Here is a 72,089-nt window from a genome sequence, read left to right as displayed (position 1 = left end):
GGATGGCACATTGGTTTACGCACAGATCTGCATTTGGATTTAGCACGAGTTTTATACCAAGTGCCCTTCCTGACTCAGATCCAGTTCAACATGTAGAAATGTGCAGCTCCCGGTGTTCCTGAGGGCCCCTTCACACATAGTGCAAAGTTTGGCCGAAGTGCACACTTAGTGCGCATGACGCAGGAATCATGTGCAAACCGTGTAATGTCGTCCCTGCCTCCAACGCCTCGTATGGTTTTTGTCCCCCACCCCCCCACATAAAGTGGGGCCAAAAAGTATTTAGTCAGCCCCTGATTGTGCAAGTTCTCCTACTTAGGAAGATGAGAGAGGTCTGTAATATTCAACATAGGTACACTTCAACTGTGAGAGACAAAATGAGAAAAAAAAAATCCAGCAAATCACACTGTAGGATTTATAAAGAATTTATTTGTAAATTATGGTGGAAAATAAGTATTTGGTCACCCACAAACAAGCAAGATTTCTGGCTCTCACAGACCTGTAACAACTTCTTTAAGAAGCTCTTCTGTCCTCCACCTGTTACCTGTATTAATGGCACCTGTTGGAACGCGTTATCTGTGTAAAAGACACCTGTCCACAGCCTCAAACAGTCAGAATCCAAACTCAACCATGGCCAAGACCAAAAAGCTGTGGAAGGACACCAGGAAGAACACTGTAGACCTGCACCGTTCTGGGAAGAGTGAATCTCCCAATATTCAAGCAGGTTGGTGTGAATAAATCAACTGTGGGAGCAATTGTAAGAAAATGTAAGACATACAAGACCACTGATAATCTCCCTCGATGGGGCTCCACGCAAGATGTCATCTCGTGGGGTCAAAATGATCATGAGACCGGTGAACAAAAATCCCAGAACTACATGGAGGGACCTGATAAATGACCTGCAGAGAGCTGGGACTAAAGTAACAAAGGCTGCACACTATGCAGAGAGGGACTCAAATCCTGCAGTGCCAGGCATGTCCCCCTGCTTAAGCCAGTACATGTCCAGGCCCGTCTGAAGTTTGCCAGAGAGCATATGGATGATCCAGAAGAGGATTGAGAGAATATCATGTGGTCAGATGAAACCAAAATAGAACCTTTTAGTTAAAAACTAGTCATGCTTGGAGGAAGAAGAATGCTGAGTTGAATCCCAAGAACACCATATCTACTGTGAAGCATGGGGATGGAAACATCATGCTTTGGGGCTGTTTTGCTGCAAAGCGGACAGGACGACTGATCCGTGTTAAGGGAAGAATGAATGTGGCGATGTATCGCGAGATTTTAAGCCAAAACCTCCTTCCATCAGTGAGAGCATTGAAGATGCAACGTGGCTGGATTGTCCAGCATGACAATGATCCCAAACACACCACTCGGGCAACAAAGGAGTGGCTCTGTAAAAAGCATTTCAAGGATCCTGGAGTGGCCGAGCCTGTCTCCAGCCCTCAACCCCATAGAAAATTTGTGGAGGGAGTTGAAAGTCCATGTTGCCCAGCGACAGCCCCAAAACATCACTGCTCTAGAGGAGATCTGCATGGAGGAATGGGCCAAAATACCAGCTACAGTGTGTGCAAACCTGGTGAAGACTTACAGGAAACATTTGAACTCGGTCATTGCCAACAAAGATTATGTTACAAAGTATTGAGATGAACTTTTGTTATTGACCAAATACTTATTTTCTACCATAATTTACAAATAAATTCTTTAAAAATCCTACAATGTGATTTTCTGGATTTTTTTTATTTTTTTTATTTTGTCTCTCATAGTTGAAGTGTACATATGATGTTTCTGTGTAGGCTCTCAGTTGTCCAGGTGGTTTCCATAGTAGAGAAGCTTGAATCTTCGACTGGACTGGGTTGCTTGACGCAAGGACATTTCGCTTCAAATCGCAGAAGCTTCCTCAGCTAAAATTCTTGCTCTGGTAGTCTGACTTCTGTCTTGACTCTTCTACAAGAGTCAAGACAGAAGTCAGACTACCAAGTCAGGCTGACTAAATACTTTTTTTACCCCACTGTAAAGTTATGGAAGACTACAATGGAAATACCTTTAATGCTTTATTGTGTTATCCTCTACAATTTTACAACCCCTGGCAAAAATTATGGAATCACCGGCCTCAGAGGATGTTCATTCAGTTGTTTAATTTTGTAGGAAAAAAGCAGATCACAGACATGACACAAAACTAAAGTCATTTCAAATGGCAACTTTCTGGCTTTAAGAAACACTATAAGAAATCAAGAAAAAAAGATTGTGGCAGTCAGTAACGGTTACTTTTTTAGACCAAGCAGAGGAAAAAAAATGGAATCACTCAATTCTGAGGAATAAATTATGGAATCACCCTGTAAATTTTCATCCCCAAAACTAACACCTGCATCAAATCAGATCTGCTCGTTAGTCTGCGTCTAAAAAGGAGTGATCACATCTTGGAGAGCTGTTGCACCAAGTGGACTGACATGAATCATGGCTCCAACATGAGATATGTCAATTGAAACAAAGGAGAGTATTATCAAACTCTTAAAAGAGGGTAAATCATCACGCAATGTTGCAAAAGATGTTGGTTGTTCAGTCAGCTGTGTCTAAACTCTGGACCAAATGCAAACAAAATGGGAAGGTTGTTAAAGGCAAACATACTGGTAGACCAAAGAAGACATCAAAGCGTCAAGACAGAAAACTTAAAGCAATATGTCTCAAAAATCGAAAAATGCACAACAAAACAAATGAGGAACGAATGGGAGGAAACTGGAGTCAACGTCTGTCACCGAACTGTAAGAAACCGCCTAAAGGAAATGGGATTTACATACAGAAAAGCTAAACGAAAGCCATCATTAACACCTAAACAGAAAAAAAACAAGGTTACAATGGGCTAAGGAAAAGCAATCGTGGACTGTGGATGACTGGATGAAAGTCATATTCAGTGATGAATCTCGAATCTGCATTGGGCAAGGTGATGATGCTGGAACTTTTGTTTGGTGCCGTTCCAATGGGATTTATAAAGATGACTTCCTGAAGAGAACATGTAAATTTCCACAGTCATTGATGATATGGGGCTGCATGTCAGGTAAAGGCACTGGGGAGATGGCTGTCATTACATCATCAATAAATGCACAAGTTTACGTTGATATTTTGGACAATTGAAAGGATGTTTGGGGATGATGAAATCATTTTTCAAGATGATAATGCATCTTGCCATAGAGCAAAAACTGTGAAAACATTCCTTGCAAAAAGACACATAGGGTCAATGTCATGGCATAGGGTCAATATCAACGAGCAGATGTGATTTGATGCAGGTGTTAGTTTTGGGGATGAAAATTTACAGGGTGATTCCATAATTTTTTCCTCAGAATTGAGTGATTCCATATTTTTTTCCTCTGCTTGGTCTAAAAAAGTAACAGTTACTGACTGCCACAATCTTTTTTCTTGATTTCTTATAGTGTTTCTTAAAGCCAGAAAGTTGCCATTTGAAATGACTTTAGTTTTGTGTCATGTCTGTGATCTGCTTTTTTTCTACAAAATTAAACAACTGAATGAACATCCTCCGAGGCCGGTGATTCCATAATTTTTGCCAGGGGTTGTATATACTGTATTGTTGAGATGCAGCGGGGTGTCATTCACATTATCATTTTAGAACTTGGTCGGTCACCACACAAAACATCCACTTTTCTCTTCTGCATTTTATCTGCCCTGCTAGCTCAGCTGTTTGTTGATTTATTAATGATAGGGCTTTCTCTTACGTGGCTATAGATGAGAGTATTTCCACAGCCTCTTTTCTTATAGCAGCAGCATCATAGCAGCCCACAGCCATCCTGAACACTTTGTTCGTGACCATGTAATTTCAGTGTGATTCCACGTCAAAGTTGTCGCTAACTTGTTTGTTTTGTTGCAAATGTGTGTCTCATACTACTTGCTAAAAGTTGCAGCCCAGTGAGATACTACCCGAATAGGCATGTGGAGATTAACTGATATAAATCGGGATCTAGATATAAACGTGCACAATGCGAGTGTATTGATTCATTCAGTGTGCATTCATTCAATTGACAGGTGAACTCGTGACGCATTGCTCCACGTTTTGTTTTGAACATGGACAGAAGCCAGAAAGCACATTAATACCACAACGAGAACAGCTGCAAGTAGTCGGAAGATATTTTTGACGCACATAAAACATTTAAATCAGGCATTTGGAGATATTTGGCTTTTTTTAAAAAGATGGGAAACTTGACAAGGCGCAGGTCGTTTGTAAAAGCCCCTTCACACATAACACAATTGAAGCCGACTAGCGCACGAAGGAGGAACTGCATGCCATTCGTTATAAAATTGGAGCCACCTCTAATGCCTCTTACACCTGTTGCTACAACTATCTGCACACACCAGTGGCTGAATGACAGAGTGTGCCCTGTGAGAGCCTATTCGATCCCTCTCGCAGCAGGTGTCGGCCAAATTCCAGGTGACACACACGAACATCCAATACTGCTCGCTTGACACATAGAAAATGTGTGGCCATTCACGCTGTCAGCATGAAAATAGTGAGCAAGCGATCACTGTCGAGCTGGCAATGAAATTTGTCTAAGTGCCCCCATGAGTGTGGTGTTGCAAAAAGCAACACACATGGCGTGCATGTGTATCATATGCATCACCAAAAATACACTATAACAAATGCTGTTTTGTCAGTTATGATGGATCTTTCTTCGCCGTAATTAAAGACGATGAAAACTTCCTCTTCTTTTCAGTCTAATTTCTCTTTTTAAAAAAAATACATTTATCTCCTTGTTCATTTTAAGCATTTTACGCTCCTGTTATAAGACAGCACTTGTAGCGCAGTGGTAAAGTTTCCGTCTGTTAATCAGAGCTTTTGTAAATTGCAGGTTCGAATCTTGCGAATGGCATTTGGGAAGTGAAGAAGTTATTCCTGGTTATGTGCTACTTTGGGAGATGAAAACAACGGAGGGGAACAACAACTATTAACACCAATTATTAGACCAACCACAGGGTTCTGGATTGCTATTACATTGTATTAACCCTCCTGGCAAGCAAAATATGGCAAAAATGCATCTGAAGAATCCACTTCTCATATCCATTTGGGCTCCACATGGAGTATGTTCTGGTCGATTGGTCATTTTGTCGCTGTTGTGCTTGAGACACAGTTCATTCGGTTTTAGGTTTCTGCTCCTTGCGAGCACGAGATGACATTAGTTTGAAGAAGAGGGCAGGCCACAGCGTGCGGAGGTAAATGGCCAAGGTGGGCAGTGGTCCTGCCAAAACAATATCTTTGCTCCTCTGCTGGACAGCTTTCAGAATCTCCCGAGCCACATCTGTGGGCTCCTGCCCCATTGCTGTGGACTTGTCCAAAACTTGGGTCAATGTTGCAAAAAAGGAAACATTACACAGCAGGTTCTCCTTTGCAATTAAATTAATAAAGGAAACTTTCAATGCAGACACAAATTTCTTCCGTTTTACGACTTACCTCCATACTTGGAGCCGTCTCCTGTGACGGCGTTGACAGACAGGTTGGTTCGAATGTAACCAGGACTGACTACCGTCACTAGAATTCCACAGCGCTCCATCTCTGCCCGTAAGCAGTCAAAGTAGGCCTGGGTGGCGTGCTTGGAGGCAGCATCTGTCCACAGTCAGTCAGACTTCAATCAGCCGGGTAGACTCAAACGGTCTTTTGTTTATATGTGTTTTAAATCATAACTCACATGCTGATCTGTAAGGGATGGCTATCTTGCCCTGGACGCTGCTAATGGCCACGATGTGGCCACTGTGCTGGTGAATCATGGAAGGGAGCAGAGCTGCAAATGGAAAAATGGTAGAATATTACAACACCTGTAAACTTAATTAAAAAAAAAAAAATCTGACAGCCGAACAGCTTTGTCTGTTTTGACTCAAACATTTGTTGGTATGTTCTAGTCTGGCAGGTTTATGCCTGTGGATGCATTCAGGGAACTGGACACAGACAGCATAGCAAACTCAGACATTTCACACAGTGGCCAACTGCAGTACCGCAACAGTAAAATCCCATCACTATTGTTATCTTTATGTTATCCTGCTCAAAGTCACAAGCATTTGGAAACTAAATGTGGTCATGGGCATGTTTTGGGCATAACATGAAATCAATCAATGCTCTGCTATTTAGAAAATGAACTCAACTGAGACGTTTTCTGTTGAGGCAACAGATCAGCTCCGATGTGTCAGAACATGCCAGAGGACAGCAGCCACCAAAAACTCCTTGACATGAAGCAGTATGTTTTGCAAGCAGAAATTCTGAATTGGTTCATGAGTGCTTGGTTTCATTTACTTTAACGTATTTTCCGGACTATGTCACACTTTTCTTACTTGTTTGGCTGGTCCTCTGACTTATATGTCAAAATATACTGCATTACCATCAACACAACAACACGCTTGACAACTGAAAGCGTGTCCTGTAGACTGATCTGAATGAGATGCTGTCTGATCCACACCCTGGAGCAGGTGGAAGTGACAGACCATTAAACTGGATGCCAACCACGATAAAACAAGAAGAGAAAGAAGACCTGAATGGGGAGGACGTGGTGGGACTAACAGAATCAGTAAAATTAACAAGTCATGCTCTCAAACTGAAAGTGCACACTCTTGAATAAAGACAGGGAATAACCTTCATACTACTTGGCACCCAACATGTTTGCAAGCTGTGGGAGAGCTGGAACTGCAACAGTGGAGTTTGGCTATGCTAAGACAAGGCTAAAGCCCGTCACACATAGCAAAAAAGTGCAGGAACCATGCCTGACACAGCAAATATTGCCCTAATCTGACGCGGAGGAAAAGAGGCATGGTCAGCAGTGTCAGCACGCATCCGGATTACCTCGTCCACACCTGTATGATGGCATTCAAAGCGCATGGAGACAACAGGTAGATGACACACACTGCTGTCAGACAACCACAAAAGGCGCTGAAGTCTGCCCGATGTCCAAGTGTCTGGATGGCAAACATGGGACGAGAGTGGGAGGGAGCACTGTGTTCCTTACGCGCACGTGTGGGGCTACAATTAGTACTCAGCTGTGTGTCTGTGCGTGTGTATGCATAAAGCTGCATGAGCCACTAATCGCGCACGTGTGCGCACTTAATGCCACTGGATAGCTTCGCTTAGTTTGCTGGCAGTGGGCCATGCTGTCCCATGTGTCAGATGAAGCCTTTCCAGTGAACATTAATTTCTTTTTTGCTCACTTCAGCAGCAAAACACAACTCTGGACACCATGATGGTTGGATTATCACATGCAGTGGTGGGCACAGCTAACTAAAAAGTTAGCTTCGATAACAGATAATCAGCTAACTGAAAAGTTATCTTTTATAAAGCTAAACCGATAAACCACCCAAAAATTTATCAGAAGCTACAGCTAACCAATAACTTTCAGTATCGGGGTTGAAATACATTTTTAACTTACTAGGCACTGGTGATAGTAACAAAAAATTACTTGCACCAAAAAAAAGTTACATGCACAACCAAAAGTCACTTTCACACCGGGCCCACTTCAAGTTACAGCAGGGAGGTGAGAACGCAGCCTGCAGGTTCTCTGCACAGAGAAATCAAGAGTGCACAGTTTGGCTGCAGCCAGACTGTGCACTCTGATTTCTCTTCTAGTTTATATTTGTTCTTGTGCTGAGCTGCAGGTCTGTGCTCTGAGTTCTGTTATAGTTTATCTTTCCTCCTGTGACTGCGAGATGCGCGCGTGCGTCCGCGCGAACGAACCATCCATGAGTAAATGTGGAGATGTCTGGAGTTATACTTCATGTGGACATGTCCTGTCTCTGGCAATCAGTCTGTGAGCAGGAATTATGTCCTTTTTTAACACAGTGATGAGAGAGTTTGAGCGGAAAGTGAGGAACTACTGCCTGCAGCCAGAAAGTTTTGTTTTTTTGTTCACGTGCGCGCGTGAACGAATCATCACAGCAACTCGCTCCATGTGTGAGAGTCATAAAACACAGGGAAGATGAAGACAACACACTGGAAATTGTTTTTTTCCTTATTTATTCCTTTATTAGTTCATTCTACTAGTGCTTATAGTTGATAAAACTTGGATAAAGTTACTTGCTGTGCAAGTGCAGTATAAAATTACGTGCACCGCTCGAATAATACGTGCACAAACTAGCACATGCACGTACTATTTCAAGGCCCTGAAGTATTGTCTCTGGTACACTTGCAACTACTAACAAGCTGATTTTGAGTTTTAACATCACAATCGCTTCTGGTAGCATCAAAGGCAACCACAGACTCAAACAATGAGTCAGCACTTCTGTCTTTGAGCGCCCTGCCCCCTACTGGAAGCTCCTGTTTACTACATAGCTTTCAGCAGCGAAGCAGTTGAGAGGAGCCGCAACACTCAGTAACAGTGTTGCCATGAGGTGGAGGTCATGGAAAATAAAGCAGTGCTGACTTATGGTTTTGATTTATAAATAAAATTAATACAGATAGAATAACTCCATTGATATCAATTCTGTCATTTGTACAAAGTTAAAATATACTCAACAAAAATATAAACGCAACACTTTTGGTTTTGCTCCCATTTTGTATGAGATGAACTCAAAGATCTAAAACTTTTTCCACATACACAATATCACCATTTCCCTCAAATATTGTTCACAAACCAGTCTAAATCTGTGATAGTGAGTACTTCTCCTTTGCTGAGATAATCCATCCCACCTCACAGGTGTGCCATACCAGGATGCTGATTAGACACCATGATTAGTGCACAGGTGTGCCTTAGACTGCCCACAATAAAAGGCCACTCTGCAAGGTGCAGTTTTGTTTTATTTGGGGGGGATACCAGTCAGTATCTGGTGTGACCACCATTTGCCTCATGCAGTGCAAAACATCTCCTTCGCATCATCCGTGAAGAGAACACCTCTCCAATGTGCCAAACACCAGCGAATGTGAGCATTTGCCCACTCAAGTCAGTTACGACAACGAACTGGAGTCAGGTCGAGACCCCGATGAGGACGACGAGCATGCAGATGAGCTTCCCTGAGACGGTTTCTGACAGTTTGTGCAGAAATTCTTTGGTTATGCAAACCGATTGTTCCAGCAGCTGTCCGAGTGGCTGGTCTCAGACGATCTTGGAGGTGAACATGCTGGATGTAGAGGTCCTGGGCTGGTGTGGTTACACGTGGTCTGCGGTTGTGAGGCTGGTTGGATGTACTGCCAAATTCTCTGAAACGCCTTTGGAGATGGCTTATGGTAGCGACATGAACATTCAATACACGAGCAACAGCTCTGGTTGACATTCCTGCTGTCAGCATGCCAATTGCACGCTCCCTCAAATCTTGCGACATCTGTGGCATTGTGCTGTGTGATAAAACTGCACCTTTCAGAGTGGCCTTTTATTGTGGGCAGTCTAAGGCACACCTGTGCACTAATCATGGTGTCTAATCAGCATCTAGGTATGGCACACCTGTGAGGTGGGATGGATTATCTCAGCAAAGGAGAAGTGCTCACTATCACAGATTTAGACTGGTTTGTGAACAATATTTGAGGGAAATGGTGATATTGTGTATGTGGAAAAAGTTTTAGATCTTTGAGTTCATCTCATACAAAATGGGAGCAAAACCAAAAGTGTTGCATTTATATTTTTGTTGAGTGTATAACATATATCTTTTAATTTTAAATAATGCACTAATTCTGAAGTTCTGTAACAAACACAGACAGATGCCAAAGGGATTACGGGTAAAATGTGCCTCTGCTAACAATGATTGGTTGACTCATTCATTCTATGTAAACCCAACACATTAATGTGACGTATGTGTTGGTGTTTACATATAAATGTGCTTTTGTAAAATATGACATTTTTTTATTTGTTAAAAAAAAAGGGCGTTTGCAAAACAAAGCCAAGTTGTAATTAGACAACCATCTGATATAACCGGCGTCAAAATAAATAGAACAATGTCATCTACTGGTGCCCAGATGCTCAGTACTTAGGGTGAATACTGCCATGAACACTACTGGCCAGTAGATGGCAGTAGAGACCCTGAAAACTTGCTAAAACAAGTATTCCAAATAAATAATCCATCCGTGTCTGCTACGTTTCAGATGCGTGGAATTTAATAAATGCAAACCGAATTTCAGACCTTATATATATTACTCTGGAACAAAGAGGACAAACAGTGTTTGACAAAAGCAAGACGTTAAAGAACAAAAAGGAAACAACTGCAGCTCACAATTCTTCTTCTTTGTCTTTCGGCTGTTCCCGTTAGGGGTCGCCACAGCAGATCAATCGTTTCCATCTCACCCTGTCCTCTGTATCTTCCTCTGTCACACCAACCACCTGCATGTCCTCTCTCAGCACATCCATGAACCTCCTCTTTGGTCTCCCTCTTCTCCTCCTGCCTGGTGGCTCCATCCTCAGCATCCTTCTCCCTATATACACTGGGTCCCTCCTCTGCACATGTCCAAACCATCTCAATCTCACCTCTCTGACTTTGTCTCCAAACCGTCCCATCTGAGCTTTCCCTCTGATATGTTCATTCCTAATCTTGCCCATTCTTGTCACTCCCAAAGAGAATCTCAACATCTTCAGCTCTACCACCTCCAGCTCTGGCTCCTGTCTTTTTGTTAGTGCCACTGTCTCTAAACCATACAACATAGCTGGTCTCACTACTGTTTTGTAAACTTTCCCCTTCACTCTTGCTGATATTCTTCGGTCACAAATCACTCCTGCCACCTTTCTCCACCCACTCCACCCTGCCTGCACTCTCTTCTTCACCTCTCTACCACACTCTCCATTACTTTGAATGATTTCCATTTAAAATAATGTAGAAGCAACCTGAGCTTCTTCTGGCATTTTTACATAAAACAAACACAATAACAACATTTATAAACACAGAGAATATATTCAAGAGAATTTTAGGCACAATATAGAAAGGGTTTAATGGTGTTGTCCGGGTGGAGCCTGATCAGAGTGTCTCAAATGCATTTCTCCTGTCGTGAATGTACTGAGATTACCCATAATACACTGGGCACAGCATGTCCACACTAAAACCTTCAAAATTAGTGCATTACTTTAAACTAAAACATATCTGATATTTTCACTTTATAAAACTTCAGACGTGACATTAATTTAAATAATTTGTTCGAAATTAGTTTGGCTAAAATTTTAACTACAAGTTAAAACTGTATGCCTCTGGGTGACTTGGGTGATATTGCCAGCATATCAGTATGGGGTAAAAAAAATTGTTGTTTTTTTTCTTCCCTGTGAGTTCTTCTTTCTCTGCAGAGGATAGAGCAGTTTCTTCTGAAACTAGCTCTCCTCTGTTTACAGAGGACAGAACTGCCCATCTTCTACACTCAAATCTTTGATGTCAGACTTTATAAATGTTAGCGGTCTAAAAATTATCGGACCAAAAGTTATCGGAAGATAATTAGTCCACTGATGGTTTTCAAAATTATCTGAAAAGCTAATCCAACAACGAAAACATTAGCTTCGATAATTAGCGGTTAGCGGATTAGCAGAACTGTGCCCACCACTGATGACATGGTATATATTTTTTTTTACTTTGGATGAGAGGATTTTAACCACAGGCTGCGGTCTCGGCTCCACATCCGGGCTGTGATACACTGCTAAACCGCTGTTGGAGGTGAGATTCATGTTTATTCATGCTGTCACGGCCTGGCACAACAGTTCCATGTCATATCTCCAACAGAGTTTGAAGGTGATCATTTATTACAAGGTGAGATTGTTCAGCTCCGAGCCTGACACATGCAATGACACGTTACTGCACACCACAGAGAGGCGCAGCTGTCCGTGTTATAGACAGTTATTATGGAGATAACAGATCACATTATTTACATTGCCCATGGGAAAGAATGGACAAATATCTGTACTGTAAGGTCTATGACTTGTAGTGACGTGCGCACAGTGGTGCTTTCGGTTTGACAGCCACTGTTCACATTCAATTTACATGATAATAATTCATAATTATTATCATGATGAAGCGTGCCACATACAATTCAATAGTTCCTTTGCACTTCGGGGGGAGGTGGGGATGTTATTATACATGGCATGTGCAGGTCATACCAGCAGGTTTTGCTGTGCCAGATCCATCTTGAGGTTCCCTCGTATGCGCTCATATAATTTTGAATCCTGTTTTGCTGCCATCAGAATCGTATGTAAATTGCGGTCAGATGGTCCTCAGATTGCACATGGACCACCGTCGGATAAGTGTCCCATCTCGACAGTGTCCGGAGCGTTTTAAACATGTGCATCACACTTGGGGCCGCCGTCCGATTTTGACCAACTGTGTGGACTCTCGCAGATGGCTGTCAGAACGTTTTGGAACTAAAACCTGACACTTTCCGGATGTGCGCCGATTCGTCATTCTGACACTTGTCTGCGTGATTCTGGCTATGTGTGACGAGGGTATAACTGTATAATTGTTTTCAAATGTATAGTAGTTTAAAAACTTTATTTACATTTAGTGAGGCAAACGTGCACATGATTATCTCCACAATAACATTTTCATCTGTTCATTGGAAACAAAAAGCAGTTTACTCTCAAATTATTTGTGGTAGGAAAATGTCTTAGAAAACACACAAGTATATTGGTATTACACCAATTAGAGTCTGGTGAACAACTGTGCAAAATAAGACCATAATCAGTGGGCAACACAACAGTCACAAACAGGACCTTTTTTTCCATATGGCATCATATCTAAATGAACGTGTGTCTTGAATCCAGCTGTCACATTACATCCATAGCCGCACCTTGTCTTAAATGGTAAATGGACTGCATTTATATAGCGCTTTTCCATCTGCATCAGATGTTCAAATATCTTTACAAATAAAGTCTCACATTCACCCCGATGTGATGGTGCTGCCATACAAGTCGCTCACTACACACCGGGAGCAACTAGGGGATTAAAGACCTTGCCCAAGGGCCCTTAGTGATTTTCCAGTCAGGCTGGGATTTGAACAGAGGATCTTCTGGTCTGAAGCCCAATGCCTTAACCACTAGACCATCACCTCCCGTCTTCTGTGCAACTAAAGTAAAGTGTCTATTTCAAAGTGACTTGTGCAAAAAAATATATATTGCATTATCGTGACCAGCCAGAAGATCATCTACACATGTGAAAACTTAAAAGTGCTACTGATCTGAGTGAGATACTATCTGATCCACACTACGAAGCGGAAGATGGAGCTTATGCACCTTTAAAATGGATGCCAACCACCATAACACAAGTAGAGGATCTGCAACGAAGGAGAACTGCTAGGCTAAGGTAAGGCTAATTATAATGTTTTAAAAATGTACAATAATTTAAAAAATTCCTTTTCTTTACACGATTAGCTCTTTGATGTTTTTGTCTGTTCAATAGCGACTGTTTACGCAAGTTCTTTGTGCCTTCCATCATTCATTAGCCTGTTAGCTTGTGCTTGTTAACATGCACTATGCCTAGTCAAGACAGATTTTTGCCAAAGATAAAGACCAAATGAGCCACACAGGCACAGTGCTCCAATACAGAAAAAGTTTTATTAAACAAAATGCAACGTTTCGGGCGACCTGCCCTTCGTCAGACTTTTATCTTTGGCACAATTTTTTATGGTCCTGCACGCCTTTTATGTGTTTTGGATGTGTGTCTTTATTGCATTACAAGACAGATTTTTGGACAGATGTGACTAATATTCTGGTGTGACACATACTGCAGTTAGCCACCCTCCTTTCTCTGATATCATAATCTTCCTCAGTCACTTTCTAGGAGGACAGAATGTACGGAAGCTGCCCATTATAGACATGTTTATCACAAACCTTGTGTAAGAGCAACTGGCCCAAAATAATTTGTTTCCATGACAGCCCGCTGAACTGAAAGGTGAGTATCCAGGATGTTGCCACGGTAACTGATTCCAGCATTATTGATGAGGACATCCACCTGTCCGTAACACTTGAGGATATCCTCTGCAGCTCGATCCACTGTGTGCGCCTCAGCCAGGTCGAAGATGACCACTCTGGGTGTGTGCGTCTGGTGGTTCAGCACAACACAAAAACTGCCACTGAAATTACGTGACAAAGTCGCTGGTTTAAAGCTCAGCTCAAGCAATTTCTAATAATTCTACAACTCATTACGATGAGAAGGATGAAAAAGTGTTTTTTTTTCCCCCCATAGAAAAACAATGATAGGGTCCAAAAAAAAAAGTATAAACCTCTCCTGTAAAGTGCAAATAGACACGCCAAAAGATTAAAATCGAAACGATCAGATTGACTGCATCTGTTTTGTTCTTTGGTTGTGTGCGTGTGTGAATTTGTGATCACACATGGCGGTGTGGGTCCGGTGAACTTGCAGCGAGCTCCTGGACCACATGTTGCAGGCGTGCTGTGTCTCGTCCACATAGCACAAGCCGTGCACCTGCTGCATGGAAAACCCGTGCACACTCTGCAAAATATCAAAGTCACTTATTAGCCAGGCAGAATACCACATCATGCACAGTTTGTTAGCACTCACACATCCAACACTGACACACTGCAACTAGTTGCTTAAAGGATTTTTTTAAAATCAACCCAGATACCCACAATTCCATGAATAAAATACAGAACTGAAACGCCTTTTAAAATGACTCTGACATACATTAACAGAGCTTGATGTGTATGAGACACCCAATAACCAGGCCTGTACACACTGAGACACGCCTACACTGTCTGCAGGAGACAAACAGATGACCCATCAGCGCTAAAGACAAATGAGATGCTGACAGCAACAGCTCTTTTCCATTTAAAGCAAAAGGCACAGAAACAGGTCGCTCCTTATGCTGCATTCACATGTTGACTGGAGAAAACTCGTCATTCCGGTCATTATAGCAGAATAACTGTCATCTGCAGTGGCAGACGGTAGGTGATCCGAGATGCAGTCATTTTTCTGTGTTAACAAGAAGCTCTGGTTCTGATGTTCACTTAAAAAGTCAACTTAATTTCTCTCTGACAAATTATTCATGTTTACCCAGTATATCGCCAAGTGTTTCTGCACCAAAATAGTTCATCTCTTGTTGACCATCTTTCTCTCGTGTTAAAGATAAAACATCCAGTTTGTCCATGTCACAGAGGTAAGTGAATAAAGTAGATTTTTAAGCTATTATTATTTTACTTTAGACAGCAATTGCCATTGCTGAGAATGCATGCTGCGCTCACAGCCAGCAGGCGTAGTCTCCTCAGTATTATGAGATAATTTAACAGCAGAGATTACTGTCTGTTTTTAAGACACACGGTGACCTATGTTAGTTTACAAAAAAAGGTGTATGAACACCTTTAATGTTAAATTACTAATGAGACAGGAGATCAGAAAAACAAATAAATACATGCGCTGGAGGCTGACCTTTCCCTAGTCCAGAGCTGGCTCCTGTGATGACCACAACAGCATCCTGTAGAGCAGAACCCGGTCTGAGGCGGACAACTATCCGATACAGAAGTAAGGCTCCAACACCTACCAAAACCAGTGTCTGCATTCCTCCTCCCATCAGATGATCCATGGCTGACTGTTAACTGCAGATGACAACATTATGCATTTGGGGGTGTGTTTCAGAGTTGATTCAGAATTTCTACACAGTCAGATAAATTGTGAGACTGTAAGGTTTTTTTTATGTTATTTTCTATAAAAGGAATTTGTCTTTATTTTGCACATTTTTAATATTTAATTTCCTTCAGAATAAATAGGTTGACCTTATCTTTATTGGGGAAAGGAAAATTAGTGAAACGTGGATCAATGAAAATGGTTGTGGTATGTACTGAAATAAAAGTGTTAAAAGTCATTTTCATCAAGGTGCAGTGTGACCTTTGTTTATGTCCACAGACTGTACCACATTAAGTCCGTCCCTTTTCCCAAAGCATAATACAAACAGCCAGCATGACAATCCCGCACACGCAGACACAGATTACAGATTCTTTATTATCATTGTAACAAGTACAACGAAAAGTAATGCGCAAGCCTTTTCAGCGCAAACAGTGGTGGACATTCAACAGGTAATCGAAATTGTGGACACTATTCACCATACAAAGTGTCGTCGCCTGTAAGAATTATGTTCACAATGTCCATTACGTGTTGAATGTCCACCACAAACCTATGAATAAACAACCTGCAGACTTACAAGGTCTAGGGAAGAAAAAGAAAATAAACAAAATTTAACAGGATAAAAAAGGTATGCACAAAGCACACGAGTAAGTAAAAAAAAAATTAGAAGTACATAGTAGCAAATACACACACATTATATATATATATATATATATATATATATATATATATATATATATATATATATATAAGTGAGAAAGGTAAGTACAAAACTGTGAATATTTGCCATTTTGGTAAACCTCACACACGAGATTTGTTTTTGGAAAAAGTTGACCTAATATATTTTTTCTTCTTTTATGTTTTAGGATTAAAAGTTTTTTTCCTACTATAAGATAGTCAGTGCATTTATTTTACTTCCAATCACCAGAGTAGAGAAGCTTGAATCTACGAATGGACTGGGTTGCTTGACGCGAGGACGTTTCACTTCAAATCGCAGAAGCTTCCTCAGCTAAAATTCTTGCTCTGGTGGTCTGACTTCTGTCTTGACTCTTGTAGAGAAGAATAATCAGAAGTCACAAAAGCTGGAGTTTTAAACCTAACCAGACCCCTCCTACCGAGAGGCAGACTGCTATAGGCTAGTGACTAAACAATAGCTCTAATTAGCACCTATTGTGCTCTAGTTAGCACCCTCCTAATGACAGGGCAGTTGTCCCTCCTAATGATGGGATGGACCCTCTCCTGATGGCTCCCTTGACGACTCTGCTGACGTGAATGACTCATTACCATGAACAAAAGACTGAAACTGCTTTGACCTGAGTACCCCATTGTAAACAGGGGATAAAGCGTGTCTCAGACCCTCTCCCCGGTTAATTCTGGGTTTCAAACGTTTCACAAAGAATGCCTCCTTGACCCCTCTCTCAAACCATTTCTTCTCTCTGGCTAATATTTTAACTTCCTTGTCCTCAAACGTGTGGTTAGTGTCTTTAAGGTGGAGATGAACTGCAGACTGAGGTCCACTGGCGCCCTCTCTGCGGTGCTGGTATAGCGTTTTGTGTAAAGGTTGCTTAGTCGTTACAGTTTTCCTGACATCTGATAGAATACACTACATTGCTCTGTTTGTAACTAGGGATCCTGTCCTTAGGGTGAACTAATTTCTGTCTCAAGGTGTTAACCGGTTTAAAGTAAACTGGGATTTTGTGCTGTCTGAAGATCCAATTCCAATCACCACTGGAATTTCTTTTAAGCATTATAATGTATACAAAACTACAACTTCTTATTGAACTAAATAAAAGGACAAATCATCTTTCAAGTCAGATTAATAAAACTGTTATGCATCATGTATTTGGATTTACTTTTTTCCTCACAAATTTGTCTATGTTCTGCTAGCAGTGCTCAAGCATGATCATTTATCATCACCGTGGCCAGACAGCTGCTAGTTTCTACCCCAAAAGTTGTTCAAAACCTGCAAAAATGCAAACTACAAAATAAAACAACAACAAAAAAGTAGTTGTAGTTGAACTATACATTTAATAAATAAATAAATAAATCCTGCAGCAGCAAAGGGTGTCAAAATCCAACCTCTTGTCCTTGCCCTGACACCCAGGTAATAGATCAAGTAAGGGATTGCCTGTTGGGGTAAAATACGGAGGGGACCCTGTGTGCCCCGTGGCCCCTGCAGTAGCGATGAAGGTCCAACAGGATTCCTGAACACAAGGCTGCTAACAGGGCTCTGGTGAAACAAGAAGTCCTCAAGAGCGGATCAGTCAGAGGAGGTGATGGCTTGCCACCCAACAGGTGAAGAAGAATGAAAAGTTGCAGCAGGTCCCCAGATCCTGATCATTTAGGGTTTCCCAGCCACTGGCCCAAGTTAAGGATTGGTTAAGGACGGTGTGTTAGGGTGCAATGGCATTCCCACATTAAACAAAACCATGCAGAGGTGTCTTTAGATCAACCCTGAATGTAGATTCAGTGAATTTAGAGTTTTATTAAAACAATTAGAGAATGTGTCTATGGGAAACTGTTGTTTTAGTTAGATATTTTATTTAATGCTGTTGTATTTGTGATATTTTATCCAATGTTGTTATAATTACTTTTTTTTTTGGAAATGTTGTAATTTGTATATGTGACAAAGGTCTCTCTTGCAAATGAGGCACTGAGTCTCAAGGGACTGCCTGTATAAATAAAGGATAAATAAAAAAATAAAGATTACCTCTGGGTCCATCCTAACCCTTCCAGGCAGTGTTGCCAGATGTATGATAATTATTGTATTTGTACGATAGTTTTGCCCTCTGTACGATGTACGATCAATAATGGGAAAAAATCCAAAATGTACAATAATTTCAGTTGGTTGCCCAAACATGCATCTCTCTCTGACATTCAAGAATCATTTCGCAGGCGTTGCACTCAGGCGGCATCTGCTGCTGCTAGCTTTGGCTGGCCCGGGACAAAGTCATTTGAAAGCCCACCCCCTCTCCATACAAAGTAATGAGTTCACAATTCTCGGCCCTGCCCCTCCCTCCCTGGGCCCGAGACAACTGACCTGTAATGTAGACTGTTTTGGCTGCACATGCGCACATATGTGGCTTAGCCCACCCCCGTCACCATCACTACACACATTCGACTCTTTCTAGTCTGGTAATTAACACGTTTGTGTCCCTTCACAGAAAAAAAAAATCTTTCTAGTCTGGTAGTGCATTTGCGTTCTTTTTGTGCCATAGTTTCCCCATTACTATAGGGATATTGTGAATTACTGTTTAAAAATGTGACATAAAAGTCTTTGGAAATGAAAAAAAAACACTAAAATAGCTACGTTGTATGCATTTTGTTTGTGTACGATAATTTCTCCCAAAATATAACTGTGAGGTTTTGGTACGATAGTTGCATATTTCCTATCTGGCAACACTGCTTCCAGGAATCGATCAAGACACGATCTTCCTCTCCACCGAATAATTGCCATGATGATCGACAGCAACAAATCATTTCTTTGTGACAAATGAAATTCATGTGTCTTTCCATGTCTTTCTTGAAATACCTCCACCCACTTTGGGAACCGATTTAAACCATTCTACCAAACACAGATCTGAGGTGCTTTAAAGCAACTTTAAACCAGTTTTAAATTTCAAGACCTGGGGCCTGTACTATGAAGCGGGGTTAACTTACTCAGATGTAACCCAGGGTTAACTTCTTAAACCGGGGTTGACAAAACCTGGTGTTCTCAAGTGGTGTTAATCGGTACTACGACGCTGATTAAGATGTTGATTTGTTGAACCTGTGTTAACCTAATTGGAATTTGTGCACGTTCACATAAAAGGGGCAGGTTGCAGTGCACGTCACCATTTTTCAATGATGGTGCGGGCACCTTACTTTACCGAAGAAGAATGCACGATTATTATGCGGAGCTACGAGGAATTTAAATTAACGTTAAGGGGGAAATCGAAAACATCGTCTGCCAATAAAGCAAGACAGGCTTGTTGGCAACGTATTGCTGATCAGGTAAATGCGTAAGTACAATTCAGTTGTTCTCCAAATCTGTTACAGATGATTAACCTGTGGAATGTCTGATATGTGTAAAATAATGACCTTCTTTCATTAATTACGCCCAGATGCAACACGATTCAGAAGTGGGCATAGGCCTACTAATAGATGTTAATGTTAATTTAATGTTTCCTAAATAGGCTACCTATCTAAGGATTTAAAGCCATTAATGGTCATTCTGTTAACATAGTTACATATATATCACTTTGGCATGAAGGTTATCCAACAGGACAGCCCCATGTGGGGAGAAAAAGAATGTGAAATATGTAATTATAGTAACTGTATATTAGAATATTTAGAAAAATCACCCAAACCAAAGCAACCCTTATGTGGCTGAAATAAGTGAAAAGAAGGTGAGCTTAGAGTGGACTACACTATAATGGGTATATGAAATAGGCCGAATAGAATGGCTATACCTGCACATTGATACTGTGAAAAGATTTGTGACTGACATAATCGCCCTCGTGCTCTCCCAGGGGTGCACTGATTGGGATTTGCGTGCAATCAATGGCTCCTATTACTCTTGGGAAACCTAGGAGAAATTGTTATCGATAAGCCCCACTTCGCCTAATTAATGGACATGCATTAGACCTATTTTGATATTGGTAATTACCCGCGTTGCATAAAACCCTTCTTTGATTTGCACTGCGGATAAATGGCCAGGGAAAACGACAAATGCATCCAACAGTTTAGATAGAACAAGTACTACCTTGCGAATCATACAACATACAGTATTCTTGCTCAGATGTTCAGCATCACCGATGGAATACATAAATTGTCCACTGGCAAAATATCTAAGCGCAAGGCACATTATCTGCTCGATCGTCAGGGCATTGCTACGATGGGTGATGTTACAGACATCTGGCCCGATCAGCTGACAAAGATAACGAATTTCCTCGGCTGAGAATCTATATCTTTCATGGAGAATATCGTCCGGGTATGTCAGCGGATTCTGGCGGTCTTTAAAAACCCTCGCCCTGCAAAGAGAGCCCCTCACAATTTGTGCCCCAATATCAAACGGATCATCTAGGTAGGACGGCATTGTCTTCGGAGTGATTGAAGGTGGATAGGCGGTACTTATAAAGGGAGTGGTTAGCATACCTCGATCAAAACCTATCCACCTTTTCGTAGTACGGGTTAACGGAGAAGTTACTCCACGTCATCAACTTACTCGCGAAGTTACCCTGATAAGCCAGTAACCCCGCTTCGTAGTACAGGCCCCTGATGCCTGCTCTGAACCGAATGTAATCAGTAAACCGCTGACAAACTGGTTTAGACCGTTTTTAAACTGGTGTTAGCTAATTACTTCAAGTACCTCTGGATTACGGACTTTGTAGTCAAAACCCAAACACATTTCTTCACGTTTTGAGAATTGTAGTGAATTTAAGCATTGCTTAAACTTTGTTAATTGTAAAAATCATGCTCTAATGAAAATGGTTGTGAAATGCAAACATATATTTTAGTTGGTAAATTTGCAGGGCAAGGACAGACACGGGTATTTTAAACACTGACCCCCACAGGCCACCAAATCTTTAAATTGATGGCCAAGCTTCATTTTTGGTAGCCAAAATGTAAACTTATTTCAAAACAATTAAAAACACATAACAGCCCACATTTAATCACCTAAATATGTTTGGAGTACTTTGCATAGTAAGTGGTTATCTTAATGTTTACTAATTAATGCTCAAACCAGATTATTAGTGCCATCAGCTACCTCGTGTAGTGATGGACGTGTTGTGTTTAACTGCCTTTCGTGGAAAGCAAGGCATAGAAATGCTAACGCTAGCTAGCTAGCTCCCACAGCGTAGAAAACCCAGTCACAACACACTAATGCTAAATAAACTCATATCTCTCTTACTTGAGATAAAGTGACGTGAACGGCTGCTGTTGCAGTCAGTTGGTATCGGCGATACAGAAGAAAGTGTGTTAACCGGAGTGACAGACCGTTTTTTCCTCCCGGACCACCGGTTGTAGTCTTCGCTAGGAATTGTGGGAGATGTAGTTCTTGCGAGAAGACCCGCACACGTTGCTGTGTTTAGGAACAGCAATCTTTGCCAAATCTGGATTTTGATGCAGCAGGAATAAGCAAACGTGAACTTTTATTCATCTGTATTTGTGATCTAACGGATCACGGAGCAACTTTGACCCCTGTTTAACGTGAAAATTGTCACCATTTTTGCTGTTTGTAATCCACAACATTCAGTCACAGAACAGATGGACTATTATGACTGCCTAAACTGTGGGCTTGAATACCAAAATTGTGGTCCTCACAGGTTTCTGGAGCCTAACACTGCATCTTTAAATCCAGTGGCATTGACTTTACAGTAACCAGCACCAGTTCCTACAACATATCAAAAGGTATCGTTGCATAATAACTTATTTATCAATATTGATTACTTTGTTTTTATTGACTATTCATTTCCATGTAATTCTTTAATGTCTAATTACAAAAGAAAATCATTGAGGCTACAACCAAATTTGTTCCAACAGTTTAGAACCCAGTTATCCAGTGCCTGGTACAGTCACAATGGAACAGCTGCTGTGGGACTGGAATCTATATTTTAATATTGTTGGCTGGGGGAGCTCCAGGTTCCAATTTCCAAAACAAGTTGACCCGTGTTAGCACTTGAACTCAGTATTGCAAGCCATAAAAATACTACTTGTTACAGGCTGGATAGTTTTTCTTGTCACGTCAGATCCCATCAAACAGGCCAGGAGGACCAAGAATTAGCTCTTGTTTCTGCCATGCACTGCAATATAATTTGCAGAAAAAAATTAACATTTGCTATGTTATCTTCAATAGACATTTTCAAGAATGTACATGACATAGTTGTCATTAAAAAAATATTTTTTATAAAAGAAACAATATGGATGTCAAGTGTATTCTTGAAGTTTTTACTAATGCCAGTTAATTAGCAATTACTTGTTTCTTACAAAAAGTGTTGACTCTAATCTATAAAGCATCTGATTTACAGGCAAGTTAAACACACCCAGTGTGTGAATTTAACATTTCTGTGTGAACTTGTACTCTCTAAAAAGTTGTACTTGAAGATGGATGTCCATACCCTCCACTTTAAGATAACTCCTCATAAAGCTCAACAGAGGACATGTAATTAGGACAAATTCTCTCAAATGTAGTTAACTTTGAAGCACCTGATTTAAAAAATAAAATAAAATAAAAATTTTGCCCATGTAATATCTCATAACTTCATCTTCCACCTGCTGGGTGGTTAGTGGATGATGGATGAGTAGTTGTCAAGAGTTTCTGCAAAGAACTGTACTAAATCAGTGAATTTATTTTCTTTCACAAGTTACGTTCTAAAACCCGTCCTATACACCAGGAGACCCTGCCCAAAGGTTTCTTCTTTCGTCGTCGATTCTGTCAACGTGCGTGTAATTTTTAAGTTGCATGTAGTTTCTCCTGCTATTGTGTACAAATAGCAGGAGAAACTATGCTTACATGTGCAGCGATAACCTGACTAATAATCTTATTCTGAATAAGACCACATAGTTTTTGTTATATTTCATTCATATTAACTTAAACCTTACATAGTCTGATTAACATATTGTATGTTGTAAAATACCAGTAAAAGGTCAGTCTGATTAAGGTGTTTGCATCTACAATGTATCTCAATAATCAGAAGACTGGAAGACTCCATGTCTTAACCAGATTATAGTTTACTATGATTATGACCTTGTTTGGGTTAAGGTAATCACAATATGCTATTCATATGGCAGTGTCTTATTCAGAATAGAACGACCAATATATCGGTTGGCCGATAATATAGGCCAATATTAGCCTTTCACAAACATATCGTCATCTGTGCCAAGATGACAAATTTATTTTACCAAATAAACAATTGGGTTGTTGGAAATTGTGTCAGAGTTTGTCTAGCAGAGGGTACTGCAGTGGCATTGCTTACAATTATGCCAAGCATGGCTGGGACCCTCGATCACCACTTGATCACATTAGGTACAAGAGAGAGGCAAAGCTGCCATTCATTTTCAGTCAGAACTGGCATATTACAGTGGCAAGAAACAAGTGGCTGCTATGCTGCCAGCTAGGCAGGGCCAAAATAAACTAGGCTATTTATTTATTGCTGAGTGATGTGAAACAGTGATTGCCAATCTCACTGAAGGCAGCGTACGGCAGCATGACGTGTTGGTTGGTTGACTGAGCAAAATAAAATGTTAGAATATGCCCCCAAACAGCTGTATTTCTGCATAAATGTTTGGCATTTTCTCATATCTTGTACATTTTTCGCAGATACTATCTGCAATGTAAATTATCAACCCCCACCCCCCACCCCCAAATTGATATGGGTCAGGCTCTAATTCAGAATATGATCTTAATCAGATTCAGATTGGAATATTACTGTCAATGAAAACATTACTGCAGCAATCAAGGTTGTACAGTATTTCATTGTCACATCTTGATCAATGTTAAAAGAAAATTGACAGACAACACAGTCGTTAAAAATAAGTTGCTGCCACTTGCACTTTGCTGGACATTATCCATCCATTTAATGAAAAAAGTAAAATAAAATACAGAAAAACTAGTTTGAAATATCCTAATGTTTAATGAATGGGTATTGTATTAATCAGCAACAAAGATGTACAGTAAAACTATAAGGAAAAAGGGTAAGGAGCTTTGATCTCAAAACACTATTTCAACCAAAATACAATTCATTTCAGAGAAATGCTTCGATACCCTTTGTGCACTGTGTTGTGTGTGTAGAACGCAGATGGAGGGCGGAGGAGGAGCAAAGGTACTACAGATATTAGTGTGCTGTCACATACAAGCAAAAGGAAACAAATGCAAGGATGGGAAACAATTCCTTCTGGTTTAAACTATATCCCTCTGGTCAAATTTCAAAACGGAAGCACCACCATTTGTGTGGCGCTGACTGCTGAGTCCGATCACGACTTCCACACTCTTACATCTGGGGTGGATAGGTTCTTTTTTGTATTTATTTCATTTTTTTTTCCTGCTGGTTCTTAAACTGTCTTCAGACTGCACTCATACCACATAGAGTTCGTAGATCTTCTTGGCACAGTAGGCCAGGGCCACCAGTGCTATCATGTTATGGAGTCTCTTTCTGTGGACGTCATCCCTGCGTACCAACACCACGGGTGTGGAGGAGGTGAGCGTATGCAAGGGCAGCCGCGAGAGTTTTTGGCTGTTGTATTCCACCTGGTACTTGCAGCAGGGGTCAAACTGCCATGATATCCCATAGAGGGCAGCGCAGGCCACGCTGAGGGCGCCGGCGGGCATTGCCACATAGCGCGAGTATTCAGGCTGCATTGAAAGCGGTGACAGGAGGCAAACGGCGCCTGACAATACAGCCGTCTTGTGCAGGCAGTTGCCCACTGTAATCCAACGGGCCGTCTCGTCTCCAATGCGTGTGGGCTCAATAACAATGTAGTTATACTGGGCCTCCAGTGCCTGCTCCAGCTCATACTCAAACTGTTCCTGTGCGTTCTCCCCATTGTAGATCTCATGGACAATGTAGCAGTCTGTCGCTGCCATCGCTCCTCTGTGCACAAACAGAACAAAAGCAAACAAATGGTGACATAAAGGATGGGAAATTAATGACCATCTTGCTTGTATATGTACATTAATAAATCTGCTTGCTCTTCCTGTTTATTAAGTCATTACTGAATGTGAATAAAGTCAACACAAAACAGATAGCCACTTAACAGGGTGTACAAAGTGTTACTGCTTTATGTCAATGTTCTCAAAATGCTTCAGTCCTCATCAAGATCCATTAAAGCAGTGGTGCGCAAACTGTGGTACCCTCTGGTGGTACGCGGGGGAATGTCATAATTTTCCTTTTTTTTTCCACATTTTCACTTTAAAAAAATCGTTAAAATACAATGCATTATAAATACAACGTTTCAAACTAAATGTGTAGCTTGAGATAATTAAAATTGTCTTTTAAAAAATATTTGTTGCAAACGTACTCTGCTTACGTAGGTACGTACAGGCTGCACGGAATCATGGGATCACTCACTTCAAATTGTTGGTGCGAGCAGGAACAGAAACGTAAATGCAAAGGGTAAATAAATGTAATGTTCTAACGTCGAAATGAGTTTAAAACCGTGGCTAAGTAGAGAGAAAAAGACAGCGAAAAGAAAAGTTGCAGATCAGGATGGAGAGGATATTGGTTCGAGCAATGTGGAAGCAGAACCGAGTAGCACTACTTCAAGTGCTAACGAAAGATGCAACGCTGACCCTGAAATGTCTGCGGCTTCTTCGAACAGAAAGCACCGCAAAGCTGCACGAAAATATGACCCAACATATCTCGAGCTCAGGTTCTTTTGGAGCGGGGCCGAGGAAGAACCAAAGCCACAATGTGGTGTGTTCTGAAGTACTGTGCAATGACTCAATGAAACCAGCCAACCAGCCAAAAGACAAGCCGGTGGACTTTTTTCGAAGAAAACGTGACGAGCTGAAGCAGTCAAAGTCCGCCATTCGTTCCTGTACTGCACCCTCAGCCGACGCACAGGAGGCTTCCTACGAAGCTAGCCTGCTCGTAGCTAGGTCAGGTGAGCCACACACCATCTGCTCGAAGCTATGTCTACCACTTGCTAAAAAAATAACACACATCGTGTGGGGAGAAGGCAGCAAAAAAGTTGGACTTGGTGCCACATTGTCTGATTCAGTAAGGTAACAATTCAGGTAACAATAATAACCACAATAAGGAATAAACATCTCTCCTGTGTGTTTAAAGCTAATTGAGAAGGCATATATGGCTATATTTTAAAATTGGTAATCATGGTGGTACTCAGACAGATGAATTGTTTCTCAGGTGGTACGCAGTATTAAAAGTTTGAGAACCACTGCATTAAAGTATTTACTGAATTCAAGAATCACAGCTAAATTATTCACATTTTACTTGAACATGGAGAACAAGACCAATATGATGTTTCCCACTCTTTGTCACAAGGTAGCTATGACAGCTGTATATAATGACAATTTAAATAGTCAATATGCAGAAAATCAAATCAACAATACAAGCATAAGTCACACTGCAGTATAAGTCCCACTTTTTTCTGTGTGGAAATCATTTTTTTTTAAAACACATTATTTCCCTGGGGGCAAGTTTAACAATGGACAGGAACTCAGTGGCACATGTGCACACTACAGTGTGTGCCGTTACTGCATATACACAGAAGGGCTTTTAAATTCCAAAAATAAGCAAGATGGAAAAGTAAACATGTGCTAGACAACATGACGGGTGTTATTTGATGCAGTTTACAAAATGGACCCAGATAGACACATGAATAGTGGATTTCTGCGGCAAGTCCTCAGCGCGTGGTGTGTATCAAAAGGACTTAAATTCCAAAAATAAGCAAGATGGGAAAATTACATGCATTGGACAACATAGTGAATGTTATTTGACAGAGATAAACATGAACCACTGCTCAGCATTGGAAACACCACAATAATAATGTGAGTATATTTGAATTAATTTATTTTTTAAAGGTGGATCTGCATGTTGATTTGGCAGTTTTCAAGTTTTACCCCAGATGCCCTTCCTGACACAACCCCACATTATATGGAGAAATGTGGCAGGGGTTGGGTTTGAACTGGGAACCTTCCACACTGAAACCAAGCATACTAACCACCCTATACAAATAATTATTACTAAGATATTAACAATAATATTGATTTTTGGGGGGGTAGATAAAATCACAGGATCTACCAAACATAAAAAAAAAAAAAAACCACCACTACCACCACTGCAACTTGTGCTCGGTGAACACAGTTAAAATAGGGGTGTTTGTTGGGTCTGAACCTAAAACCAAACTGTTACAAAACTCTGCATTTTTACCTTTGTTCAGTTTGTTTTCACAGCAGGATTTCTAAACATACCACAGTGTGTAAGCACAAATCATTGGTTACGTTGGGGAGTTTGCATCTCAGCGGCAGCTTCAGGGGTCCATCAAAATGCCAGTCACAGCTATTGCTGGTTTCCTGACTTTTTTTATGTTTTAAATGTGACTCTGTACTACAGACTGTTCAAAACTCACCTGTTCCCTGTAAGTAGCTCACTGAAAACTTCATGCATGCTTTACATTTTTGCAGCTTTTTACAAGCTGTCCAGAGTTGTGTTCTTATGAGCAAAAGTCACTGATCAGTGTCTTTACTTCATGCCATCCTGTGGTGTGTTTTTAAAGCAAAATAACGTAATGTACTTGATTACTTGATGTGTTTGTTCGTACTGCAGTTTCACCACAAACAAATTTTTCGAGAGTTAGTTTGGGACTGGATTGAGACCACCTCAACTGAAGGATTGTGGTGTGATTGCTTTGGTTCACACTCGAGTGAGAGCACAGAATTCACACCTACCCAAAGAAATCGCACCAAAGGGCTAAAACTGGAATAAAAGCCACAGGTGTGAAAACACCATAAGTTGATGTTGACTTTAAAACATATCTGACAGTACTTAAAATCAGTCTGTTGACAGTGCCAGGAATATCTGGAAAGGTCATGGCAAGTAATGGCAGAAAACAAGGAAGAATTTGGCATTTTTAATGGAGATTGCTTGAATGTTTAATTGGCTACAATTTTTTTCCACTGCTCTGTCCAAGATGGCAGTGAAATGGAAGGCAGGCAGATTACCACTAAAATTTAAAAAATGTGAGTATTTAAAAACACGAGTAAAGCTCAAAATCCTTTATTCTCTAATAGCTTATTTTTTATTTATTTAATGCACACACTGCTATTTTTTTTTAACAACCTAATATTTCTTCTTCACTTTCTGGAAAGTAATACATTTTATAAATTTTTCTTCATGCTTTGATTTGGAATAGAATGGGCAGTATTCCCAAATGCATTTGCATGTATATAAATAAAAGCTATTTTAAGGACTTTGAGCTTTACTTACTTTTTTAAAACACTGTTTTTATTATATATATATATATATATATATACATACACACACACACACACGATAAGATTTTTACTATGGTTGTTCAGAACAGAATAGCATCTGATGTGCATTTATTACTTGCACATCGCTGAAGCAGCAATAGTCAAGTATTGTTTCACTGGCCAGTGTGTGTCTGTGGACAAGATAACTCAAAAACAGCTGGAAAGATTTCCCTTGAACTTGGTGGGAGTATTACTTGGAAGGACATCTAGAAGTGATTAGATTTTGGAATAGTTTGGTCAAAGGGCAAGGAAAACACAATCTTAAAAAAACAAACAACAACCTTTTGTATATCTGAACCACCAAGAAGCCTAGATGGGTAAAATGTGATGGGGAATTACACACACACACACATATATACGAGGGCTGTCAATAAAGTATAGGTCCTTATTATTTTTTTCAAAAACTATATGGATTTCATTCATATGTTTTTACGTCAGACATGCTTGAACCCTCGTGCGCATGCGTGACTTTTTCCACGCCAGTCGGTGACGTCATTCGCCTGTGAGCACTCCTTGTGGGAGGAGTCGTCCGGCCCCTCGTCGGAATTCCTTTGAGAAGTTGCTGAGAGACTGGCGCTTTGTTTGATCAAAATTTTTTCTAAACCTGTGAGGCACATCGAAGTGGACACGGTTCGAAAAATTAAACTGGTTTTCGGTAAAAATTTTAATGGCTGATGAGAGATTTTGGTGTGATACTGTCGCTTTAAGGACTTCCCACGCAGTGGGACGTCGTGCAGCGCTCTCAGGCGCCGTCGTCAGCCTGTTTCAAGCTGAAAACCTCCACATTTCAGGCTCTATTGATCCAGGACGTCGTGAAAGAAGAGAAGTTTCAGAAGAAGTCGGTTTCAGCATTTTATCCGGATATTCCACTGTTAAAGAAGATTGTTTTGACGCAGCCGGCGCGGTGCTGCGGTACAGGAAAAACACCTCCGTGTTGATAACCGTTTGTAAAATCCAGGCGGCTTTTGATGGCTTTCAGTGGAGTGAGTATCTGAGAAATTGTTTAACAGTTGGGCATGTTCCAACTTGTCCTTAAGGCTTCCAACAGAGGTGTTTTTCCTGTGGCGGAGCGTCGCGGTGGCTGCAAGCCGACGCTGCAATCCGGCCGCACGTCTTTAATTAAAAAAATCTCCTTTAACAGTGGAATATCTGGATAAAATGCTGAAACCGACTTCTTCTGAAGCTTCTGTTTTCTCACGACGTCCTGGATCAATAGAGCCTGAAATGTGGAGGTTTTCAGCTTGAAACAGGCTGATGACGGCGCCTGAGAGCGCTGCACGACGTCCCACTGCGTGGGAAGTCCTTAAAGCGACAGTATCACCTCAAAATCTCTCATCAGCCGTTAAAATTTTCACCGAAAACCAGCTTAATTTTTCGAACCGTGTCCACTTCGATGTGCCTCACAGGTTTAGAAAAAATTTTGATCAAACAAAGCGCCTGTCTCTCAGCAACTTCTCAGACAAAGGAATTCCGACGAGGGGCCGGACGACTCCTCCCACAAGGAGTGCTCACAGGCGAATGACGTCACCGACAGGCGTGGAAAAACTCACGCATGCGCACGAGGGTTCAAGCATGTCTGACGTAAAAACATATGAATGAAATCCATATAGTTTTTGAAAAAAATAAAAAGATCCTATACTTTGACAGACCTCGTATATGTGTGTGTGTATGTTATTTTGGAGTAGTTTTGGTCATAGGTCAAAGTCAAGGAAAACGGAAAAAAACACTTTTGTATATCTCAACAACCAAGAAGCCTAGATAGATGATCTAAGGCACATATTGTTCAGCAAAACACCTGTGATTGATTGGTATGAATGACTTCATAATGAAATCACACAGAAGTCATACATAGTCAAAAACACAATTACAGACATATACATATTTACTTATACATTTTTATCATGGTGTGAAGAATGTGCAGGGTACCTATGAGCATTCTGATGCCTTTCATTTTCAATGAGTTCAAAAGCAGGGGGACACAGACAATATACCTACTTATAAGCCTTTATGTACTTTATCTGGTAGTGAAGGAACAGTGACAAGATTAATGGGTGTTCAGTAACAACTCTGACAGTAAGTAGTTTTTTAAAAAATAATTTATACTCCTTACATTGTTATTCTTCAGCTATTCAATACTTGGTTTTGTAGGTGAGTGAAATCCGAGGGGTCAGATGTCAGGAAAGGTCAAGAGACAGATTGCATCAGATGTTTCTCAGTATCAACAAAGAGGCCTTTTTACGTGAAACACGGCTTTATTAAAAAAAAATCTGAGTCGAACAGCATTAATTGCATTTAAAGTCAAAACCAAGAAAAACATTAGCTGAGAGGATAAAGATCCTTAAGTCAAAGACGTGCTGAATCTGAGCCTCATTTAGAAACCATTTGAAAACTGTCTTTACTCGTTCCAAAGTTGGACTGAGCAGCTAAGTTCACTTTTACAACAGGTCGACACATAGCAACGTGAGCCATTTAACATAAACAAACTTCCAGATCAATAAGGCAACCTCTCGAAGTTTTTTTTTTCCGGCTGAGTGAAAATAACAAACATGAGCAGATTGTTTGCTCGCTAATGCTACCTAGCAGCACACGTTAGCCAGCTAGCGTTAGCTAACTATAACACTCTTATTTGTCGGGTCAGTATTTAACACGGCTTCCGACTCTAAACGACGCGCAGGTTGAGGGTTTGACAAACAGTGAGCGCGACAGCGACAAACCGATGAACCACATTAAAACGTTGTGGTTGAGCGGCCCATGTATGTTGTAACTGACCTCTCCCTGCTTACTGGGACACCGCGCCTCCTTCCCAGCGACGCCATGTCGGAGATGCAACAGTGATTGCAGCTGACGTAGGAATAGCGCCAAAACCTTCTGGGTAACGTAGTACGCCAATGGTGGAAACCGCGTCGCCTGGAGTCAATTTCACACTACATTTCCCACGATGCATAACGGGTATATACGGGCAGCCTTTATGGCACGTACAACACGGAGAGGTTAACATGTCACACAATAAAACGGAATTAACGCAGTTATTTAACATCAAGTACATATTATCTATGCAACTAGATTTACTCCACAGCCAAATAGAATACAACACGTTTGTTTTTATAATGCCTGGCATTTTACTTGCATAATTTCAAGCTAATTAAAAATGACAAATTTACAGTGTGTAGCATTCAGAGCGTTTAATAACAAAAATGGAATCTAGCACTCATAGTCAACTATTCATTAGTGTACAATTAAATGCTATAAGCTTAGAATGAGACCTTCATATAGCTGACAGGGAACGAACCCCCTCGTGGAGGCCACCATGTTGCTACAGTAGCCCAAAAGGGACAATCCATACTCCGCCTTTCGCAGTGCTGCCAGAAACCGGAGTAAAAAACATAAGAGGAATCATTGGTTGCTCCAGGATAAACTGTCTACTGGTTGTTAGTGCAACAGAACAAGTTAGAGAACCCTTGTTTTGTGAAATGGAGGATCATACATATCGCTTATCACAAGAGAAGGCAAGAGAGCATGAAACCCCATAACCAAAAAAAAAAAAAAAAAAAAAAAGCGAAAAAGTGAAAGGAAGCAAAATCATGACCAGTGATCAGATAAAGTAATCTGCAACCTCACCACTAGATGGCACTAAATCTTACACACTAGCTTTTGAGCTTGAATGGGTATTCTGGCACCAGACATCCAGTTAAATTAATAGTTTAATATTTTATAATTCTAGACATTTGTCTTTTACATGTTTCGCATTTTGTCTGTCTTATACAGTATGTGTAATTCATACACAGAAAAATTAACCAAAAGTGAGGCGAGTCTAATCATGGCTAATGAGCCATTGGCTTGGAACAATTCAAATTAAATGAATTACAATGCCCACGCGGTGGTAGCATATGTGTGTGGTGGGGGTAGTTTTTTGGCTTTCATGTCTGTAAGTCTTCTTTCTTCTTTGTCTTTCAGCTGTTCCCGTTAGGGGTCGCCACAGCAGATCAATCGTTTCCATCTCACCCTGTCCTCTGTATCTTCCTCTGTCACACCAACCACCTGCATGTCCTCTCTCAGCACATCCATGAACCTCCTCTTTGGTCTCCCTCTTCTCCTCCTGCCTGGTGGCTCCATCCTCAGCATCCTTCTCCCTATATACACTGGGTCCCTCCTCTGTACATGTCCAAACCATCTCAATCTGGCCTCTCTGACTTTGTCTCCAAACCGTCCCACCTGAGCTGTCCCTCTGATATGTTCATTCCTAATCTTGTCCATTCTTGTCACTCCCAAAGAGAATCTCAACATCTTCAGCTCTGCCACCTCCAGCTCTGCCTCCTGTCTTTTTGTTAGTGCCACTGTCTCTAAACCATACAACATAGCTGGTCTCACTACTGTTTTGTAAACTTTCCCCTTCACTCTTGCTGATATTCTTCGGTCACAAATCACTCCTGCCACCTTTCTCCACCCACTCCACCCTGCCTGCACTCTCTTCTTCACCTCTCTACCACACTCTCCATTACTTTGAACAGTTGACCCCAAATATTTAAACTCATCTACTTTCACCACTTCTACTCCTTGTAACTGCACTATTCCACTGGGCTCCCTCTCATTCACACACATGTACTCAGTCTTGCTTCTACTGACTTTCATTCCCCTTCTCTCCAAAGCATATCTCCACTTCTCCAGACTAGACTCAACTTGCTCTCTACTCTCACTACAGATCACAATGTCATCTGCAAACATCATAGTCCATGGGGACTCCTGTCTGACCTCATCCGTCAACCTGTCCATCACCACTGCAAACAAGAAAGGACTCAGAGCTGATCCTTGGTGTAATCCCACCTCCACCTTGAATGAGTCTGTCATTCCGACTGCGCATCTCACCGCTGTTACACTATTCTTGTACATGTCCTGCACTACCCTAACATACTTCTCTGCCACTCCAGACTTCCTCATACATACCACAACTCTTCTCTTGGCACCCTATCATAAGCTTTTTCTAAGTCCACAAACACACAATGTAACTCTTTCTGTCCTTCTCTGTACTTTTCCAACAGTATTCTCAGAGCAAACATTGCATCTGTAGTGCTCTTTCTTGGCATGAAACCATATTGCTGCTCACAGATCTTCACCTGTTTTCTAAGCCTAGCTTCTACTACTCTTTCCCATAACTTCATGCTGTGGCTGATCAGCTTTATGCCTCTGTAGTTACTGCAGCTCTGCACATCACCCTTGTTCTTGAAAATAGGAACCAGCACACTTCGTCTCCACTCCTCAGGCATGCTCTCACTTTCCAAGATTTTATTAAACAATCTGGTTAGAAACTCTACTGCCATCTCTCCTAGACATTTCCATGCCTCCACTGGAATGTCATCTGGACCGACTGCCTTTCCACTTTTCATCCTCTTCATAGCAGCCCTCACTTCTTCCTTGCTAATCTCTTGTACTTCTTGATTTACTCTCACCACATCATCCAGCCTTTTCTCTCGCTCATTTTCTTTATTCAACTCTGCAAAATATTCCCTCCACCTTCTCAGCACACACTCCTCACTTGTCAGCACATTACCATGTGCATCTTTTACCACCCTAACCTGCTGCACATCCATTCCAGCTCTGTCCATTTGTCTGGCCAATCGGTACAAGTCCTTTTCTCCTTCCTTACTATTCAACTTCTTGTACAGCTCGCAATATGCCTTTTCCTTTGCTTTTGCCACTTCTTTTTTCGCCTTACGCCGCATCTCCTTGTACTCCTGTCTACTTTCTTCATCTCTCCGACTATCCCAAAACTTTTTCGCCAACCTCTTTCTCCTTATGCTTTCCTGGACCTCTTCATTCCACCACCAAGTCTCCTTCCTTCCACTGTCCAGATGTCATACCCAGTACTGTCCTAGCTGTCTCCATCACCACATCTGCAGTACTTTTCCAGTTGTCCAAAATTGCTTCCCCTCCAACCAGTGCTTCTCTCACCTGCTCGCTAAATTTCACACAACAGTCTTCCTCCTTCAGCTTCCACCATATGATCCTTTGTTGATCTCGCACTCTCTTCTTCTTCACCTCTAAAGTCATCAGGCTTTCATGTCTGTAAGTATGTGAACAAAATTACTGAGGGTTTTTTTTTTTTTAATTGGTGGAATGACTGAAGTTCAGCAACAGACAAAGTGATTTGATTTTGAGAACAATTTGTTAAAAGTCAAAGATCAGGGGACAATATTAAAATTTGGGTCGGATATCTATAGACAAGGGATAGCTATTTCAAGGGATTGGTAGTGGCTATTGAATGCTCAAGTAATCATAGGTTATCTTTCTTTGAAATTTGACCTTGGGTGACCTTGAAAGGTCAAAATCATACGTGTCAACACTTTGGAGCCAATATAGATTAAGTGTGGAATGCTAACTAGGTAACATCAAGGATAAAGTTGATCAGTTTTGGAGAGAATTGATCAAATGCTAAAACCACACAGAACAATATTACAGCATAACCATCTCAAATACTTGATCTGCACGACTGTGTGTAAGGTGAGAATGTTCCTCTCAGTGACCTTTCTTTTTGGTAATTGTAATAATTGATAAAATTTCCTTCTTTTATAAAAACATTTTAAGAAAAAGTATCAATTGAGAATAACCTCTCATAGTATTTTATTAACAAGTAGTTTAAACCATTATTTTATTCTTCTGTTGATTGCCAGCCAGTTAAGACCAATTTCCATAGATGTGTGTGTAAGCTGTGCATGCATTTCTTGGTCTTCCTAAAAGTTTTTGTTGCTTGTATAACGAGAAGAAAAAAAAAGGAGCTGGACATTGATTTAATTAAACACACACACACACACACACACACCCCAAAGCATCTTAGCAGCACTTTGGCCTATTTTTTGAAGTGGAATTTTATTTTATTATTATTATTATTATTTTTTTTTTTTTTTAGGTAAAATTTTGTTTTAGGTTGATTTTTTTTTTTTTTTTTAGGTTTATTTTTTATTTTTTAGGTTGAAGTTTGAGGCTGATTATTTTGATACTAAAGAAATTCAACCTTAAAAATTCAAACTGATGGCACGGATTTACTTCCATATTGGCCAGGCTATGTTCACAAAATGTTTACAACTACATTGTATAGACTTGATCCAGATTAAAATCTGTTTAACATTTTATTGGAGTTTTAGAGTTAATGAAAGCATAACTGTTTCAAAAGTTTTAATAAATTTAACCAGAGCCAACCATGTTATCAGTTACTTCAGAACAGTTTAAAAATCAGGAGTAAAATGTTCATAAGAGCACATTTTCACACTTGAGCTAAAACAAGGAAAAATAAATAAGTCAGCTTTTCTCTTTATAGACGACCTGATTGAATTGATTTGTTTTTCTGTTTAGACCATTTTAACTGTCCCCTTCCTGGCTATATTCAGTAAAAACATGCTTCATCCACTAGATGTCAGTGAAAGTGAAAGAATCGTCAAAGAAACCGCACCTTGGTTCCAACAATGTATAACTGATAATGACTAATTATTAAACAATGTATGCTCCTCTGCTTCACAATACCTGCCTGTATGATACAGACATTGCAATGAGTGCTTTATTTTTAGACAGCCAAAGGAAAAAAAAAAATAAAAAAATCTCAAATACATAACAGAACAAGGACTGGTACATTTAGATGCATTAAGTGAAGTGGTCTCAAAGCTTAAAAATTGAGAGTATTTAAAAAACCACTCACACACAAGTATACAAGATTATAATAATTTTACCCATCAACAAGCATGTTTCACCTAAAAGACAGATTTACAGTGGGAAGTGTATTTGACGTGGCTGTCGTCCTGTGATTACATTGTGTGATTTCTACAACAGATGACGTCTATCTTTGCATATTCACAAATATCCTGTCAGAGCATGTTGAGGCACCTGAGCTATTATTACCCACAATGTTCAGATTGTCAATGGCAAAGCTCTGCAAGAGCTAAAACAAGAAAAAATACTTTAAGTTTAAAATGTTCAGTAATTTCCTCAATTATTTCAACATCAGTTGGCTAAAAATGAATTGTGAATGCAGGGAAAATAAATACTTAAACAGAACACATGACAAGGGACAAAAATGCACATGTAGTCATCTCCCATTCACTGAGACATCCCTGAAGAGAAAAACAAAGAGGGGAGGGGGGGAGCAGTAGAAAATTGGCCACTACAACCCAGCAATGCCCTTAGTTTTAAGAAATTCTGGTTGAAGTACAGATGTCCTGCACCATTTGCAAATTTGAACTATTCCCAATCTGTACCACATTGGAATTGTGCTACTGCGCAAGACTACTGGAAGTGGGAAAAGCCGCGGACTGGATGTGGAAGCACTGTTTAAATTTCCAAAACTTTTCTGCTTTTCACAAAGATTAAACCCTAACCCATTAAAGATAAAATGATTCCTAGGCAGCTGAGACAGGTTTAGGGCTTTGTTTAGACACCGGAAGCACGCAGCATCCCTCCAGAAACGGCGGTCAGTTTCAGGCATTTAATAACTAAAAATAAAAACAACTGCATCCTTGTCCCAAACTGCGGACTGCAGAACATCGATATCTGCTACAAGTAGTGTACTGCAATGAGGCAAGAGTGAGAGCTAAGTTTTCTTTAAATGTTAAACATGTACAAGGAGGAAATAAGTATTGCTTTGGGAAGGTATTTAAACATAATCAGTTTGTGTTCTTTGGTTCAAAATCAGCATGTCCTTATAAAGATGTGAACCTTTGAATAATAAGAACTCATGAGTACAACACTGGACAAAAAAAAAAGTTTCTCTGAAGAATGATGGTAGAACAATATTGGAATCAAATGACCATACATTTAATAATTTAGTAAATAAATTGCTTTAAAATACAGAATATTAAGAAAATGAAACCCACCACCTTACACATATCCACACAGTTAACCCTAGTTTATAACCTTTTGGAGTTGGGAAGTGTTGCTCAAACTTTCAAGGATATATTTGGACTTATAATAGATTCAACTATCATCATAACCTGAAACAATTGCTAAGGTCAAGAGAGGACAAATAAAAAAAAAGTCAACACAGCCAAAGGATATTAAAAAGGGAACAGAATACCACTACAGTCACTACTGTCTGTATTTCACCCACGTTAGACACACACACTCGGGTCTTCTTGTAGCGTTGCTCACAGCCATCAAGTCCAAAATGGACAGACATTTATAATGAAAAGTTTGAATCCCACCTGCTGTTATTACATGTTTCAGTGTGGCTTCCAGGCAGTGAGAGGTTTAGATCCTGAATGTTTCTTTTTTGAGGTATCAGGCTTCAGCTTTGGTTGGTTTGTTTGCTGATGCACCAAAGAAAATCAACAGCAGATCCACTTTCTTCTTATGGTGAGTGTGGCTGTGTTTTGCACTGACCAGCTGACCAACACTCCGGTCAAAGGAGTCATACCGTGTCCCCAGTTTCTTTTGAGTCACTCAATGGCACATGTAGCAATGCCTGGAAAGTCTTCTGTTGTTACTCCACCTTTAACTCCAAAGCATGTGATCAGATTTGTCTCCTGAGAGTCTCGTCACACTCTCCATTCCGCTTCTTTCCATGCCATGTGCGGTCATTGATAAATATGCTCAAAGTACTGTGGCTGAGGATTTTCTTTGACAAATTTCTGAATGTACCAGCAAGTCAAGTGAGCTTTCAGATCTTCTTCCACCACAAAATCCATGGCTGCCTGATGTCAAGGAAGAAAAAAAAAAATAATCAGATTACTCTGATGTGTATTTCAAACAGCATTTCAACTGGAACCACTGATTTAATTTTTTAAAATTGTACAGTTAAAAATCACTTAATATGTGCTTCAATACGTTTCCAAGAAAACCACTGACAACCAAACCAGCACAAGCATCAAAATAAGGTGTTTTTGGGTTAATTTTTCCACATTGTTATTCCATGTTAAAGGTTGCTCACCCGAGAACTAGATTAATCTAAAAATTCAGTCTTATTTGAGACTTAGTCTGATGAAGCCAGGTTTAGGGTTACTCTCTCTCATGACTGCATTTCATAATGAACTTATCCCACACAAAAATAATGTCAATCACCTCAGATTTTCAAAGACATGACCAAACCTTCAATGCATGAGTAGGGAAAGTTTTATAACAGACCAGTTTGTCATTTCTACCTTGGCCAGGTGCTTAGCAATCCCTCTCCCTCGATAAGCATCTGGAACTTCAGTGTGTTGCAGGTCTACAGTCTTCTTTCCAACGTACTCATAGAGAAGAACTGCACGGTCATGAGACCCTGAGGGCAGACAACAGCTCTATTTCTCTTCAGCATTAACCAACCACTTTTCTACAACTTAGACATCAAAATTTGACTCCACCTTATGAGGATACAATCACACAGTTGAGTTGGTCGTGATGACAACAAAGACACAAAAACCTGGAGCGCAACATGCGTCTCAATGTATGCTACACAAGATAAAATTTAGACTATCACAACAAAAATGAGCTGTGCAGATGATGCAGATCCACTTGGGATGTGTTTAAGCTCAAGTTATTGTTTAAGTAATTTGAAATATCAACACAAATAAAGGTGTAAAAGAGCTGGCTTAATGTTTCACATTATTCAAACAATCAGACTGCCTTTCACTTCAATGGAAAAGATGTGCTAGAACCTGCTGTATTACTATTCAGAAGACAGAGTTGGGAGTAGTTTACTGTTGAGGAATCACGCACATAGAATTAGTCAGAAGAGACGTAACGCTGGACATTTTCATAACTGGTATTATTAATACCGGTGGTACCCACTGCTATACATGACAACTTGTTCAAACAAGGTGCACCTGTTTCAGCCTTTGAGATGGACCTAACATGAAAATTCTTGAATGTACTGTAAATGTTAAAATCACAGAAAAAAAAACTTCCAATATGCAGTGTTTCAGGCATCTGCTGAAATCATCAAGTAGTACTGCCTGCCATATCTCAAGGTAGAAACTGTGATTCTACCAGTAGAGATTGCGATTGGAGTCTCTACCAGTAGAGACTGCATTCATAATCTCTACCGTGCATGATACTGGTTTATTACATTTCCTTTGTTTTTGCCTTTACTTCGCCAGAGTACTACTTTGACAACATTGATCAGAAATGTAATAAAATATTAATTAGGAAGGCAGTTATACTTTGCTACATGCAGCAATTAAAATAGCCTTGTAATTCTGATTCACCAAACACTGTGTATTTCAAGTATGTGAAATGGAGCATTTTCAAAAGTGTTGGTTTTCAAACTCAATAATGTAACTTCGCTTAGGTAACAACATTTGAATTTCTACCAGTTGAGATTGCAATAACAATTATATATATATATATATATATATATATACATACATACATATACACACACATGAGATTTCAGGATCTTTCGAGTGGCACTGCCAGGTAGAATATGTTTTCTCAATCAATGTGTTTATGCTGTTATGTTTACATAATTGTACTAGGTGTCACAGGCTGCCTTAGCAAAATGTAGGTTATTTAAAAAATAAACCAATACAAACTGAAAAAGTCAGATACTGGTCTATGGTTTCAGCAGATACCACAGTGATTATTAACTGCCAGTGTTACTCAAAGATCTCAGCCTTGCCTGCCCAACTACCAAAGTAACAGTCACACCTTGAAAAAATAAACCCTGCATTTACAAAATGTTACCATATAGGACTGTGATGTCACAACACAATATACATTTTACACGTTTCCTACTGTCAAATTAAAAACATCAAAACTGCAAACAAGACTGAATAGACCAGACTAATTACATATTATTCATGCTGAGAAATGCGAATTAAAGTGTTGCTGAACAAAATCTTGTTGTACAGCACGTATTTAATGAAGAAGGCCATAAAGAAAAGGCTTGTGTAAACAATCAAGTGAGCAGTTTATTGAGAAACTGAGCAAAAAAATGACACCTGGACTATTCCTGCTTGTTAACTGCTCGGAATCCGAACTGGTAGCTAACGTTAAAATCCAGTCAGAGCAGGTCGACGCTGTTAGCAACGCAAAAGCCTTCGAGCTAACGTTAGCTAACGGCATGCAAAGCTAGCAGATTTTGGAGCTTACCATTCAGCCTTATAACAAACTGCCGACGTTTTTTATCGTGTTCCACCTGTATCTGAGCGTTATTAGGGTCGAAGACATTAACTTGTGCCGCCTGTGCCATAGTAGAAGTCGTTAACTGCTAAAAGCGCTTACAACAGACAGCTTCAAGAAATAATGGTCATCTCGGCCAAAGCAAAACAAACGAGGAAATCAGCTGTGAGGTCACGTGACACACAGCCAATAGGGATCAGTGCTATCAGAAGAGGGAGGGGTATGTCTTTTCTCCCCCATAAATAGATTAAAAAAAATAAATAAATAAATAAAAAATCACAAAGCACCCCTATTTGTGCTATTACTGTATACTCATTTTTTTGTTGGTATTATTAAAATGCCCAAAAGCACAAACAAATGTGTAATATTTGTAATATGTATATATTGATGGATTATGTAAATGTATAAATATGTCATTTGTAATATGTGTAATATCGGCATTGCAAACCTTGCTTATTAGAGATGGTCAGGTAGTGATCACTGAAATGTGCAGATTTTTATGCATACATATACACATATACATATATGCATATGCACATATACATATATTATATATATATGCATATGTATATGTGTATGTGTGCATGTATGTATGTATATGTGTGTGTATATATATATATATATATATATATATATATATATATATATATATATATATATATATATATATATATATATATATATATATATATATATATATATATATATATATTTCTACCTCATTTTCTTATTTTATTGTACTGTTACAAGTATTATTATTATTGCTTATCCTTGCACACGCTGTTTGATGAACATTTTCCTCTACTTGCACCCATCTTGTGTGTTTTTAAGATCTGTCCTAACGTGAATTTCTCCTCTGTGAGATCAATAAAGTTTTATCTTATCTTATCTTTCTAAGTTACTGAGTAAAATTGAGAAGATGTGAGGAACATATATGTGGAAAAGCTATGAATCTATACACAGAGTGTGAAAGATAAAAAATAGACGTGATAATGTGAGTGATAGTGTGGAGGTGCATCAGTGCCACATAGCCCCAATTTGAGACACGGCCCTACGGCCATGCAGAGCCCCATCGAGCAACCCGGAGATAGGATCATTACGCCACAGTCAAGGGGCCGCAGAACAGCCACCGAATGAAAGAGTGCACACAACTTCCCCACACACTGGAGTGAAGCTGCCCCATTAGTCTATGAGACAGTCATCAATTTTGACCGAATCGGTACCACGTAAGGTGACAAAAGAATCCAGCCTCAGTGTACCATGGCCTCCACAAAAATGTATGATAACCATCCCAGGGTGGTAGTTATAACCAGGTAGGGGTCAATGAAGAATTACACAGAGGTCAAAATGCAAAAATGCTCCAATCATGTTAAAAACTATACATTATTTGTCTGATCATAACAATTCCAAAAAGGTATAGTTTGGACTATCTATGACTGAATGTTCTGGAGTTATGGGGTAAAAACTGCAAAAATGGTGACAGAGGTCAGTTTCAGTTCAGTTTGTACAGGGGCCAAAAGATAAAGTTGCTCCAATTTCAGTAAAAAATGATGCAAATTATTGGTTGAAATAAAAGGATTAATAAATGAAATAATTTTGACTGTGTTGAATGTTTGGTCTCCAAGGTAAAGGTCAAACAAGGTTGATGTACATTAGATTCTATGACATGTGACATATGTTACCCTGTAACATGATATCTAAGCATGACAGATGGTATAAACTATTCCTTTTTAGAACACTATTAACCCAACCAATAATTTGCATATTTTGTTACTGAAATTAGAGCAACTTTAACTTTTGACCCCTTTACACCTGGCTATAACTACCACCCTAGGATGGTTATCATACATTTTGGTGTAGGCCATGGTACACTGAGGCTGGATTCTAAGTGTTGTTTCAACACCTTAAATGGTACAGAAAACCTGCTTGGCCCATGGACTACATGAGCATGAGATATGAGACAGAAATCCTCAGTCCCAACATCAGACAGAACTCAAAATTCCAAGTGTAGTTTTATGTGGGTTTTTGACTATAATTATTGGGCAGGTCTTGGTTTAATATCAGGATGGTTTTCTTTCAGATCTGATCTTTCAGACTTGGCTATCAAACTCATCAATGTGTGAACACCAGTAACAATGGAGCATTTTCATATTTCATGATCTGTTTTTTGGCTGATCACATAAAAATGAACTTTGCTGCAGAGAAAAAGTTCTGTGTGTCATTTCTCTGTGTCTTTTTCCTCACCACTGTCACCTGTGTGCTTGCTCAGGGGGGTTGGTAATGTTAGGCCTTACCCATGTGAAGCACCTTGAGGCAGAGTTGTTGTGATTTTGGCACTATATAAATACAATAAATTGAATTGACAGGTCAGGTTAAGTTGGGTCACGCGGCACTCACTGATCACTGCTGAGCCACTGTGTCCGATCATACTGACGGTCATCAGCCAAACCTTCTGAGGTGAACCTGATTCAGCAATTAGTGTTGCAGTTGTTCTTTCATTTATTATTTTTTAAGTGACATATCCCCATGTAAAACAGATCATTTAAGATGTTTCAAACGATCACAGACCAGCATGCAAGGATCACCCGATGCAACAAATCTCATTAAGATGTCTTAATCCTACAAAACTCTAACGAAGTTTGTCAATGTGCAGGATTAAGCATTTGTGTGTGTTAGTTTAGACGATTAGGGGAATGCAGCTCGTGTTTCTGCATGCCCTGAATGATTTTGAGCTGAATATGTAACAGTTAAGAGTCTGTCTGAGTGTGTTGTCATTGGGTTTGGCAGAATGATGCCCAAGAAGCAAAGGTGAGTTATTCAGTTATTTTTAAAAATGAATGAATGCATAAATTCTGACTGATATTCCTTCTGATAAAGGTCATATTGTGGTATGGTGTTTGCTTTCATTTGCAACTTAATTTTTATTTCAATTTTGAATATCTCTAAACTAGATTACATAGCGTAAATTCCTAAAAGCTGGTGAAAGGGTTCGGCCTTCCCTTGAAAGGTGTCTAAAAACAAGATAAAAACACTAAATCTGAGGGATATTATCTTGCTGCATGGACAGATCATTTGAATCAAGATTGTTAAATCTAGAAATAAGCATGTCAAACACCTAAAATAAGAAAATAACCCTTAAAACAAGATTAATTTTTGTAACACATCTAAATCTAAAGTTTTTTTTTGTCTCGATAAGAACCAAATAATTTGCAGTGTACCAAAAGAAAAACAAACTTTAGATTTAGACATGTTAGATAATTTATCTTGTTTTAAAGGTGAATTTCTTATTTTAAGTGTTTGACATGCTTATTTCTAGATTTAACACTCTTAATTCAAGACATCTTGTCAAGTGAAATTATAATAATAATTTCCCTCAGATTTAGTGTTTTTATCTTTTTTAAACACCCCTTTTTTGCAGTGGACCTTTACAATATCAGGTGAAATCAGATAAACACATGTAAAAATTTTTATAAAATTTATTTTAGACAAGATACCAAAATACTGAAGTGGATTTCAGGCTTCCGTGGGACTTACGCACTATAATGGATGTTTTTCTAGTATAAAAATATGATGCTGTTAAATCTTAAAAAAAAAAAAAAAAAATCCAACACCATCATATTCTCATTGCTTCTACGGTTCCTTACTCACTCATCCTCAACCGCTTGTCCAGGATCGGGTTGTGGGGGCAACAGCTCCAGCAGGGGACCCCAAACTTCCCTTTCCTGGGACATATTGACCACCTCTGAGTGGGGGGTCGAGAGGCGTTCCCAGGCCAGTATGGAGATATAATCTCTCCACCTAGTCTTGGGTCTTCCCCGGGGTCTCCAGTCAGCTGGACGTGCCTGGAATACCTCCTGAGGGACATGCCCAGGGGGCGTCCTTACCAGATGCCCGAACCACCTCACCTGACTCCTCTCCATATGAAGTAGCAGCGGCTCTACTCCGAGCTCCTCACGAATGCCCGAGCTTCTCATTCTATCTCTAAGGGAGACCCCAGCCACCCTCCTGAGGAATCACATTTCGGCCACTTGTACCCACGATCTAGTTCTTTCCGTCATGACCCAACCCTCATGACCACAGGTGAGAGTACAAATGAAGATTGACCAGTAGATTGAGAGCTTCGCCTTTTGGCTCAGCACCCTTTCGTCACAACATGGTAGAGTGAATGCAATACGACCCCTGCTGCGCCAGTTCTCCAGCCAATCTCACGCTCCACTGTCCCCTCACTCATGAGCAAGACCCAGAGGTACTTGAACTCCTTCACTTGGGGCAAGATCTCATTCCCTACTCAGAGTAGGCAATCCATCAGGTTCCTGCTGAGAACCATGGCCTTAGAGTTGCCGATCCTCATTCCAGCCACTCCACATACGGCTGCAAACTGATCCAGTGAGTGTTAGAGGTCATAGTCTGATGATGCTAACAGGACCACATCATCTGAAAAAAGCATTGATGAGAACATCAGCCTACCAAACTGAAGACCCTCCTCCTCTGCCCAGCTATGCCTCGATATCTTGTCCATGAATATCACAAACAGGATTGGTGACAAGGTGCAGGCCAGCAGAGGCCAATCTCCACCAGAAACAAGTCCGACTTACTACCGAGGACGCAAGCACAGCTCTCGCTTTGTGATTATGGAGATTGGATGGCCCTGAGAAGGGACCTCCTCACTCCATACTCCCACAGTATCTCCCGGGGTACCCAATCATACTTCTCCAAGTTTACAAAACACATGTAGACTGGATGGGCATACTCTCAGATACCCTCCAGGATGCTTGTGAGAGTGAAGAGCTGGTCAGTTGTTCCACGACCAGGACGGAACCCACATTGTTCCTTTTCAATCAGAGGTTTGACTATCGGCCAAACCCTCCTTTCCAGCACCCTGGAGTAGACTTTACCAGGGAGGCTGAGTATTATAGTACTCTGCTTGCCACCGTGGTGTGCGCAGGGTGATAATTTTGACAATTTATTAAAAATCTCTGATCTTGTTTTATCATTTGACCGTTTGTTGTTTTTCTTGAAGCCCATGGCATGACACCCAGGTAAACAATAAGACCAACAAACCTATGCTGAACAAAAAGGGGAAGGTAAGTGTTATGTTTCATCCTAGGCTTAAAATGCAGTAAGTAGATAGATAGATAGATAGATAGATACAACTCCTGACAATAATTATGGAATCACCGGCCTCGGTTTATGTTCATTCAGTTTTTTAATTTTGTAGAAAAAAAGCAGATCACAGACATGACACAAAACTACAGTCATTTCAAATGGCAAATTTCTGGCTTTAAGAAACTCTATAAGAAATCAGGAAAAAAAATCCTGGCAGTCAGTATCGGTTACTTTTTTAGACCAAGCAGAGGGAAAAAAATATGGAATCGCTCAATTCTGAGGAAAAAAATTATGGAATCATGAAAAACAAAAGAATGCTCCAACACATCACTAGTATTTTGTTGCACCACCTCTGGCTTTTATAACAGCTTGCAGTCTCTGAGGCATGGACTTAATGAGTGACAAACAGTACTCTTCATCAATCTGGCTCCAACTTTCTCTGATTGCTGTTGCCAGATCAGCTTTGCAGGTTGGAGCCTTGTCATGGACCATTTTCTTCAACTTCCACTAAAGATTTTCAATTGGATTAAGATCCGGACTATTTGCAGGCCATGACATTGACTCTGTGTTTTTTTGCAAGGAATGTTTTCACAGTTTTTGCTCTATGGCAAGATGCATTATCATCTTGAAAAATGATTTCATCATCCCCAAACATCCTTTCAGTTGATGGGATAATAAAAGCGTCCAAAATATCAACGTAAACTTGTGCATTTATTGATGATGTAATGACAGCCATCTCCCCAGTGCCTTTACCTGACATGCAGCCCCATATCATCAATGACTGTGGAAATTTACATATTCTCTTCAGGCAGTCATCTTTATAAATCTCATTTGAACGGCACCAAACAAAAGTTCCAGCATCATCACCTTGCCCAATGCAGATTCGAGATTCATCACTGAATATGACTTTCATCCAGTCATCCACAGTCCATGATTGCTTTTCCTTAGCCCATTGTAACCTTGTTTTTTTCTGTTTAGGTGTTAATGATGGCTTTCGTTTAGCTTTTCTGTATGTAAATCCCAATTCTTCTTCTTACTTATAAGGTTTTGAATAATCAGGTCCCATCTTATCTTAGGGACCTCGTAGTACCATATCACCCCAATAGAGCGCTTCGCTCTCAGACTGCAGGCTTACTTGTAGTTCCTAGGGTTTGTAAGAGTAGAATGGGAGGCAGAGCCTTCAGCTTTCAGGCTCCTCTCCTGTGGAACCAGCTCCCAATTCAGATCAGGGAGACAGACACCCTCTCTACTTTAAGATTAGGCTTAAAACTTTCCTTTTTGCTAAAGCTTATAGTTAGGGCTGGATCAGGTGACCCTGAACCATCCCTTAGTTATGCTGCTATAGACGTAGACTGCTGGGGGGTTCCCATGATGCACTGTTTCTTTCTCTTTTTGCTCTGTATGCACCACTCTGCATTTAATCATTAGTGATCGATCTCTGCTCCCCTCCACAGCATGTCTTTTTCCTGGTTCTCTCCCTCAGCCCCAACCAGTCCCAGCAGAAGACTGCCCCTCCCTGAGCCTGGTTCTGCTGGAGGTTTCTTCCTGTTAAAAGGGAGTTTTTCCTTCCCACTGTAGCCAAGTGCTTGCTCACAGGGGGTCGTTTTGACCATTGGGGTTTTACATAATTATTGTATGGCCTTGCCTTACAATATAAAGCGCCTTGGGGCAACTGTTTGTTGTGATTTGGCGCTATATAAAGAAATTGATTGATTGATTGATTGATTGATTGATTTCCTTTAGGCGGTTTCTTACAGTTCGGTCACAGACGTTGACTCCAGTTTCCTCCCATTCGTTTCTCATTTGTTTTGTTGTGCATTTTCGATTTTTGAGACATATTGCTTTAAGTTTTCTGTCTTGACGCTTTGATGTCTTCCTTGGTCTACCAGTATGTTTGCCTTTAACAACCTTCCCATGTTGTTTGTATTTGGTCCACAGCTGACTGTGAACAACCAACATCTTTTGCAACATTGCGTGATGATTTACCTTCTTTTAAGAGTTTGAAAATCCTCTCCTTTGTTTCAATTGACATCTCTCGTGTTGGAGCCATGATTCATGTCAGTCCACTTGGTGCAACAGCTCTCCAAGGTGTGATCACTCCTTTTTAGATGCAGACTAATGAGCAGATCTGATTTGATGCAGGTGTTAGTTTTGGGGATGAAAATTTACAGGGTGATTTCATAATTTATTCCTCAGAATTGAGTGAGTCCATATTTTTTCCCTCTGCTTGGTCTAAAAAAGTAACCGTTACTGACTGCCACAATTTTTTTTTCCTGATTTCTTATAGTGTTTCTTAAAGCCAGGAAGTTGCCATTTGAAATGACTTTAGTTTTGTGTCATGTTTGTGATCTGCTTTTTTTCTACAAAATTAAACAACTGAATGAACATGCTCCGAGGCTGGTGATTCCATAATTATTGCCAGGGGTTGTAGATAGATGGGGTGGATAAGGTTAGATTTTACTCATGTGAAGCTTCTTGGTGCTATATAAATAAACTGAATTGATAGATACAGTCTATTCTCTTCACAATAACTCATTAAAATCCAGCGATTTTGATGGACGAGATCAGTCAGACAAGCAACCATGTTTTGGTTGTGTAATTAAAATATGTCTGCCACCTGCTGGACAGTTAGTATATGCTGAGTTGATGATGGATTAGGAGCTGGCATGGTTGTTAGTGAAAGAGACAGACTAGTATTTCTGGACAGAAATCTAGTAACTCAGAGAAGGAAGCCACTGCTTTCTGATTGTTTCACAACACTTACATTCTAAACCTCAAGTAACACTGTAATCTGTAACCCACGCAGAAAGGATTTTGTATGACCGTTGCAATGAAAGAAAAAAGCGAGGGAGATGGTCGAATCAAATTACAGAAATTTATTAGATTTCCTCAAATTACATTAACAACTTAAGGTTTTGATAAAATTCTAAATTAGGTTAAGAATTTTTTTTAAGATGAAACAAATAACAGCATTTTTAAAAGTTTGTCCAAGTTATCACTTTTTTCAGTGAAGAAATTAACACTGGTGGGTTCTGTTATTTATTTATTTATTTATTTTACATTGGTCACTTTCTATAAAACTCAAGTCCACACAACTTTATGAAAAAGATTTTGTATGAATGTAGATAAAGTAGACACACGTGTAATAGCACAGCAGATAGGAAAAATGATTGTGCATTTTGTGACTTAAGTACCAAATTTGGCGCACATATTCTAAATTAAGTAATGTTCATTTTCAGATGTGGAGGCATCCTGGAGCTGACATCTAATGACCTACAGGATTCACTGAAGAATTACACAGGGGTCAAAATTTAAAAAATGTTCCAAACATATTGAAAGATATACCATATTATTTGTCTGATCATAACAATTCCAACAAGTTGTAGTTTAGACTATCCTTGACAAAATGTTGTGACTAACCCTAACCCTAACCCTACAGGGTAAAAACAGCAAAAACGATGACAACGGTCAATTTCAGATTGAACAGGGGTCAAAAGTTAAAGTTGCGCCAATTTTGGTAATAAAGTGATGCAAATTATTGGTTGAGCTAATAGCCTAGCTATGTGTGAATGCTGATTGGTCAGTGTTCTATGCATGATGTCATTATCATCATTTCATGGCACCTACTTTCTGCAGTTGAGGGACGACTTAAATTGACCTCAAAGGTGCTTTAATTAGCTCCTAATTAAACCCGTTGGTCATTTCAAAGCTTTTAAAAGCAGATACATCAATTTTTGGAACATTTTGTAATCTTCCATGTAGTTTAGAGATGCAGTCATCTTATTGGTGTATGCAAACCTTTGACATTTGATATATATATATATATATATATATATATATATATATATATCAAAGGTCAAAGGTTTGCATACACCAATGGTATATATACCATGGGTGTATATACACCAATGGTCTTGGTGTATATATATATATATATATATATATATATATATATATATATATATATATATACGAGGTCTGTCAATAAAGTATAGGTCCTTTTTATTTTTTTCAAAACTATATGGATTTCATTCATATGTTTTTACGTCAGACATGCTTGAACCCTCGTGCGCATGCGTGAGTTTTTCCACGCCCGTCGGTATACGTCATTCGCCTGTGATCACTCCTTGTGGGAGGAGTCGTCCAGCCCCTCGTCGGAATTCCTTTGTCTGAAAAGTTGCTGAGAGACTGGCGCTTTGTTTGATAAAAATTTTTTCTAAACCTGTGAGACACATCGAAGTGGACACGGTTCGAAAAATTAAGCTGGTTTTCAGTGAAAATTTTAACGGCTGATGAGAGATTTTGAGGTGATACTGTCGCTTTAAGGACTTCCCACGGTGCGAGACGTCGCGCAGCGCTCTCAGGCACCGTCATCAGCCTGTTTCAAGCTGAAAACCTCCACATTTCAGGCTCTATTGATCCAGGACGTCGTGAGAGAACAGAGAAGTTTCAGAAGAAGTCGGTTTCAGCATTTTATCCGGATATTCCACTGTTAAAGGAGATTTTTTTAATGAAAGACGTGCGGACGGGTCCGCGCGTCGGGACGCAGCCGACGCGGTGCGGCGGCACAGGAACAACACCTCCGTGTTGATAACCATTTGTAAAATCCAGGCGGCTTTTGATGGCTTTCAGTGGAGTGAGTATATGAGAAATTGTTTAACAGCTGGACATGTTCCAACTTGTCCTTAAGGCTTCCAACAGAGGTGTTTTTCCTGTGGCGGAGCGTCGCGGCGGCTGCGAACCGACACTGCAATCCGTCTGCACGTCTTTCATTAAAAAAATCTCCTTTAACAGTGGAATATCCGGATAAAATGCTGAAACCAACTTCTTCTGAAACTTCTCTGTTCTCTCACGACATCCTGGATCAATAGAGCCTGAAATGTGGAGGTTTTCAGCTTGAAACAGGCCGACGACGGCGCCTGAGAGCGCTGCGCGACGTCTCGCACCGTGGGAAGTCCTTAAAGCGACAGTATCACCTCAAAATCTCTCATCAGCCGTTAAAATTTTCACTGAAAACCAGCTTAATTTTTCGAACCGTGTCCACTTCGATGTGTCTCACAGGTTTAGAAAAAATTTTGATCAAACAAAGCGCCAGTCTCTCAGCAACTTCTCAGACAAAGGAATTCCGACGAGGGGCTGGACGACTCCTCCCACAAGGAGTGCTCACAGGCGAATGACGTCACCGACAGGCGTGGAAAAACTCACGCATGCGCACGAGGGTTCAAGCATGTCTGACGTAAAAACATATGAATGAAATCCATATAGTTTTTGAAAAAAATAAAAAGGACCTATACTTTATTGACAGACCTCGTATATATATATATATAGTTGCATATGTGGAAATAAAAAATCGTATAGTTTTAGTAATGTTTCAGTGTGTTGCTTTCATTAGAGTTAACCAACATATGAAAGTTGTGATGATTAGACACACTTTGCCAAAACTATTTAAATCCACAGTAGTTTTGACTATACAGTATTTGCTGGTTTAGATATAGAATTAAACCCAAACTGGATATTCAAAGAACTATGGCACTCAAGAGTATACTTCTGCCAAGTCCCAACAATCCTGTTTATTTCTTCTAATCAGTGCTGTAGTGACAGAGGGGGCGCCGTTTCTTCAGATAATGTTGGAATCAACTGACACACATTTTTAAAAATATTAATAAAAATGATCCTGGCTCCAATTTGGCTTCAACATTGAATCAACTCTTCCTTAACCCAATGCTGCCCCCAATATATTTGTAATTCATTCATGCATTTTTCATAAGATATCATGCTAACAAACAGACAAGCATATCAATGGTGAATACGATGGTGAGGCAATTACATTTATGAATTCAGATGTGCATGCATTCGGTTTGACTTGCATGCAGGCCATTAACAGGCCCAGGTGAAGTCAGGGCAGTTAGGAGCTGCACAAGTTGCTCAGTCAGGATTACTCAGAGCCTCTTTGAATTGATTTCTCTGATAACGTTGTCCAGCCACAGATTGACGACCTCTGCAGTTGGTGCGGTTGCATCTGCTGACACTACGGCTGGTGGTTTTCCAATACTCAAGTGTGATTAAGCTTGGGCTAAAGTGTGTGTGCGCATGTGCATGTGTGTGTCAGATGGTACTTAAGCAAATTAAGAGAGCTTGTGAGGATTAGTGATTGATTGTATGTGTCAGAGTCCACAGTGAGTTGGGGGGGGGGGGGGGGGTTGAACAGGAGGTGTGATATTTGACATTTAAACCTGTCTACAAAATAATCATTTCCGTGACACCTCCCTCCCCTTTTCTCTCAAAGTTGTTATCAGTGAACACGTCTCGTACCCCCGGTGGAGGTCAGTCTGGCAGCAGTGTGGATAAAGTCAGGCTCAGCAGCAGCAGAAGCAGCAACTCTGTCACTGCTGGCAGCAAGCTTGGTATCAGCCTGAAGAGAAGCAGTAACCATCAGTGGCCCAAACAAGTGCCTCAGTTATCCAAACCTGCTGTTCATCTCAGCAGCAGCAGCCAGAGCGTTTCATCCCTGAACACCTCCTCGCTCTCTGCTGCAACCTTCTTGACCAGCAGCGGCTCCCTCGGCAGACTGGACCAAAGTTTCAGCGACAATGGTAAATTTAAATTATATCAGTCATTACAGTTATATTTTTGTATTACAGCCATTGCATGAATATTATGAATGAATATATTATCTTATTATATTGTGTATTTTTTTAAATTACATAATCTCTATGTGTATATTAACAATGTAATATCTGAGTTCTCCTTTTATTTAGTTATTTATTTGTTTGTTTGGGCCACATATAAACAGACAAACACATTCATTCGTTGAAATCACATTCAACACAATTTAAAGTTTCCAATCCACCTAACTTGCATGTCTGCGTGTCTTTGGATCTGGGAGGAAGCCGAAGCACCCGGAGGGAACCCACACAAACACGGGGAGAACATGCAGACTCCACACAGAAAGGCCACAGGTGCGAATCGATCCCATGACCTTCTTGTTGTGAGGCAACAGTGCTAACCACTAAGCCACCGTGCTGCCTCCAATTAAGTCTCATGCCATAATAAAAAAAATACATATAGAAGATTGTCAATCATTATACACAGCACAACAATGGTACAGTCCAACTAAAAGAAAAACCCTTAAAAATGACCAGAAGCATAAAATAGAAATTATGACATCGAAAGATGTGCCTGAAAAGGTGACATTAAGAAGTTAACACATAATTTCGTGCTCCTCCTGTAATATTTACTGTAGTTCTTAAATGTAACCATACTGACTTTACTTTTTAACACCATTCTGAACATTATTCTCTTGATTAATTTTACTAATATCGAGGTGACTCTAATAATATGTAACAAATGTCAAATGCCATCTTTATATCTTTGAAAGACAGTAGCTTTGTACATCTCTTTGAGTGAAATATATTTTAGCTTTATTTAAGTCCATAATAATAATAATAATAATAATTTAAATAATAATGATAGTAATGTGTTCTGCACCATTTATTTTGCTGTTTCAGAAACAAAGAAAGGAAAATCTTCAGAGAAGACAGTTGTTCATGATCATTTATCCTCTCAAGAGCTCCTCAGGTTGGTTCAGCTTTGATTGTATGATCTGTAGTGGATTCTTTTGTTTCCTTTTAATGGTTATTGTGAAAATATGAAATTTTATTAGTATGTACTCTGCTTCAAAGTAATGGGATTCAGATGTTATTGATGCACAGGAAGAACACTATTGTGTTGTCACTTTATCACGAGGAGGTGATGGTCTAGTACAGTGGTTTTCAAACTGTGAGGTGCCAGAGTTCTTCAGGTGGGGTTGCAAAAAAAAAAAAAAAACAGTAAACACTGTTAACCAACAAAAGCAGAAAGGGAAAAATGAAAAAGAAAACATTTTTAGCCAACATGCCAGGTGGAAAATGGATACATTTTTAGTGTGTAAATCTACCAGTGAGAAGACAGTTTGGGGCAACCAAAAAAGAAGAAAGTAGAGGACAAAGACCCAGACTCATTGCTTGGACTAAACAAGAGGTGAGACTAGATGAGAGACTAAATATGTATCAAAGTTGAATTACAACCCCAATTCCAGTGAAGTTGGGACGTTGTGTAAAATGCAAATAAAAACAGAATACAATGATATGCAAATCCCCTTCAACCTATATTCATTTGAATACACCATAAAGACAAGATATTTAATGTTCAAACTGATAAACGTTATTGTTTCTGTGCAAATATTTGCTCATTTGCATCATTTTTAAAATGAGCAGATATTTGCACAAAAACAAAAAAGTATCACAAATAGACAGTTCCTTAAAAACACATAAATATATTTAAAATGTGGTTAACATGTGTAAAAGAATAAAAAGAAACACACAAAGATGAAATTGTGTTGGCGTTGGGGGGGGGGGGGGGGCGCGCAGCTATTCATTTGTTCTCTGAGGGGGGCTCACTCGCCCATGCTTTGAAAACCCCTGGTCTAGTGGTTAAGCGTTGGGCTTGAGAGCAGAGGATCCTTGGTTCAAACCCCAGCTACACTAGGCAATCCTTAACCGCTTAACGCCCGAATTTATATAGCTGTATATAAAAAAATGTTTTGTGTGTGGTTTTGCCTTTAAGTAGATGGTAAATAATGTTGAGATTATTAATTTCACTTTTGCACAAAAACTATATAGTAATATTGGGTATTCTGGTAATGACTTTATGTTATAATGTTATAATAATAATGATAGTATGTTGCAAATTTGCGACAGCGGGCATACAGGTCAATTTGGTAAGTTGCATATTTGAGTCAGAGATTGTAGCATATATGCGGCGATGGGCGTTAAGGGGTTAAAGGCCTTTGGGCAAGGTCCTTAATCCCTGAGTTGCCCCCTGGTGTGTAGTGAGTGCCTCCTTGCATGGCAGCACCCTGACATCGGTGTGTGACAGGGTGAATGTGAGGCATCATTGCAAAGCACTTTGAGCTTCAGATGGAAAAGAGCTTTACAAAAACAGTCCTTTTACAGTATCACTCACATATCAAGTTTGATGGACGACGGCCAAAGGACCTGGGAGGAGGAGGAGGACAGACAAACGTGTCAGATTGGGACTGATTTACCTTTGACTCCACGCAAACAATGTTATGATGCAAATAATTCAGTTTGTTGTTAAAAAATTAGCAAATTTAACATTTTAAAAATCTCTTTCAAACGTGTGCATGTCTTATTACATTCTGTCCAGCTCCCTTCCAAAGCAAAGGACTCATCTGAAATCACAGAACTCAGATGCACAGTCAGCCGAGAAAGTGACGCTTCCGAGCAGCTGTTTGCACGAGCGCTGCAGAGTTGGAGCGCATGAAACCTCTGAGTGGGCTGAAGAGCAACAGCAGACAGAGCCGGAGCCAAAACTACAGCCAAAGAAAGAGAAAAGTTCATCATCTTCATCTCCAGTGACCTCTTCTCAGGAATCCATCACCAGTTCACCATCCACAGACTGCACCAAGTTTCCCAGCGGTCCTCATCAGGTGGAGGAAGGTGGAGGTGCTTCCTGTTACCAGCTGCCACTTCATGTTGGAACCACGCAGATTGGTGTGTTACTGAACAAACTAAAAGGTCAAGCAATAAAAATAAAATACAATTTAGAATGTAAAGAAGTGCAGAGTGAAGGTGCAAAGGTGCTCTCTGCAGAGCTTTCACTGTCCTGGGGAAGAAGCTGTTTTTAATTCTTTCTGTCCATGCTTTCATGCAGCACGGTGGATTAGTGGTTAGCACTGTTGCCTCACAACAAGAAGGTCATGGGTTCGATTTCCACCTGTGGCCTTTCTGTGTGGAGTTTGCATGTTCTCCCCGTGTTTGCATGGGTTTCCTCCGGGTGCTCCGGCTTCCTTCCACATGTAAAGACATGTGTATTAGGTGAACTGCAATTGCAAAAGAGATCTCGATCTCAGTGGGACTAACCTGGTTAAATAAAGGTTAAACTAATAGAAAATTAAAATTAAAAATCATGACTCTGAGCCTGCCAGATGGGAGGGTGTCAAAAAGGCGTGTCAGACCTGATCTTTTCGGCTGTGTTTCTCAGCCGGGTAGAGTGGATGGATATGGTCCAGGGGTTGAAGAGGGGTACCGATGATCTCTTGGGCAGACTTGTTTCTGTGACACACTTGTAGTTGGTCTAAAACGCCGCTGCTCACCCTTTAACAGGCATTAGAAAACATGAACACATCACAACGTGAACACATAAAGTGGATTGGATTGGACTGGTGACCTGCCCAAGATCTTTCCTCTCCTCTGAGGTGCAGCTGGAAAACCACACCACACATCCACAGCTCAGGACACTTTCTATGGCGCACTAGTAGAAGTTGGTGAGAAGTTTGTGTGGGTGCCTAGATTTCCAGAGGGTCCGTAGAAAGAAGAGTCTCTGCTGGACCTTCTTCACCAGGTCTTTTGTGTTCAATCCCCACGTATGGTCCTCTGAGAGGTGAACACCAAGGTACTTGAAACTCCTCACCTGTTCCACCTCTTCTCCACTGATCACCAGGCTGGCACGTGCTGTGGCCTTGTGTTTCCTGAAGTCAATGAAAAGCTCCTTTGTCTTGTTAGTATTGAGGAGCAAGTCATTTTTCTGACACCAGGATGTGAGAGCCTGGTCCTCCTCTCTGTAGGCTGCCTCATTGTTGTTGGTTATCATCCAGCCATGACTGTGTCATCTGCAAACTTGAGTATGTAATTGCTATAAACTGGAGAGCAGTCATGTGTGAAAAGTGAGTATAAGAGTGGACTCAGAACACATCCTTGGAGGGCGCCGGTGTTGAGGATGGTGGTAGAGGAGACGAGGTCTCCAAATGTCACATACTGTGACCTGTTTGAGAGGAAGTCCTTAAATTATAGTTATAGCTAGCTATAGAGGTGGTAGTCCAGGCCTAATGATAGCGGTTATGAAATTACATAGCATAGCAAATTTGATTGTTATTAATTTGCTTTGTGGACATGATCATTAAATATCATTAGTACAAACTGTGAAGTAACACATTTGCACATTTCATGGCAATATATAATATTATAGCAAATATATTTTTGTGTACAATCTTGTAATCACCAGATTTAGCAGATGCATCATCCCAAGATGGAGATGAAAGCAGCCGCTGTAGTTCAACAACGGTGCCATCAAATGCAGAGTATTCTGACAAAAGTTCAAACAAACTGGATGAAAGTCAGCAGCCATGGCAGCAAAGTGAAAACACACTCATGACAGAAGATCAACAGCTGTCCAAGAATGTAACTTGTCCCTCCATCCTGGAGACAGACAAACTGGGATGTGAGCAGCAAACTGGCCGACTCGTCAAAGAAGTGAGAATACATGATGTATATGTGTGCGGTTCTGCCATAAAAGCTGCAAAATATACATTTTTATCAAACCAAATAATTATGTTAAAGAATCACTGTGAGGTCAACCAGGAAATAAAGAGTAACTCAATCTTGCAAGAAATGCAAATCAGCTGTGAACCTCACAACGTGTGTTCTCGAGAAATGTTGGTTTCTCAGAATGTATAAGCTGGAGAAGCATTTCCTACTTTTTCTGGGTCAGGCTCAAAACCTCTCAATTGCCCCTCATATCTCCACCATGATTTACATACATATTTTAACCACAGATTCCACAAAGCAGAATGGAGAATAAATATACTGTATAGGAATCGCCTCATGTGCTTCCCTTGACCTAACAACAATATTAATCTGGAAGATGGCTTCCTCACTTATACTGACTCAGGGTACGATAACGGCGTATGATTTGTTGTGTTCACTCCAACGTGCATGATCACAGAATATGTAAAAAAGTAACAGGCTTTTAGTCATATTTGTTAACTTATACTCACATAATATTAATGGACCACATTAAAATATGATTTCAATTTCAATTTATTTTCATTTATATAGCGCCAAATCACAACAGAGTTGCCTCAAAGTGCTTCACACAGGTAAGGTCTAACCTTACCAACCCCCAGAGCAACAGCGGTAAGGGAAAAACTCCCTCTGAGGAAGAAACCTCAAGCAGGCCAGACTCAAAGGGGTGACCCTCTAATTGGGCCATGCTACAAACATAAATTACAGAACAATTCACAGACAAATATACAAGAAATACTATTGGCGCACAGGACAGGAGGATCGCCAACATGAATACAACTACCATCTCTGGATGGAGCTGCACCTTAAACAGAGAGAAAAAACAGAATCAGGCATCAGAAAGACAAAAAAAAAATTGTATAATTTGCCAGCATTAAACAACAAGAAAAACAGAGAAATACTAAGGTGATCGCCGGCCACTATCCCTAAACTTCACTAAAAGACCCAGAATTTAGGTGAAGTTGAGGATGCAGCCCGCTCCATTTACCAATAAATGAATTAAAAGAGTAAAAAGCGTAAAACAAAACTGTACCAGTATGCTAGCCATATGAAAGGGAAAATAAGTGCGTCTTAAGTCTGGACTTGAAAATCTCCACAGAATCTGACTGTTTTATTGAGGCAGGGAGATCATTCCACAGAACAGGGGCACGATAAGAGAAAGCTCTGTGACCCGCAGACTTCTTATTCACCTTAGGGACACAAAGTAGTCCTGCACCCTGAGAACGTAAAGCCCGGGCCGGTACGTAAGGTTTAATTAGGTCAGCTAGGTATGGAGGTGCCAGTCCATGAATAATTTTATAGGTTAGTTTTGAGACATGAAGTCCAGATCTTTATAGGGATTTGCACCAAATTAAATACGAGGGCTGTCAATAAAGTATAGGTCCTTTTTATTTTTTTCAAAAACTATATGGATTTCATTCATATGTTTTTACGTCAGACATGCTTGAACCCTCGTGCGCATGCGTGAGTTTTTCCACGCCTGTCAGTGACGTCATTCGCCTGTGAGCACTCCTTGTGGGAGGAGTCGTCCAGCCCCTCGTCGGAATTCCTTTGTCTGAGAAGTTGCTGAGAGACTGGCGCTTTATTTGATCAAAATTTTTTCTAAACCTGTGAGGCACATCGAAGTGGACACGGTTTGAAAAATTAAGCTGGTTTTCGGTGAAAATTTTAACAGCTGATGAGAGATTTTGAGGTGATAGTGTCGCTTTAAGGACTTCCCACGGTGCGAGACGTCGTGCAGCGCTCCCAGGCGCCGTTGTCAGCCTGTTTCAAGCTGAAAACCTCCACATTTCAGGCTCTATTGATCCAGGACGTCGTGAGAGAACAGAGAAGTTTCAGAAGAAGTTGGTTTCAGCATTTTATCCAGATATTCCACTGTTAAAGGAGATTTTTTCAATGAAAGACGTGCGGACGGGTCCGCGCGTCAGGACGCAGCCAGCGCGGTGCGGCGGCACACGAAAAACACCTCCGTGTTGATAACCATTTGTAAAATCCAGGCGGCTTTTGATGGCTTTCAGTGGAGTGAGTATATGAGAAATTGTTTAACAGGCAGGACATGTTCCAACTTGTCCTTAAGGCTTTCAACAGAGGTGTTTTTCCTGTGGCGGAGCGTCGCGGCGGCTGCGTCCCGACGCGCGGACCCGTCCGCACGTCTTTCATTAAAAAAATCTCCTTTAACAGTGGAATATCCGGATAAAATGCTGAAACCGACTTCTTCTGAAACTTCTCTGTTCTCTCACGACGTCCTGGATCAATAGAGCCTGAAATGTGGAGGTTTTCAGCTTGAAACAGGCTGACGACGGCGCCTGAGAGCGCTGTGCGACGTCTCGCACCGTGGGAAGTCCTTAAAGCGACAGTATCACCTCAAAATCTCTCATCAGCCGTTAAAATTTTCACCGAAAAACAGCTTAATTTTTCGAACCGTGTCCACTTCGATGTGCCTCACAGGTTTAGAAAAAATTTTGATCAAACAAAGCGCCAGTCTCTCAGAAACTTCTCAGACAAAGGAATTCCGACGAGGGGCTGGAGGACTCCTCCCAAAAGGAGTGCTCAGATGGCGAATGACGTCACCGACAGGCGTGGAAAAACTCACGCATGCGCACGAGGGTTCAATGTCTGACGTAAAAACATATGAATGAAATCCATATAGTTTTTGAAAAAAATAAAAAAGACCTACACTTTATTGACAGACCTCGTATACTATTGTAATTCTCATAATGTGAATACCTGATTTACGCAGTCACTGGCCGTGGGCCATGGTCAGCTCCCTCCCTGCATGATTTCAAATGACATCCAACCCATGACATGATTACATCTCAACCACGGTCCCCTGACAAAGGCATAACTGCAGTAGATGTGAGCACATGTGTTCATGTCAATATGGACATCACATCACCGATAAGTGACATGCCCCTGCTGTCCAGAGCAGCACAGTGCTCACATGCATGGGCTCATAGCTCCAGGTTGTGGGGCATATAAGCTGCCCACACTGTCTTGTCAGTCAGGTTGTCATTGTATGCCTGTGGGGTGGTTAAGGTGGTGGGCTTGAGACCAGAGGATCCTTAGTTCAAATCTCCTTCAGACCAGAAATATCATTAACAACTATCTAACAACAATATCATTGGACAATCCGCTAAATTGTCCAATATCGCACCCTTCCAACAAGTTTCTTGAAAGTCAGATTTGTCATTTTTGGGGAATCTTGCAAACAGACAGACAAACAGCACTGAAAACATTGCCTCCATGGAGGTTGTGAAAACACTCAAAACAGCTTTTGTAAAATTATGCAAAGCACAAGTTATTTTAATTGTCTTTTTTTCCCCCCCAGAATGATGACTCACTTTGTGGCTCTTCATTAGAACAAGGAGTGGCTTTGCAGCGAGTCCAAAAGATGAACCATGAGCTATGTTTTGAGTTGGAGGCACTAAAGAGCAGACTAGATGAAGCCAGAGAGGCTGAACTACGCTGGAGGCTTGATCTCTTAGCTCAGCAGGCACAGTTGCTGGTCACTGGTGACGCCAATGCACTTGCACAAGCCCGCCTAGAGCAAAACCAGAGGTATTTTCAGGAGCAGCAGGTGGAGTGGGAGCGCTGTGTGGCCTCCTTGAAGTCTCAGCTGAGCATCAGTGAGGAACAAAGGAAGGAGGCTGAGTCCCGTTTATCACAGCAACAGGAAATGCAGGACTACAAATGCCTCCAGCAGGAGGCTGATAGCTTGCGGAAAAAGCTCCAAGAGGTGACAAGTAAACTTTGTGCCAACGAGGAAGCGCAAGCACAGAAAGAGGCTCATCTGCAGAAACACCTGGTCCTTCTTCAAGCAAGTCAAGACAGAGAACGGAGGAGTATGGCGACTAGCCTAGCTCAGGCAGAAACAACGCACACAGGAGCTTCAGGAAAGACTGGATAGGGCTGAACAGCAGGTGGAGAACCGAAATAAGAGTCAGTCATGGGCCCAAGGAATTAAGGAGGCTCAGCAGCAGCATCATGAGGAGCTTGTCCGTACCGTATCTGCTTTACAGAAGCTCCAGGAAGAGAGAGAGCAGCTGAACTGTCGCTGCCAGGAGTTGCAGAACCAGCTGTCTGAGGCAGATGTGCAAGTGAGCAGGATGCAGAACCGATTGGAAGCAGAGGAGACAAGCTACTACAATCTTGGGCACTCGTATGAGAGGGTGTGCGAGGAACTGCAAGTGGCCTTGGAGAAGGTGCAGCAAAGAGAGTCAGAAACACAGGATGTACGTGAAGACTATGAGAGACTTCTTGACATGAAGGAACAAGAACTAAGAGAGGTTTTGTTGAAGATGGAGATCTTGGGTAATAGTCTTGAGGAGACTGAATGTAACTGCAGGAAGTGATGAAAGTTCAAGTGGAGTATGGGTCTTCAGGCTCTGAGCCTATAAATGACAATACCCCAAAAGCAGCTCTTGGTGACCAGTCGCCTAACAGCACAAATGTCATAGATGTTCGTGAAAATGAGAACCATGCAGAGCACAGAAGAGCCCAGGTGCAACCAAGTGATCCATCACACCAGCATGTTGGGACAGCGAATGATGACCCACAACATTTTCTGTCCGTAATCCAGTCACTTGAATCCAAACTGTACATGACAGAGGAGAAGCTAAGGGACATCTCACAGAAACTGGAGGAACAAAAGTGTCACTTCAGCTGTCAGGACCCACACATTTGCTCCCAGCTCACGAAGAGTCACGCTACCGCTCAGCGCTTGGGTCTGCTGCTTCACAATCAGGCGAAGCAGAGCCGGTGCTTCGCACAGGACACGGAGCGTTGCTGCAGGGAGCTGGCTGGTAGGTTTCAGGTTGCACTGAAAATTGTACAAGCCTGCAGGGAAACGCTTCAAGCCAGAGAATACAGTACCCCGAGTGACTGGACGGAGTTTGAGAAGCAACTCGCCACCGTTGCCACCTGCCTTCAGCAAGGAGAGAAAGACGCGAAGACCCAACAGGACGAGTCACAAAATGTCAGCAAAGGAGAGGATAGGATTCTCAAAGACGAGATGCTGGCTGGAGCTGAGAGCAATATCTGTGCCCAAGGTGGATTAAAAGATACAATACACTCAGAGGATGATGCAGATGCTGACAGAACATTAGTGAGAGAACTTTAGTTGTTGAAAAAATGATATCTGTCCTTCAGAGTCGACACTGCGCTAATTGGCTACACTCAACGCCAACACAGGATGTGGAACAAACCTACAAAAAAATAATGTCCAGAAGAATTTCCTCAAAAATTGTGAAAGAAACATGTTTGGCAAGTGCAGAAAGTTACCGTGAGCAATCCTTAGAAAGCATCATCACTGGAGCCTGTGCTGATGCAGATCTCATTTATGCTGCTCTAAAAGTACAGGAGCAGTACGATGGCATCAGCAGTGATGAAGAGAAGAATCTCTGGGAAAGTTATGCTCAAAGGAAGATTCTGGCAGATATCAGTCCATCAGAGCTGCCTACTTATGAGGAGCAAGTAGAGGTAGAAAGTCCAAGTACAGAGGAGGTCTCAAAACCTCTTGACACAGGCTGGTCGAATGCCACAAAGGTAGAGAAGAACCAAAGTGGCTCGAGAGATTCATATCCCGGCTGAAAAAAAGGGCTAAATGCTTACACCATCTCTGCCAGCAGATATCTGACAGCAGCAGGAAGGTCAGTGAGTGGGGGGGTGATTCTGCAGTCGACGTGAGTAGGATGCAGGAGCATGTGAAATTAATTTATTTGTCAGAACGGCTGCGGTCAGATTTTGAGCAGGAATTGCAACAAAAAGAGATGTTGCTCAATAAACTGCAAGTCAAGTGCAAAGAGCAGGATGCCACGTTAATACATGAGCAGGAAACATTTCATCATGCCTTAATTCAGCTCAGAGAGGACAACAGTGCCCTCAGAGAAGAACTAGAACATGCCGAGCAGAAGATAATGTCAGTTGAAAATGGAAACCAGCGACTACTGGACGAAATACAGGAAATGCAAGATTATCATGAGGAAAGGATGCAAAAACTGGAGACAGAGTTCCAGGAGAAGATAAAGGAACTGCAGCTGATCCATAAAGATGAGATGAAAGACATGCGTAGTTATTATACCCAGACTGCTTGCAATTCTGAAGAGAAAAACATAAAAACACCAAATTTTAGAGAAAGAACCCCCTACCCACCAGAGCAGAGCCTAAATCCTCCAGAAAGTGGAATTATAACAGAGAGAACAAACAGCCAAGTTACACCATCCTCCTCAGACTCAGACAAGAGGCAGTCCAAGGAGCTGGAGATGGAAACTGAAGAGGAACTTGGGAAACAAATGGTTGGAGAAGATCCAATGGATTACAAGAAAGCTCACGTAGAACTCAAGGTATCACAGACTTGATGTGATCAAGTGATCAAATTTGTCTTGTTTAATTATTCCACTAACGACCATGAAAAGAGAGAATTCAGATCTAAATCTTTCAGTAAAGTTGAAGATACAAAGAAAGAGGTAGTTTGTTAGAAATTTGATCATGTCTGGGAGCATGCACTGGTGCTGCGTGTTGCACCATCCAACACACAGTGGAATTGTCTTGGATCCTGGATGCCAACCACTCCATCCCCACTCTCAAAAATATGTAATTATCTATCTGCTGCAGCCAGGTGAAGTATGAGTGTACCCTTGGGCTTCTCCAGTCACTGAGGTCCTCAGGCACCTGTGTGCTGGATCACGCACAGAGAAATTCACCACATGGCCAAAATGCCACAATGCAAGTGATACTCATCTTAGTCTACATACGTAATGGCTCATTTGACAGAAAGTCATTCCGGTGGTACCCAAGGATCCTCTGACGAGACCTACGTAGTACCAAAGACATCCACTCATTGTCTCAGGTGTCCAAGTCCACAACCAGTACAACAGAGGTGGGACAAAGTCACCATCAAGTCACTCTCAAGTCATGAATCAGCAAGTCCCAAGTCAAGTCTCAAGTCATAATGACCACCAATTGTTTGCAAGCTGACTTGAGACTTGACTTGGGACTTGCAGATTGATGACTTGAGAATGACTTGACAGTGACTTCGTCCCACCTCTGCAATAAAATAATACAGGGAGTACCAGGACCCTAAAGTCCTGGACCTTTGTTCTCTTGCAAAAGTATCAGTATCACCAAAAACCTCTGTCCAGCAACCTCACGACTCCATAAAGTCTTCTTGGGAGTCTCTTGATTTCAAAGGCCGAGGACTCAGATACATGAATGTCACTGGCGAGATAAGTGAATGTCACTACAAGCTTCACACTTTCACCACATACAGATTCCCGTCTGATGGCTGAGATCAGGAAGTCATTAAAAGCCTGGATCTTATTAGTCTTGAGCCAAGACAACTGTAAATCCAGACACTTAGATTCCCCACTTAGTTTCTCAGGTGCTGCAATCAAGGTATCCATTGATTCCACAAAGATCACAGCATCATCCGCGTATCACAGTCAGTAAACCTTTGCTTATGGGCAAAGACAGTGGAGTCACTGGTTTCCAGACTTCCACGATGATTTCCCTTTGAAACTTGATTTACAGTAAAACTCTTATCTCTTCATTGGCAATTGTACAGTAACTTAATTTAAATGTACTTCATTCACTTTTAATTGCTGGATCCTAATAAAATGTGGAAAATAGTTTGGCTGTAAAGAAAACAGGGAAGTTCTTTAAATATTAACTGTAGTGCAGGAACATCTTTCAATATATTATTCATCTTTAGTCATCATTCATCCATATAGCTACTTATATGAGTAATTAATTTATACACTGTCTATGTACTACAATCCAGGATTTCTGTGAGAGGAGTGCCACTGCTGTAGAGGAAATGCACATGAAGATGATCAGTGATCTGCATCAACAGCAGCATCAGCAGGAGATGGCAGCCACTTCTGGAGGACAATGATCAGCTGCTGCAGGATGAAACATCTGCCACAGTGGCAGGTAAACATCCTTCTGCATGTAGAGCTGACAAAAAAAATCTATTGTCAACCAGTTAAGAAAAGTTTGGCTTTTTTACAGTATGATATCTCCTACTTCGTGATGGGCACATTTTTACAGATTCTGTTGTACAGTGGAAACAGCCTTAAAATCAAATACTCATGTTACAGCATATATTAACAGCAATACTGATGCTCATTTATGGTGTAATAATCATCGCATATTATCATTAAAAAAGGCTTTCAAAAAAAGTCCAAAATCAGACTTGGCAGATATTGTCTCTGGTGACAATATATGCCATAACACATGCATTTACAGTAAAAAATTGATACACTCGTTTATTTAAAAAAAAGATGAGATGATATACATATTAATAATCAAATCAAATCAATTTTATTTATATAGCGCCAAATCACAACAAACAGTTGCCCCAAGACGCTTTATATTGTAAGGCAAAAGCCATACAATAATTACAGAAAAACTCCAACGGTCAAAATGACCCCCTATGAGCAAGCACTTGGCGACAGTGGGAAGGAAAAACTCCCTTTTAACAGGAAGAAACCTCCAGCAGAACCAGGCTCAGGGAGGGGCAGTCTTCTGCTGGGACTGGTTGGGGCTGAGGGGAGAGAATCAGGAAAAAGACATGCTGTGGAAGAGAGCAGAGATCAATCACTAATGATTAAAAGCAGAGTGGTGCATACAGAGCAAAAAGAGGTGAATAAAAAGAAACACTGGGTGCATCATGGGAAACCCCCCCAGCAGTCTAAGTCTATAGCAGCATAACTAAGGGATGGTTCAGGGTCACCTGATCCAGCCCTAACTATAAGCTTTTTCAAAAAGCTTATAATAATAAATGTGATTAGATAGATTCATGACTTTAAACTAAAAATGATCTGACAGATTTACACATTCATAATAAAAAATGACAGATTCACAGATTTACTGTATATAAAATGATCTGACAGATTCACACATTTGTGATAATTATGATCAGATAGATACCTTTATATTGAAAAAACATCAGATAGATATACACATTTATAATACAAAATACAATTGTAAAAGTAGAGTGCACACTTGCATGGATTTTAACAAATTTGTGAACAAACTTTAGAGTAATAAACCTTTTGTGTGCAAAGTAGAAATCTTTATTGTGTGTGTGTGTGTGTGTGTGTGTGTGTGTGTGTGTGTGTGTGTGTGTGTGTGTGTGTGTGTGTGTGTGTGTGTGTGTGTGTGCATCATTGCATGAAAAATGGTATTTCTGTCAAGCATATTTTATTAATGCTGATAAAAACAAATGGTTATATTGCATTGATTGTTATAATTCAAACTACACAAGTATCACATCAAAGACAAGGTTTTCTATTAGATTGTGAGGATTGGTTATGTTGTCCTATCTTGGGCTGTTTCAGCTCTTGCTGCAATGAGGAGAAGCCATGAAGAGAAGCTGGAGAAGAATAAACAGTCTCAGCACATCAGGGGGTGTGCAAACTTCACACAGCTGCACGTCGAATATGAGTGAGAGACTACTCTTATTGCACAAATATTTAAGATAATAATGACACTTCCTGCAAATTCCGCAATCCGCTGTTGGTGTTGTGAGTGCTTCTGTTGTGGTGTTACTGCCTTCATTGTGTTGTGAAGCTTTGCAAAGCTTTTGTATTTTTTGCTTTTGCTGGTGTTGTACTAGAGATATTAGAGATATGTTCAGATCATCATCATTTGTGTTGTAAGATACTTCAGGTCAGGATTACTTACAAAAAAATAGCAATTCAAAAATAAATAAATCAACAGTAACATATTTCATAGACTGGACAAATGCATGGTCATCCTGTTATCCACCTGGTCTTCTTCTGTAGGAAGGAGATCCAGTTATTGCACAAAGAGCTGGAGGTTCTGTCCCTTCAGCACACAAAGAAGTGCCTGGAAAACTCTCAGCTGAGCCAAGATCTGCAGGATGAGAGAAAAGCATTGCTGCAGTACCAAAGAGAAAACCAGGAGCTCAAAAAGCAGCAGGTACTTGACAGACGTTTCCAACATTCCTGTTGATGTGTATCTTGGCTAATCTGTATTTCTATTAAATACAGACTGTGCGTTCCATGAAATTTTTATCTGTGGTCTTAATTAACAAACACGGGACTGCTAATAACACAAACCAAAGTTGTTGCTAAAGTGATTTAGGATTCATTTCTAGAATTTCTGGGTGGTTAAGGCCTACAAGTTAAACCTTCAGGCACAAGAATAAATCAAACTGATTCAGTGTCTTACTCTTCATTTATATATGTATGGGTTGCCATCAATATTTGTGACAATGATATAGTTGTAATTGTAAATATGATGATTTAAGAAAGAAAGAAAGTGCTATGTTTATGATATTTGTAATATACATCAATCATTAAGAAGTATAATCAGTATGGTACTCTTCATTCAATCTGTTTAGTAGGCAGTTGTACAAACTGGTACACATTTAATCTATAGAGATATTGTACAAAATGTCAGGGCAGTCTTTGGGTATAGTCCCAGTCTTGACTGCAAAAGGGTACCTTGGTCTTGATCCTGCCATCGGAAGAGGGCAGGGTTGGAGCTTACTCCTGCGTCACATAGGGACCAAAAGTGGTAGTGGGGTGGTGGAGGTCGCGTTTCTGGCCCACAGCTGTAAATGACAGAAAGATGATTTTGAGCTGACATTTTTAAATAACGTGTACGTATCGTATTGGTTGCGTTGTTGATTAAAATGTGGACCAGCTGCTTCCTGTGAGAGATAAAGCTGTTACTGATTAGGTAAATCTGAATGAAAGCTTGAAAACTGAGCCTTCTTGGTAGAACTTATGCTATGCTACATTTTTCTAAAATTTAGTGGCCGTGCAAGAAAGAGATTAGTGCGGGAAGCCACAAACACAACCTTGACAGTTATGAATGAGTTATAAGCTTCTGTGGCTGTGATTGGAGAGAAGGATTTTCATGCACGAAAGGTGTACTCGTATTGTAGGCTGAAGGCTCTCATGTGCATTCTGGCAAACTGTAGGTGAAATTTCTTTTAACAAAATCCTTCTCCGTGCCCCTCCACCATGAAGCTTCATAACTGGTGATTCAACAACAAGAAGTTGTATACACGGTGCAAGTCATATATCTTTGGAACATCTTCAATCAGTGTCACTGTGTAAGTGTACAGTATGTATTTGTTGCATTCATATTATTTGTATTTTCTCCCAATGTCCTGCCGTCATTGAAGGAGATGAATGAAACGTCTCAGATAGGATCATCACTGAGCGAGAGACAACCTCGTGTGTCCTCTCAGACATATGAGCACAATGACGTCACAGTAAACGTCTGGAGAACACTGAATGGTGAGAAAATAATGACATTCCATAGGTGCACGATATGTTTGCTCTCATAGTGTTTCCTGATTTACTTTAACCATAGGCTGTATGTAGACACTGCATAGAATATAAAATATAATATAAAATATAACAGCTTCTCAGAAGTCGCACGGTCGCAGAAAACACAACAATATCCTCTTAAAATAAATTAAAAACATGATAGAGTCTGTAGCTCTCACCATCAAAGGCAAGAAGTGACGTTGACTGAAAAAAAGAATTAAAATTTTTCTTGTCATAATGCATATAATTCTGAAAAAGAAAAACAATGAGCGTAATTGTAATATAAATGTCATTAAAATTCAAGTTGGAGTAAAGCACAAAATATAGCAAATAATTGAAATATGTGCTTTTTGATGTGTGTGTTGGGGGGGGGGGGGGGACAACAGATGCAACAAAATTGTCCTGCCACTTACAAGAGTTACTTGTTAATAAACTATGTATTATTACACTATATCATTGTCCTGATACTGTATTGGTCAAGTTTTCACTTTTACAGGACAAACTGTGTACACAGAATAAGTTCAAAGCTGATTCTATAAACACATGCGACAAACGCCAACATGGAGTTACCAACCGCTACGAGGACTTTGATTTCGCCAACTGTTCCTGCAACAGGGAAAATTCAGCACAAGAGCACAGTGAGACACTTTTACTATATTTATTGAAGTTATAAAATGTAATAAATGTATAATCATGTTCATCATCCGTGCAGGATTTCATTAATGAGTGAATATTGTTTCGTGGTGTCTTTGTGTTCATTGTTGCAACCCGATTGATTACTTTTATTTATTTATTTATTTATTTCAGAGGCCACAACAACAAACAGAAATGATTCTGGTTTTCTGAAAAAAACATCCCTCACCCGTCAGGTCAGAGGTGTGCGATCAAAGGTAAAATGAGATGTAAATCAAAAAAATCTTTTCTTTTTTTTAATGTAATAGTATATTCGGTCATGAAGAGTGGAAAGGCAGTTGGTCCAGATGACATTCCAATTGATGTATGGAAATGTCTAGGAAAAATGGCAGTGGAGTTTCTAACCAGATTGTTTAATAAAATCTTGGAAAGTGAGAGGATGGCTAAGGAGTGGAGCCGAGGTGTGCTAGCTCCTATTTTTAAGAACAGGGGTAATGTGCAGAGCTGCAGTAACTACAGAGGCATAAAGGTGAACAGCCACAGCATGAAGTTATGGGAAAGAGTAGTATAAGCTAGGCTTAGAAAACAGGTGCAGATCTGTGAGCAGAAATATAGTTTCATGCCAAGAAAGAGCACTACAGATGCAATGTTTTCTCTGAGAATACTGATGGAGAAGTACAGGGATGGCCAGAAGACATTATATTGAGTGTTTGTGGGATTTAGAGAGTTATGACAGGATTGCCAAGGAGAAGAGTCGTAGTATTGTATGAGGACGTCTGGAGTGCAAGAGTATGTGAGGGTAGTAGCAGGACATGTACAAGGATAGTGTGACAGAAGTGAGATACAAGTAGGAATGACTGGTGGTATACAAATTAAATAAAGGAATTAAATTGGACAAGTATATTAGTTTAAATACTGGGGGTCAACTGTCCAAAGTAGTTGGAGATGTGTGGTAGAGAGGGTGAAAAGAGAAGTGTACGTAGAGTGGAGGTGGGTGGAGAAAGGTGGCTGGAGTGATTTGTGGACTGAAGAATATCTTGCAAGGAGTGAAGGGGAAAGTCTCCAAGACAGTAGTGAGGACCAGCTAGTTTGTACGGCTTAGAGACCAGTGGCACTAAACAAAAAGACAGGAGGCAGATCTGGTGGTAGCAGAGCTGAAGATTTTGCGATTGTCTTTGGGAGTGATGAGAATGGACAGGATTAGGAATGAACATATCAGATGGACAGCTCAGGTGGGACGGTTTGGAGACAATGTCAGAGAGGTAAGATTGAGATGATTTGGACATGTGCAGATGAGGGACCCAGGAATTCAATTAGTTTAGTTATTTTCAATTTATTTATTTGTATAGTGCCAAATCACAACAAAGCTGCCTCAAGGCACTTCACATCAGTTAGGTCTAATCTTAACCAACACCCCTGAGCAAGCACACAGGCAACAGGGTAAGGAAAAACTCCCTCTGGTGATTATCAAGAAGAAACCTCAAGCAGAGAGGAGTGGCTCACTGCTTAGGCCATTCTAACAGTTACAAGGTTTTTACAGATTGTACAAATGTTTGTTTAGAGCAACAAAAACAGAGTCCTTAATTGAAAATACAGTGGTGTCCATCTTGGGTCTCTAATATATAGACGCCCATGTTCAGCAACCGTAGGCTGCAGGCCAGGACCTCAATTCAGTGGAGGAGCAGGCATGGCATCCCGAAGGCGGGCCAGCGCCTTGGTGGTGCTGGGCCAGGATCATTCATTGGTGTTGTCAGTGCCTTGAACAGAGAGAAAAAGAGCAGAATCAGTCGACCGGAAAAACTGCACCTAAGGTATGAATTCACCAGCAATAAATCGACAGGGAAGCAGAGAGAATGCTAAGTTGATCGCCGGCAGTTATTCCTGAGCTTCACTAACAGACCCAGAATTTAGATGAAGAGTAGATATAGGGAGAAGGATGCTGAGGATGGAGCCACCAGGAGGAGGAGAAGAGGGAGGCCAAAGAGGAGGCTTACGGATGTGATGAGGGAGGACATGCAGGTGGTTGGTGTGACAGAGGAAGATACAGAGGACAGGGTGAGATGAAAATGCCTGATCTGCTGTAGCAACTCCTAACGGAAGCAGCCGAAAGAAGAAGAGGATATTACGATGATTGTTATCATCTCATATTTTCATGTTTTGGTTTCTAGAGTTTGAAGGAAGGCCTTTCTGCCCAAGAAAGGATGAAGTTGAGTCATTGTGACTTAAAGAAGACAAGACCAGTGGGAATCATAATGTTCTTATCTTTATTACATACTCTTACAATTATTGTATATACAATATATATAAATATTTTAACTGTATGCTCTATTGCTGTAGTTGAACAATGTGTAAATGTATCAGCTCCATAGTCTATATATACAATGCTTGATCAGGTTATAGCAGAAACAAAGGGAGATAGCCACTAGGGGAGCAAAACACAGAGGCTTTCCCCATATTTTCCCACATACATGTTAATGTAACAGCTGTTTTCTACCTTATATACACCCACAATGTTTTTGTGTTTAAAAAAATATGTTTTAAAAACATATTCTTCCACTTGGTGCAGGAAAACGAATTATTCCCCCAGAAAAAATGTAATCTGGTACAGAGGCTATGAAATCATATCTTTTCTATGTTTTAAAATAACTTCAGCAGTTATTATATGGCCACACATATTTTTGATTTTTTTAATAACAGCCAGTTTAACTGTTCGATTAAGGTTACTAATTTTCAATGTAAAAAAAAATCTGAGTATGTCATGTTTGTAGTAATGAAGATTTTTTCTTTATCACATCGTTTTATTTGCTGTTATAGATTAACTACTGTACATTGATTGTAAATATAGTCAATAAGTGTTTGTATAAAACGAGATGGCTGATGAGTTCTACTCATAAATATTCATTATCATGTTGATTTGATGACAACAACAAATAATGTTACAGTTTTTAAAAATATACATCGCCACAAAACTCACTATCACCATTTATAAATGGATGCTTCCAAAACATATGCAAGACACTACAAAAAGATATAATTTTTTTTTAACTAAATTTAAAGACTTTGAATCTCAGAATCACAATTTTTTTTTTCTTAAATTCAGGAATGCAAACTTGCTGCTGGGTGAATGAA

At 40.4% G+C, this 72,089-nt stretch overlaps 4 protein-coding genes across 4 annotated transcripts; 1 reads left to right on the top strand and 3 right to left on the bottom strand.

Annotated features, from left to right (window-relative positions):
* Positions 1-4,806: 4,806 nt before the first annotated feature.
* On the bottom strand, positions 4,807-21,523 carry dhrs7b (dehydrogenase/reductase (SDR family) member 7B). The gene is made up of 7 exons (XM_034190925.1): positions 21,392-21,523; positions 15,307-15,473; positions 14,255-14,373; positions 13,752-13,962; positions 5,682-5,774; positions 5,447-5,599; positions 4,807-5,333 (listed from the first exon to the last, which is right to left on the bottom strand). Exons 2-7 carry the CDS (start codon positions 15,458-15,460, stop codon positions 5,128-5,130), a joined length of 936 nt encoding a protein of 311 aa, XP_034046816.1. The 5' UTR covers positions 15,461-15,473; positions 21,392-21,523; the 3' UTR covers positions 4,807-5,127.
* Positions 21,524-24,030: 2,507 nt separating this feature from the next.
* On the bottom strand, positions 24,031-31,354 carry tmem11 (transmembrane protein 11). The gene is made up of 2 exons (XM_034190839.1): positions 31,244-31,354; positions 24,031-25,070 (listed from the first exon to the last, which is right to left on the bottom strand). The coding sequence occupies exons 1-2, from the start codon at positions 31,288-31,290 to the stop codon at positions 24,554-24,556; spliced, it is 564 nt and encodes a 187-aa protein (XP_034046730.1). The 5' UTR covers positions 31,291-31,354; the 3' UTR covers positions 24,031-24,553.
* A 6,325-nt stretch (positions 31,355-37,679) lies between these two features.
* natd1 lies at positions 37,680-40,697 on the bottom strand. Its single transcript, XM_034190805.1, has 3 exons — positions 40,523-40,697; positions 38,593-38,711; positions 37,680-38,145 (listed from the first exon to the last, which is right to left on the bottom strand). Exons 1-3 carry the CDS (start codon positions 40,620-40,622, stop codon positions 38,029-38,031), a joined length of 336 nt encoding a protein of 111 aa, XP_034046696.1. The 5' UTR covers positions 40,623-40,697; the 3' UTR covers positions 37,680-38,028.
* Positions 40,698-43,340: 2,643 nt separating this feature from the next.
* On the top strand, positions 43,341-61,373 carry LOC117528080 (zinc finger protein 853). The gene is made up of 8 exons (XM_034190615.1): positions 43,341-43,360; positions 45,573-45,636; positions 51,945-52,251; positions 53,167-53,236; positions 54,866-55,212; positions 56,723-56,970; positions 60,350-60,838; positions 60,906-61,373. Exons 1-8 carry the CDS (start codon positions 43,341-43,343, stop codon positions 61,371-61,373), a joined length of 2,013 nt encoding a protein of 670 aa, XP_034046506.1.
* The last annotated feature ends 10,716 nt before the right edge of the window (positions 61,374-72,089 follow it).

The sequence above is a fragment of the Thalassophryne amazonica genome, chromosome 16, assembly GCF_902500255.1.
Source record: "Thalassophryne amazonica chromosome 16, fThaAma1.1, whole genome shotgun sequence".
Classification (NCBI taxonomy): Eukaryota; Metazoa; Chordata; class Actinopteri; order Batrachoidiformes; family Batrachoididae; genus Thalassophryne; species Thalassophryne amazonica.
The sequence above is the reverse complement of the archived record's forward strand: the minus strand, read 5'-3'. Positions and strand labels throughout refer to the sequence as shown.

Excerpts from the sequence above, each read along its gene's own strand:
- LOC117528080 (XM_034190615.1), top strand. The coding sequence starts at position 43,341 with ATGATGCCCAAGAAGCAAAG. Across the intron at positions 55,213-56,722 it reads TGTTGGAACCACGCAGATTG|ATTTAGCAGATGCATCATCC; the intron begins GTGTGTTACTGA and ends TGTAATCACCAG. Across the intron at positions 56,971-60,349 it reads CTGGCCGACTCGTCAAAGAA|AATGATGACTCACTTTGTGG; the intron begins GTGAGAATACAT and ends TTTCCCCCCCAG.
- dhrs7b (XM_034190925.1), bottom strand. The coding sequence starts at position 15,460 with ATGGATCATCTGATGGGAGGAGGAATGCAGACACTGGTTTTGGTAGGT. Across the intron at positions 13,963-14,254 it reads CACCGGACCCACACCGCCAT|ACGCACACACCCAGAGTGGT; the intron begins GTGTGATCACAA and ends CTGAACCACCAG. Across the intron at positions 5,600-5,681 it reads CATCCCTTACAGATCAGCAT|ATGCTGCCTCCAAGCACGCC; the intron begins GTGAGTTATGAT and ends GACTGTGGACAG.
- natd1 (XM_034190805.1), bottom strand. The coding sequence starts at position 40,622 with ATGGCACAGGCGGCACAAGTTAATGTCTTCGACCCTAATAACGCTCAG. Across the intron at positions 38,712-40,522 it reads GTTTGTTATAAGGCTGAATG|GGTCTCATGACCGTGCAGTT; the intron begins GTAAGCTCCAAA and ends GTCTGCCCTCAG. Across the intron at positions 38,146-38,592 it reads TTGCTAAGCACCTGGCCAAG|GCAGCCATGGATTTTGTGGT; the intron begins GTAGAAATGACA and ends CCTTGACATCAG.
- tmem11 (XM_034190839.1), bottom strand. The coding sequence starts at position 31,290 with ATGGCGTCGCTGGGAAGGAGGCGCGGTGTCCCAGTAAGCAGGGAGAG. Across the intron at positions 25,071-31,243 it reads GTCCCAGTAAGCAGGGAGAG|AGGAGCGATGGCAGCGACAG; the intron begins GTCAGTTACAAC and ends GTTTGTGCACAG.